This window comes from Elaeis guineensis, chromosome 5 (genome assembly GCF_000442705.2).
Source record: "Elaeis guineensis isolate ETL-2024a chromosome 5, EG11, whole genome shotgun sequence".
NCBI classification, from domain to species: domain Eukaryota; kingdom Viridiplantae; phylum Streptophyta; class Magnoliopsida; order Arecales; family Arecaceae; genus Elaeis; species Elaeis guineensis.
Window position 1 is genome coordinate 111,680,815 of NC_025997.2, and position 72,089 is coordinate 111,752,903.

General features: G+C 36.6%; 1 protein-coding gene and 1 long non-coding RNA gene across 3 annotated transcripts; both read right to left on the reverse strand.

Annotated features, from left to right (window-relative positions):
• Window positions 1–562: 562 nt before the first annotated feature.
• On the reverse strand, window positions 563–4,164 carry LOC105033922 (uncharacterized). Its single transcript, XR_830065.2, has 4 exons — window positions 3,928–4,164; window positions 3,756–3,839; window positions 1,797–1,860; window positions 563–1,165 (listed from the first exon to the last, which is right to left on the reverse strand). It is a non-coding gene; the product is annotated as an uncharacterized lncRNA (long non-coding RNA).
• Window positions 4,165–17,581: 13,417 nt separating this feature from the next.
• Window positions 17,582–32,893, reverse strand: LOC105033912 (nudix hydrolase 16, mitochondrial). 2 transcript variants are annotated; one of them, XM_010908903.4, is made up of 4 exons: window positions 32,574–32,893; window positions 30,181–30,295; window positions 21,601–21,684; window positions 17,582–18,155 (listed from the first exon to the last, which is right to left on the reverse strand). In XM_010908903.4, exons 1-4 carry the CDS (start codon window positions 32,612–32,614, stop codon window positions 17,862–17,864), a joined length of 534 nt encoding a protein of 177 aa, XP_010907205.1. In that variant the 5' UTR covers window positions 32,615–32,893; the 3' UTR covers window positions 17,582–17,861. The 2 variants fall into 2 exon arrangements, with proteins under 2 accessions (XP_010907205.1, XP_010907194.1); XM_010908892.2 differs by having other exon boundaries at window positions 32,544–32,892.
• Between the last annotated feature and the right edge of the window lie 39,196 nt (window positions 32,894–72,089).

A 72,089-nucleotide genomic window follows, 5' to 3' on the forward strand; every position in this document is an offset into this window, starting at 1 on the left:
AAAATGATCTGCCACTATTCAATTCGACTCTCTTTGACCAATTATCATCAAGAATAAAGCAACTTTTTCTTCAACACTTACAAATCGAGAATCATGCAATAGATTTCTTTGTCTCAAGTCAGAGCAAAAGTTAAGGAACATACAACTGTCCATCCTAAATAAATCTGGACATCTGTTTGGATTTTTAAGAATTACCCTCATAACGTATTCAGTACCGATCAAATTATCATTTCTATATAATTGCTTGCATAGATACAAATTATAGTACTCTTCAACTGTTGCTGTAACAACAAACTCTATAGCATCATATTCCTTTTTATCAAATAAACAAAATTTTTTTATTTCCTCTCCATCACTAGAATCAGAAGTATTTAAATTTTTTTCAGCTTCTGAGTCAATCTCTATTTCTACGTCACTGTCCATATTCTATTAGTATGAAAGAAAATAAGAACACGTATATTATTATAGAACAATTTAACTAATACATAATCTTCGTAACATCATAAATTTATAGCATAAAGTTTAAAAGACAATAGATCATCAATCCAAACAAAGCATAATATGCATACACATAATTCTTGATATAATATTCTAATACGTAAAGTCCATCTAAACAACTAAAAGCCACATGAACATCCTACAAACTTGCCAACCACCCCAACCTACGCTCATTTGACATTTCAATAAATGTTTCTCTCCATCTCTTGTCTTGGAACTTCTCAATTGCCTTCAAATATGTAGGCATACTCACTCTTTCAACACTTTCAAGAACTTTAATGCAATTTGCAATTAAGTACTGCCTATAACTCGAAGTTGCAGCTGTATGTTGTTGCATCATCATATTGTTCCTTGTCTGGTTAGTCTCTACTAAGGATCTGATAGCATCTGCTAATTCTGAAACTCTTGATTGACCTCTCACATGGTGGATACTCTCATTGGGAATTGGATCTCTTGGATGATGATGATTTCTTGAACTATTAGACTCTCCATCTATACTAACATCATCAGAAAGAAGCTTGTTGTCTTGAGAATCACTGCTATCTGACACATCTTGGGTGCTTGTCATCGCCTCTTTACCAGTAGCAGTAGTGTCCCCAAATATTGTTATGAGCTCTTCATATTTAGGACAAGTGGAAGTTTGAAATCTCTTTACTTCTGGATGAACCTATAATAACAAATTTATATGTGAGACATACAAAATTGAATTAATTAAGCAAAAATATAATAAATTATAAAAAAATATAAAAGAAAAAAAAAAAAGGTTACTTACAGCAATGTAACTTTTTCAAACATCATTAGGAGCTGTTGCGGTTTTCAATACTAGATCCCATCCAAATCCGGTTGGTAATTTCTTCAAATCAGTAAAAGCTCTATAGCACTTCCTCAATTGATTGAACTTATTCTGGAATTACTTCAACTCATATTTCTTTTCAGTTTTCATATAAAATTTGACACATATTTCCTTCCAAGATTTCTTTATAAATATTATGGTTGACCTATTTCTTTTCTAAACTTGCTCCATCATTAAATCTATAAATATATTTTTCTATTCTACTATCCAATTTACAGAAGATACTGTAGCATCTTCAAAACTAATGGATGGTAGAACTCTAAAACCAACTATATAACTAATTATAATAATAAAAGTTACTTGATTTATACCAATTGTATAATAGTAAGTAACAAATTCAACCCTTGGTGAAACTTTAAAAATTTTAAATCAAACTCAATCCAAATTCAGCCCTTGGTTAGAGTCTTATCATATGGTTAATTATTACTTAAAAGCTTGGACTTACTTTTGTTTGGTGCCAAATGAGTTGCGTGGAGGAATGATAGTATTCAGCTTACCGGAGGACCAACCTGCCACAATACAATACCACAATACAATATTAACATTTAAAGCTTAACACATATAGTCTCACTAACATTTAAAGCTTAAGAACTGACACATAGGTCATATTAATCTCATCTCTTAATGCAGAACCAACATATCTAGATTATCAGAACTAACAGTTTGAAGATTATATATTACTATAATATATAATAAGAACAGCCTCATGGATTGATGTAGAGCAAGGTAAATAGATGATGAGGTATCCAGTAAGATAGATAGAGCATATAGCAGACCAAAGAAGTTGAATATTATAGAATTCCATATGTCTGATAAACATTCTAATTATAATCATATAGATAGTTGGTGAAGATCTATAAGCAATAAAAGTTGATAACCCAATCTGTCGAACAGCAATGACAGTAGCTATAACAAGGAGACAAGAGAGATCAGCCAAGAAAATCATCATACAATGACTCAATATCCTCCCATATATCAACACATTATCTGAAGTAGTATAAAGATAAACACAACAATAGTGTATTACCCATGCAGAAGTAACAGAAAAAGCAGACTAAGAGCAATTGAGTTGGAAAATGTTACTGTAACTTCAGTAGACTTGTAAATGCTGTAATTCTTATAATGAACCAGAGGAAATAAACACAGAAAGATAAACTAGTTGCAGGCAATAGATAAGGAGCATCCACAAAAAGAATGCATGTAACCATCTCCCACAGTTGCATAAAACAGCGAAGGCAGATCATCCACAATTGCATAAAACAGTTGCATAAAAAAGTTTGAAATCAGTATGTATGTCTACATATTTTATTATTATATCAATGAGTTTATTTTATTACTATATCAACTTTTGCAAAGATCAACTGGGGGCTTCCAATACTAGAAAGAATAAAATCTTCAATTAGTTGGTTTTCCAAAACAAGATCCTAAACGCGAGCAATCTAAGAAAAGAAACATTCAAGTCCCCATCCCACGTTCTCTCTGTAATTCAGAGGAAAAAACAGGTGATCATCTCTTCCTCGCATACCCATATTCAAAACAAATCTGGCAACCAATAATCCTAGCACTTGGCATATCACAAATACTAATATCAATCGAACATCTATGGACAATATAGAGCAAAAATATACCAAGTCAAATAGCAAAGCGATCTTGGGACTATATAGTGTCTGTGGCAAATACTCAATTTAGGCTACTGAAATTCTGCATAACTGAGATAGAAACTTGGAATGCTATAAATCTGAGAAAGTAGAGACAAGCAATGAAACAAGTCTTACAGGAGATTAAAAACAGAATCTCATCATAGGACACTACAGTTGAATGCAGCAATAGGGGATCAACACAGACACATCCAATTCCATAGAGCTCTTAGAAGCCTTTTGTCCATCTATACATAGTTGGAAGACTATAGGGTCATCTGGGCTAATGTAAAGAGAGAGTTTTCACACCATCGGCACACCAACATATCTTTCTCTATGGTGTGCTTTGACTGAAAGCACAGAACCATAAAATAGCCACATGTTGGTTTGAGGCACCACTGTAAACATCACTCGATAATCCACATCCAGAAAGTCAGAATTATCTTATAACAACAAAACCGCAGGCAAGTCCACTTGAGAGACAAAACAACCATCCAAAAAGATAGCAAAGCCACCACTGCCATGTGAGTCAGGCTTTTCTTCGAACAGTGAGAAAGCATGTTGGACGACCAAAGTGTTTCAATCCTAACGACCAAAATCATATCTTGGATGAGAATTTCATATCAGATCACAAGAACTAGCAGGAAAAAAAAAATCTATGACAGATCAAACGGTTTGGATTTCACTGCTCCAGATCGAAACAAATTAAACCACCAGATCTAAAAGAAAGTCCAACCAGATTTAGTTTGGATACCAGGGAAACCAACCTTATCTCTGGTGAGGTAGAGGGTGAGCAACTTGACAGTCTAGAGGGTAGTGGAGGCTGAGGAATTAATCTCACTGATCACGAGCTGCAGAGGAACGGCAGATCTTGGGAATCAGAGAAGAATAGAGGAAGCAAGAGATCAAAGATCTGGAGGAAAGAGAGGGACAGATGACCTGGTAGGAGTCCAGGGTGATGTAGGAGCGATAGACGAGGGAGTCGCGCTCGACGGCGTCGTCGGGGGAGAGATTGGGGATTTCGCTCTTGTTGATGGCATCCTGGTACACCCCCAAGTAGAAGCTATTGCAGAGACTGAAGAGGCGCACTTGGGCGGCAGAGGCCGGAGCCCCATCGATCGACAGTGCTCGCCGGCCAGGCAGGCAGAGAGCCAAAGAGAGGGGGAGGGGTCGGGGCAAGTCAGGTTAGTCAAAAAAGAAAAAAAAAATTTTAGAAAGCAAAAAATATTTGTTTTCCACGTAAAGTAATTATTTTGATTATCCTATATTTTTTTTTATTATGTTATCAAATATTATTTTTTAATTTTTATTTTTTCAAAATTAAAAGATAATTTTTTTTTTATGGCTAATCAAATGCACCCTTAGTGTTTTAGCTAATCCTCTTCCCCATCCTTTTTAGCCTATAGAACTTGCATTCTAATGGCTATTGTCAGATTTAGGTCGAAAAAAATATATCTTATTTTGATTTTATTTTTTATATTCTTTTTTATTTTTTTTTATTTTTGTGGTATCGGTTGTTGCCACCAATTGCTAGTTATGGAGCCTTTAGCCACACTGCCATGGCACATGTCATCAACCACAGTTGTTGTCGGTGCAAGATCCCTTGTTTCGGGAATAAGAAAATAATCCTCCTGTTTCGTCAAGAAAAAAAAAGAAAGAAAAGAAAAAATAAATTCTTTCTTTTTCCTTCATTTTCTCTCTATTTCTTTCCTTCACTTTCTCCCTCTATAAATTTCTCTCTCTAGATTGTTTTCTCTCCACTGTCTATCTAGAATTATTTGATCCAGTAAATATCTTCCTTCAATAATTTTGATTCGACCTCAATGAAGGGGGTTCTGATCCATGGCTATTGAACGATGTGCCAGACCCCACCATGGTTAAGTCGTGCACCATTAGATTTGAATATTAATTGCATCCTAGCATCACAGCATGACTCTTGATTTATAGTTGATAATTGAATACCCTCGATCGGACTGCTTGAGATATCGGGTGCATTGCTAACCTTATGAGGGTGTCAGAACTTAGTATTTTTATTCTAAAAATAATCATGATAAAAATATAATAAATATATTTTTTGAATATTAGGCTCTCTAAGAGAGATTTTTGAATTGATTAGATTTGTTGATTGGTTTTATATGTAAGGTAAATAACGTAACTCTTTTACTAGATTTATCAATAAATTATAAAATATTTTCTATGTTAAATTATTCATGATTAAAATTTTAATATATTATATTTTTAATTATTGAATATTTTTTTAAATATTAAATGACCCAAGATCCAACATAATGAATTGGATATGAATTATATCCAACTAATTTCGATGTCTAATGGTTTATGAACTTTTCAATTTAGAATATAAAATATGTTTTCGAAAAAAATATTTTCATTTGAAATGGATTTTAACTCGCATCCAAATTTTGTTTCATACTAGTGGGGTTATATGTTGGCATTTTGATATCCTACTAGTGAGGGTTATGCATTGGTATCTCACTACCCTACTAGTAGGGGTAATATATTGATATTTCGATACTCTACTAATGAGAGTTGTATATTGTTGGGAATTGTGATCCAAAGTCAATCGTCAGTCTGTTGTCTGTTGAACTCATTTTTATAAATTATATATAAATTATTATTAATAAATATTATTTAGCTTTTTCATCACATTGTGTACATCTTCTTTAATGAACTCTTATGTTGTGATAAAATTTTTAAGACTATTTTAATCGATAAAAGAAGATTTATCATTTAGTTCTTAAATTTGTTTGCAACCAAATGATATGCTATTACTAGGATGATAGTAATTATCAAGTATAGGTCATTGTGTGCTATATAGGTTGGTTGTCCTTTTAATCAAGGAGTATGGAGATATTGGTATGGCATGCAAGTGAGATATAGGAGTACATCTCATTGAACGTAACCAACTACGGAGTACTTTGCTGTCAAGAGTAGCTCGCGAAGGTTATTGGTATAAGTGTCCCTCTAACTTGAAATTATCATGGTGACTTGCAAGCAACTCACTGTACTTTAATGTTGGACTACTTAAAATTTTAATTCAGTGATGAAAGATTTCTAGACACAATCAAGTATTTACGAAGTCAGTGTGTGAGTTAAGATAGGATTGACCCCTCTGGATTATAGGAGAAAGTGCAACACTGTATTTCAATTCAGTAAAATCTTGGCTGGGGTAATCCATTTGATGGATTTGAAATGTTGAAATATAATGTGGATGACTCATTTAGGGTTGACAGTTAAATCCTAGGTCATCCTGAGTATTCAAGATCAAAGGGATGAATTATGCGGTAACAATATGCCAATGAATTTTTGAATATTGCTTTGTAATCTTTCGACATATCTGAACGTTGGATACTATTGCTAGATAGTTACTTTGATTGGTATAGAAAATTATTTATGTGTTACCGGCTTAGGTTCGAACCTATGGGATCACACTCAAAAGAAGTTTATGACTGATTAATGACTGAGAATCATTCAAGGATATAATAGTCAATTCGATTGATGATTAACTTTGTATAAAAATTATACTAAATTCACTAAGAATTAGTGAATTATAGAAGAATTAATTAATAATTAGATTATTGATTAGCTCAATTTGATTGAGTAATATGGTTTGGATCAAATCTAATTGAATTAGATTTAATTATGTCTGATCCGATTAGTTTATGAGATGACTTAATCGCCAAGGATGTTTGATTCTTGATTTGATCAGGATCTGAACTCAATTAATTTTTAATTCGATTAAGATTTAATTGAGTTGGTTCAGTGCTTAATTAGATTAGGTCCTGATGTGGGGTCTAATCTAATTTAGTTAGGATGAACCTAATGGGATCAAGACAAGTTCAAATGAAGTTTGAATTTCAAATTGTCCCATGCGACACCTTTCTCCACGTTAAGTTCTTCATCACGCAAATATCAGATTTGTGTTAGAAATGTCTCATGCCTAAGCCCCTTCTGATGCCTCCCATGGATAAGGATTAGGTGGTTTGAGTTTGAATTCAAAGAGAGTTTGAATTTGAACTAAAACAATCACTTCATCCTTATCCACTCTCAATGCCAACAATAAAAAACACCTCTATTTTGTGCAACAAAAAAAAGAGAGTTTTACCACGAGAATAGTTTCTCAAATAGAGGGGGCATGAACAGAGAGGGGGCGGGTCCTTTTGTGCGATAGAAAATTAGGATATCTGATTCCTCTTGGGGCGTGAGCGTTTGGGGTACCCTAGGGTCTCGACTTTAGGATTTTTGGGAATAGAGAATATTAAGAGAAGAAAGTCTCCTCTTAGCACTTCTTTTTCCCTTTCATCTCCTCCTCTTGATCCATCTTCAGATTTGGAAGAGTTCGAGAGATCCAAAGAAGGAGCAAAATCAGTCATCCGGTGGCCTTCGCGCGAACTAGCACTCTCGGAGAAGGTCGATCAGATCGGATCTTTGAGTGGATCATCCGTAGAGGCTGGACACTCTGTGCGGCTGTGAGCAATAGGAAGATCCCTCAATTCCATATTCTCAATCACGACGATTAACTACCCGCATGAAAGTAATGAGTTCTGAACTCATCTGATAAGATCTAAGGATTAGATCTGATCTAAGGTATCGATATGATCGATGCAGTTTTTTTTTATTTTAGATTTTAAATACATATAAACTCATATCATAGATCTTTTATTGATAGTTTAGATTTGATCTTATACATATAATGTAGATTAAATAGTTTAATCTAAACTACTTTTGCTGAAAATTTCAAAATTACATGCATAGAACTGTCGATTTTTTCTTCAAATGGTATTAGAGCAAGGTTCTATATGACATAATTTTAGATGTATTTAGATCTAATTTTTTACTATTTAGATTAGATCTAAATTATTTTTAGATATGATATTAGATCAGTAACATATTTGATATGTGTTAGATTAGATGATCGATTAGCCAAGTACTTTGATTGGGTTGGTCACCAGGCCTATTCGATCATAAGAGAAAATAGGATTTAAAGGTCCTCTCCTCTTATTCAATAGGATTTTCTTATAGTGTATAAGGATGCCATGTGATTATATCCCATGAAGAAGAACCGTGAAAGAAAAATTTACTTTTCTGCAAAATCATGAAATCTTAGGATTGTATATGTGATACATTTATGAAAAGTAATAACATTTAATCTTGATGACTAAAATTATTATAATCATAAAAAATAAAATTTAAAATCATAAAAGATTTAGATTAGATCTAAAAATTTATTTATGATTGATTTTATTTTTATTTATGCTAATTTTTTTTTAATCTGAAACATTGTAAAACTTGATGGCACGCCTGCTGAGTCGACTCAGTTTTGAACTGAGTTGATTAAGTCTCCTGATTTTGTCAGCTCAGTTTCCAACTGAGCTGACCTAGTAGCAGTAGGTGGATAAATTAGTTTACTATTCATTTACAGTGAGTCGATTAAGTCTCAGACTTAGTCGACCCATTGTAGTAAGCCGGCTCAGTCCAGGGGTGAGCCGACTAAGTTCAGAATAAAAAATTTTGCATAAAATTTGATGTAAATTATTTATAAATTTAAAATTATTTCAAACCTAATAGAAATCCATACTTAATTAAGAATTAAGTTGAATCATTTAGATTTAGAATTTTGAATTTAAGATCTAATGATATTTGCATAAAATATGGGTTCATGAGTTAGCCTGATCAGGTCCTCTTAATTGGATTAGACCTAAAGTTAGAATCAAAGACTAAAAATTAAAAAAATTGATTAAATCTAACTAAAAGTTAAATTAGATTAAATTAAGATATCTCTAGAGTCAATACAATAGTTGTAGTTGGTCGAGTCTATATCTTTGATTAGATCTAAATAGACTTTGATCTTTATTTTGACAGTTTAATCCAAATCTATAAGCTGATCGAATTGAAATTGATTAACCAATTGGTGTCTAAAATAAATTTGACAGTCTTAATCGATGGTCATTAATTGGGAGCTACTCATTTAGATTGAGTCTATGGCGAGTTAATGGCATATTCCTCTCACCGATCTTACTTACCTAGCCAACATGATGAATTATATTTTGATCAGATCATTTAATGATTAGAGTTAACCCATGCTAGCTAGAAAATTAGTATGATTGATTTAGGTGCCCCTAGTTCGACTTGTCTGTAGTCCTCTTCATAACTTGGTGAAGTCAGTAGGAAGACTTGTGACTTATCAGCTGGACCAGCTTGTATCTAGTCTTCTTTGATCTAACTTAATAAAATCAGTGGGGGATTATGATTAGCTGGTCAATCTATTTTTTTTTCATAAAAATATTTAACTAAATCTTCTAAAATTATTAGATCCCTAAAAATGAAATAGTTATGGTGATAACTAGATCATAGCCTTCCATTAAATTGGATGATAATGGATCCAACAGTTTAGATGATCATTGGAGGTGCCACATGCCTGATGCTCATCTTACTGTCAGAATTATCATTCATAATATGATGATTTAGATGTATTTTTCAGGCAGTGGTCAGGTTGGCCGAGCCACACTCGAGTCTAATCATTCATTTGTCAGATGCACTGAGTTCTGACATGTTAATGGTTGGACCTAATTAGGACTTGCAGAGATGGCTAAAGCCGACTAAAAAGTAACCTGGGGCAAAATTAATTATTAAAAATTATTTAGAAAAATAATTAGTTAAGAACCTACTCATAGGTGCGCAGGGGTTGGTCAAGCCACACTCGGGCTCATGAATAGCCTGTGTGGATTCTAGTACCTGCTAAGAAATTAAAGTAATTCCTTGAATTGGAGATAGAGGCCATCAAATTTGTGTAAAATAGTGGGAGAACCTTTAGATTAAAGTTCATGTTTTTAGGCTTAATCAATTCATATACTAATTAGATTTTTGATTTTTCTTTATAAAGCTATGGCCACTACTTTGTTGCTCCTATCACTATTGGATAGTGATAAACTGATAGGACCCAATTTTAATAGTTGGTATCGAAAATGAAAAATTATCCTGAAGAACGAGTGGATCTTGTATGCACTGATAGATCCAGTACCTGAGCAGTCAGCTCCAAACTCTCACGGTACGGTCCGAGATACTTATCAGAAGTGGCTCAATAACTGAACCATGGTGTGTTGTATTATGCTAGCGGCTATGAATGATGAGTTCAGTCATAGGTTTGAGAATACTCGGCTAGAGGACATGCTTCAAATGTTGAACGAATCTTTTGGCACTTCCAACGATGTTGAGAGGCACAAAATGTGTTGTGCTATCTTTAATGCTCGAATGAGGGAAGGGATGTCAGTCACTGATCATGTACTATACATGATCGAGTTGATTGAGCGTCTGAGCAAACTCGACTTTCTCCTGCATGAGCAGCTGGAGAAAGATGTGATTTTAAACTTTCTGCCTAAATCCTTCCTCACATTTTTTATTCATTATAGAATGACAAAGCCTACAGTTAACTACCATGGTTTGCTGGGGTTGTTGTAGAACTTTAAGAAGAATCACCAGCTCTACAAAAAGTCAGTGAATATAGTGGGAGGATCTTCTTCTAGACGTCGACCCTTTAAGAAAGAGAAGAAGAACAAAAAAAAATAAGAAGGTGCAGCATCGTGCTGGGGTATTTGTGTCCTGTCACATCAAAAAATCCAAGTCCGATCAGAGTTAGGCAGAATACTTCTACTGTAAGAAGCAAGAGCACTGGAAGAGAAACTGTACTTAGTGCATTGCCTCCTTGGATCCAAATAGACCGAATAAGAGAAAGAAGCATGCTATTGCTGGACAAGGTAATTATATGATAACACCTTATAATTTTTCTATTTATGATTCTACTATCTGGGTATTAGATATCAAAAGTTTTTTTAATATATGCAATTCGTTGTAGGGCCTGTAGGTCAGTAGAAGATTTAAAGAAGGAGAGAGATTTCTCTGAAATCTATCTTTGGCACTGTAGGCTAGATCATATTAATAAGAACAGAATTAACAAGTTGACTCAAGAGAGAATCTTTGAAGTCGGTAATTGTGAATTACTTCCAACCTATGAGTCCTGTCTCCTTAGAAAAATGATCAAGTCATCTTTTATTGAAAAAAGTGAATGAGCTAGTGAACTTCTAGGTCTAATACATACTGATATATATGGACCTATGAACACAAGTGCTAGAGGTGGATATTACTACTTCATTGTATTTACAGATGATCTATCGAGGTATGGGTACATCTACCTAATGATGTATAAGTTTGAATTATTTAAAATATTCAAACGGATCCAAAATGAGGTAGAAAAATAAACTGAAAAGAGTATTAAAACTCTTCGATCGAATCAAAAAGGTGAATATCTTTCTAGTGAGTTTCTGACCTATTTAAAAGAGAATGAAATTCTCTCTCAATGGACCCCTTCTGAAATACCCCAACACAATGGTGTGTCAGAAAAGAAGAATCGAATCCTGTTAGATATGGTTCGGTCCATGATGGGCTTTGCAAGTCTGTCGATCTTTTTTTGAGGATATGCACTCGAGTCGGCTTATTATTTACTTAATAAAGTTTCGAATAAGTCTGTAAATAAAATACCAAATAAGATATGGACATGACGTAAGTCGGTACTCTCTCATCTTAGGGTTTGGGGTGTCTGGCTTATGTCAAGCATTTGAAAATAGACAAGCTTGGATCTAGGTCTGATAAATATCAATTTATTAGGTATCCGAAAGAGACTAAGGGGTATTACTTCTATCTTACTGATGAACAAAAAATGTTCGTCAGCATTAGGATAGTTTTTTTGAAAAAAAAGTTCCTTGGGGAAGGAACTAATGCCACTAAGATTGAACTTGATGAAGTTCGATTGGTAGAAGAACCGACACAATCTAATGAACCCACAGAGTTAGACTTGATTAGATCAAATCTGAAACTCATTGTAGATGCACCATTAAGGAGATCCAATAGAGTACCACATCAATTGGACAGATACTACGATTTTTTGATCTGGGATGATGATTCTATTAAACTCGATGAGAACAATGAAAATCTGATCATCTACATGAATGCTATGCAGAAGTCTAACTTCGATAAGTGGCTAGAAGTCATGAAGTTCGAAATAGAATCCATGAAGATCAACAATGTATGAATATTGGTTGACCCACCTGAATGGGTAAAATCCATTAGGCGTAAGTGGATCTTCAAAAAGAAAAGGGGCACAGACGAAAAGATGAAAATCTATAAAATCCATCTAGTTGCCGACGGTTATCATTAGCGTTATAGTATTGACTATGACGAGATATTTTTTTCTATGATAATGCTCAAATCCATTCGAATTATGCTTGCGATAGCAGCAACCTGGACTATGAGATCTGATAAATGGTTGTGAAAATCGCTTTCCTAAATGGAGAGCTGGAAGAAAATCTAGATCTGACAAATGGATGTGAAAATTCAGATCTGACAACCTGAATTCACATCTACAGATGAGTCTAAGGTGTGCAAGCTTCATAGATCAATTTATGGATTGAAGAAGGCATCTCAAAGTTGGAACATACATTTTGATAAGGTGATCAGAACGTATGGCTTCGTTAAGAACGAATAACAACCCTACATATACAAGTGGGTTAATAATTCTATGGTAGTATTTCTTATTTTATATGTGGATGATATTCTCTTAATCGAGAATGATATCCTTGCATTATAGAGAATAAAAATTTGGTTGTCATTTCAGTTTTCTATGAAAGACTTAGAAGAAGCATCCTACATCTTAGGGATGAAGATCTATAGAGATAGATCTAAAAGGTTGCTTGGATTATCTCAGTCCACGAACATTGATACTGTGCTGAAGCGGTTCAGCATGAAGAATTTCAAGAAAGACTATCTATCGATAGGCCATAGAATTTCTCTCTCAAAGAGAGATTGTTCGACAACTCCTCAAGAGAGAGAGCATATGAGTAGAATTTCATATGCTTCGACAGTGGGATCTATTATATACGTCATGATATGTACAAGATCGAATGTGGCATACTCACTAGGGATAGTGAGCAAATACTAGTCTGATCTGGATGAGAACTACTAGAAGGTCGTAAAGACCATCCTTAAGTATTTGAAAAATACTAAGGATCAGTGGCTTGTTTATGGAGAATCTGACTTAAAACTTGTGGGATTTATCAATTTCAATTTTCAATCAGATCATAATGACAGCAAGAGCATGTCGGGATACGTTTTTTTTCTGAATGATGGAGCGATCTACTAAAAAAGTTTCAAGCAGCACATCATGACCGACTTAATTTGCGAGGTGGAGTATATTACGATATCCAATGCTACAAAAGAAGCTGTGTGGTTGTAAAAATTTATCGACAAACTCGAAGTGGTACCCTCCTTTGATGGTTCTATTTTATTGTACTGCGACAGTATTGGCGCCATTGCTCAAATGAAGAAACCGAAGTCCCATTAATGCACCAAGCATATTCTGTACTGCTACCACCTGGTCTGGAAGATCGTAGATCAAGGTGACGTCAAGCTTCAGAAGATCGATAGAAAGGAGAACCTAATCGATCCATTTACTAAAGTCCTCGGTGTCAAAAAGTTCGAAGATCATAAATCGAAAATGGATATACGATACTATATCGATTGGCTTAAGTTCAAGTGAAAGTTATTGAGAATTGTGTCCCAAAATCAATCATCAACCTATTGACGGTTGAGCTCATTTTTGTAAATTGTATATGAATTATTATTAATAAATATTATTTAATTTTTTTATCATATTGTGTATACTTCTTTAATGAACTCCAGTGTTGTGATGAGTCTTTAAGACTATTTTAATCGATAAAGAAAGATTTATTATTTAGTCCTTAAACTTGTTCGTGATCAAATGATGCGCTATTACTAGAACGATAGTGATTATCAAGTATAGGTCATTGTGTGCCATATGGGTTGATTATTTTTTTAACTAAGGAGTATAGAAACACTGGTATGGCATGCAAGTAAGATGTAAGAGTACATCTCACTGAACATGACCAACTGTGGCGTACTCTACTGTCAAGAGTAGCTCATAAAGGATATAGGTATAAGTGTCCCTCCAACCTGAGATCATCATGGTGACTGGCAAGCAATTCACTGTATTTGGTACCAGATTATCTGAATTTCTAATTCAATGATAAAAGATTTCTGGACATAGTCAAGTACTTACAAAATTGATGTGTGAGTCAAGATGGGATTGATCCTTCTGGATTATAGGAGAAAATGCATCACTATATTTCAATTCAGTAAGACCTCGATTGAGATAATCCATGTGATAAATTTGAAAGATTGAAATACAAGTGGATGACTCATTCAGGGTTGACAGTTAAACTCAAGATCATCCTAAGTATTCAGAGTCAAAAGGATGAATTATGCAGTAACTATATGCCAATGGGTTCTTGAATATTGTTTTACAATCTTTCGGCCTATCCAGATGTTGGGTATCATTGCTAGATGGTTATTTTGATTGGTACAAAAAATTATTCATATGCTACCGACTTATGTTCGAACCTATAGAATCACACTAAAAAGAAGTTTCTGATTAATCATATGGCTGATTAACGATTGAGAATCGTTCAAGGATATAATCGTCGATTCGATTAATGATTAATCTTATGCAAAAATTATGATAAATTAATTCACTAAGAATTAGTAAATTATAGGAGGATTAATTAGTAATTAGATTACTGATTAGCTCAATTTAATTGAGTAATATAGTTTGGATCAAATCTAAATGAATTAGATTCAATTAGATCTGATCCGATTAGGTTATGAGATAACCTAATCACTAAGGGTATTTGATTCCTGATTTGATCAAGATTTGGACTCAATTAATTTTTAATTCAATTAAGATTTAATTGAGTTGGTTCAGTGCCTAATTAGATTAGGTCTTGATGTTGGGTCTAACCTAATTTAGTTAGGATGAACCTAATTGGATCAAGACAAGTTCAAATGAAGTTTGAATTTCAAATTATCCCATGTGACACCTTTCTCCAGGCCAATTTCTTCATCACGCAAACATCAGATTTGTGTGAGAAATGTCTCATGCCTAAGCCCCTTCTGATGCCTCCCATGGAAAAGGAGTAGGTGGTTTGAGTTTGAATTCAAAGAGTTTGAATTTAAACTAAAACAACCACTTTATCCTTATCCTTATCCACTCTTAATGTCAACAATAAAAATGCCTCTATTTTGTGCGATAAAAAAAAGAGAGTTTTACCATGAGAATAATTTCTTAGATAGAGGGGGCATGAACAGAGAGGGGGCGGGTCCTTCTGTGCGACAGAAAAAGAGGATATCTGATTCCTCTTGGGGCGTGAGCGTTTGGGGTACCCTAGGGTCTCAACTTTAGGGTTTTAGGGAAGAGAGGATATTAAGAGAACAGAGTCTCCTCTTAGCACTTCTTCCTCCCTTTCATCTTCTCCTCTTGATCCATATTCAGATTTGAAAGAGTCCGGGAGATCCGAAAAAGGAACAAAATCAGCCATCTGCGGCCTTCGCGCGAGCTAGTACTCCCGGGGAAGGTCGATCAGTTTGGATCTTTGAGTGGACCATCCGTAGAGGCTGGACACTCTATGCAGCTGCCAGCAACCAGGAAGATCCCTCAAATCTATGTTTTCAATTGCGGCGATTAACTACCCGCACGAAGATAGTGAGTTTTGAACTCATCTGATCAGATCTAAGGATTAGATCTAATCTATGGCGTCCATGTGATCGATGCAGATTTTTTCTTTATTTTAGATTTTAAATGCATGTAAACTCATATCATAGATCCTTTATTTTTTGTTTACATATGATCTTATGCATGCAATGTAGATTAAATAGTTTAATCTAAACTATTTTTGCTGAAAATTTTAAAATTACATGCATAAAACTGTCGGTTTTTTTTCTTCAGTTGGCACTTGGATACTCCGTCTGCTAGGATTACATGCTAGTATTTCAATACCCTATCAGTGGAGGTTATATATTAGTACTTCGATATCCTACCATTTGGGAGTTATGTGATGGTACTTTGACTGAACTCATATTTTGTCCTAGGTACAAGTATAAATATGACCATAGTTTATACCCATCAAGATGAATCGGATGTTTTTAAAGAAATTAGTTTATGAATAAACTATAAGTTTTGGAAAGGTTGAATTCATGTGCATATTATTTTGATAGTGCTCTATATTTTGAATTAACATACTCTATATATTTATTTTCAATATACAATTATTGTTTGATTTATCTAGCTAGAGTGTTCATTATTTATTGGGTTGTTTAGCTCATTTTTCTATAGTTTACTATTTCTATGGATTCAAAGAACTCGCTTAACTCAAGGATTCATTATAAGAGAATAATTAGAAACAGAATTTGATATCTTTATTTTAGATTAAGATTTATTGAAGTTTGATGTAAGCTTTTGGAATATTATTTAGCAAGATATTTGATTTAGTTATTTAAATTAAATTTGAATGTTAATTATTGATTATTTATTTTACTATTTCTTTATGATATATGAGATTCTTTTCATACTTATGAGGATAGTTTTTTATGAGTATGCTGTAGTTGCCGTGACTCCTAGCTTGCAATCTCAGGCTAGGAGTGTGATAGTTGCAAACAGGTTCCTTCATAAAATCTAGCCAAGATGCTATCCAACTCTTGGTTTGAATTGTGACCAAAGTTAGACTAATTTTTCTATTGAGGCTTGGAATTGCATTATTCATAATGCAAACAACCATAGATTAATCCTGATCTTACCACAGGCGCTTGCCAATAAATTGGATGATGTGTGTAAAACTGTGAATTGTTTGTTTCTGCAAGTCCATCCTTTTCACATGTAGTTTTATAGTACATGTAATTTTAGATAACTCTAGCAACAGCCAAGTCATACTTTTTCTAATATTATGACATATCATTTGCGGGAAAACCAGATGGTCAGTAATGCCTTTGCAAGATCGGTTTAAATCATTCTATTGCACCATAAAATAGACGTATAATTAGGAGTACTAATGCAAGAGTATTCAGGTTAACTTGATGTCGCTTCATTATATCATACGGTTGCACAGACTACAGATAATCTGAAGAAAGCCTGATGTTAGGCTACCCAGTCTGGAGTCTCTACCATGGGGCTCAGTATAGATGAGGCTGAATAACTGGTTGGATACAACTTAATTTTGAAACCAAAGTTAATCAGCTAATTTTTCTGCGGGAATTCAAGATTAAGCATGCATTAGCGATCATTCATATGCATGAAAACAGATGACTCCAGTTTTAGGTCTAGAATCCAGGCTTAACCTACATCCAACATGCGGCCAGCTGGAACTGCCCTTTGGACAATATACACTGACCTGAACGTCAAGAACTAAGAAAGTTAATTTCCATTTCTACTCCTGCGTTACATTCTTGCAAGCTTGCAAATGCACATCTTAATTTGCAAGTAAATCACATGTTCATGCAAACTAAATTCTGCATGCTGAAAATTGCGGTCAATGGTGCCAGAGACAGAGTCAAGGCAGATAAAAAGTTAAAGAGGCTTCTAACATTTTCTTTGGATCAGATATGACCTAGTTTGATCAAAAGAAACACAATTTGATCATAAGGATCATCAGAAGACACATGAGCAAGAGCATTAGAATTCATCCACAAGCATCTTTACTGGAGGGCAAAAGGCATGTCCTTAAGATTGTAGACTCATTAAATGCAGAAACATCAATAGTCAGGCAGTACAAGGCCTACTAGTGAGAAGTTGTCAAACGGTTACACATCAGAAGAGCACTGGTGTTGTTTCTGTTTTTACTTAAAAGGGAAAACATTGCGCTAGTCCATTCAAAGTAAACATCTGGAGATTGGTGTTGTTTCTGTATCTTCAAGAAACAAAAGGAAAAAAAAAAAAGTCTGGCACTCTCAGAGCAGGTTCATCTTGCTGGGCTGGGACTGATGGTTCCAGGATCACCCTCTTCAGCACTCATCATGGTATTGGCATGCCACTTTGAGAATCCCTCAATAAGAGCTACCTGCATCCATGGATGCCTACATTGCTCCAGTGCTTCAGGAATGGTAAGCCATCTCCGCTGGCGCATGCTCTGTTCTGGCCATGAGCCAAGCTCCTCCTTGACATGCATAGCAAACATTGCAGCTTTGCACAGGCCATCTGGGCAAAACTCATCTTGATGACTTTTGCTTTTGAAGTAATAGAATCCCAAAAATTCCTGGATGGAAACACAAACCAATTCTTCAACTCAAACAATAAAAAGGAACAGCTGTCCAGGGCAAAAAACGAAACAAGTGTAGTCCATAGAACCCAAAAAACATGAACTCGAGCATCAGATGAAGAAAAAAACATCAGTAACAAATACAAACGAATCTGTACAGTGAGAATATAGGAAGATCAGCAAGTCTTATCTTTTAAATGTATGCTTTCCAATCAGTCGAAGTAAGGGTTAATACTCCGAGTAATGTATTTTTCCCAAACTCTTGCTTAAATAAATAGCTTTACATAGTTAAGAAAATAGCTATTAGCTATCATCTAAGAAAATAGCTATTAGCTATCATCCCCTTACCTAGTATTATGACTCTGCTTCATTTCAAATTCCATCAACATTTAATCCCTCCTCATGCTCCACCCTTCTTATTTCTTGATCTTTATAAACAGTTCAAGAATGCTCTGCTTGGCAGTTGAAGGCAAGGAAGGAAGATTTCGGGACTCTGCTTAGTGAACAGGTCAATTATTAAGGACCTTCAATCATTGTTGTGAGTCCTTCACTTTCGTTATATCGATGTCGGTTACCTCAAGAAATAGAAGGAGAGGTCTAATCAGACATGCTGCTTCTAACAGAGGGATTATATCCAAGAATCAGGATCCTCAAAGCTTCAGTAACCTCTGAACCATATCAGATGGGGTAACACCTATGTTTAGTCTCCTTGCTCCTTTATGACTGACCTTAAATTTTACCATGCCTCCAAGTACTTAGGGCTGCAAAACTACGATTACTGAAACCAATTAAATGCCCACATTTTAATGTGCAGATAACTATTTGCGCCTTTTTGTAAATTTTAAACATATTCTATGATCAATCCTGTAAAAGGATCAGATTTAAACCAGATCAGTCCAACTCTAACATATCACAGAAAATCTGATCTAAGTCGGAGATGATATGAACATTCAGTTTAAGTTCAACCCTGATTGGAGTATGTGAAGAATTTGATATCTGACCTAGTTCCCTCTTCTTTACATCAGTTTTTTTTTTCTTTTTCTTTGTTGTGGTTTGGTGGCCAGGGCAGTGGAAAATGGTGAAGGCTGGTGCAAGACCCAACCTTCGGAGCCATCATATAGTTGGAGGGGGAGAAAGATAGGGGGAGAGCGAGGGACAGAGGCTTGGGTTAGGCCGTAGGTAGTTTATATGTATGACATAACAATGTTATGTCTTAGTCAAATTAGATTGGGTTGCCATGAGAGAAAGTCAACTCCTATCCAAATTCAAATCCATTGATTACCAGATCATTGTTAGATAACTGGATGCAACTCCCCTAGTAGATCAAGACCATCAATTGAATTTGAATGAAAATCAGATCTGTTGATAGGCTGAAGTGCAGTGCAAAAAACAACATCTAGAACATACTGCCTCCACTTCATCCATCCTAACTGATGTTTCTTCTTTCTTCTAAAGGTTCTGATGATTCATCAACATCTTAATGGGAGCCTAAAAGAAGCAGCTATTAATTTGTAGCAACCCTCATATTATGATCAGAAATATGTTGCGCGAGATAAAGCTCCTAGAAAAAGGATTATTAATCTTTGACCTTTGTTGTTTCTAGTTCTCTTTTACTAATTTTTCTCCTATACGTTGTCAATTAATTCACAAGTATCTCTTGCTCCTTTGCCCAAGAGAGAATGTACAGGGTATTAATAGGCAAATTCTACTGACATAGTTCCCCCTCAATTAGAAGAATACAACTTTGGAATTCCATATATGCAACTATAGGAGTGCTTATGGACGTTTATGACATAAAATTTCCAGTGCTCATACACAAATTCAAGCAGCTGTACCATATTAGCTCATACACAACTTCTAGCAGCTGTACCATATTAACTCATACACACTTCTATCACCTGATCTCTAAATACCTAAGTGCACCACCCCCACCCATATGCCCTATTCCCAACTTAAAACTTTGACCCTCCCAAGATAAAATAAAGCTTGTTTGCCATGCCTAGGCACCACCCTGGCTCCAAGAACCCCTATCATCCAGAAATTCCCAACACCGCTCTCCCTCTGCCATCCTTTGCCTCCAACAGCCTTCCCTGCATCCCTCCACCTTGTAATTTTACTCATGGCTAGTCAGGATCCATAATTGAAGACAAAAATCCAATATTCTTAGAGATGGATTAGATGTTGTTTAGTCAGTTACAGTTACCAAATTACACATGGCTATCAATTTTGCTTTGAAACCACATAAAATATGACTCAAATCCAGCAACTGCCTCCCCTATATCAAATTGCACATGCCTTCTATATCTTTCGACATGTGTTGACTTGCTATTGTTAGGCCAATCCATACTGTGCACCTTGACTGCTAGACGCATTTTGTGCAATGTTAATATTATGCAGTGTTTTTACCTATCAGATGAAATTCAAAATGTAAGATTGGTTTATAAAATCATAACACAGATTTTGAAGACTCACATGGTTTTTCATCTTCACAGATCTTTAATAGTCAAAAGCAGGGGACAAAGTTTTCCTAGTCTCTTTCTCAATCTGTAAAATTTACATTTTTATTCAGAAGTTTGCACGTCTCCTATGTTGACCTGGGCCAAGTATCAACACTCTACACAACTGCATCGGATATTGGTGATATGATCGGGACACACAACATTTGAAACTATAAGCTTAACACAAATGGTCAAATGCATTACATTCTCAGTTTCTCACAACAAATGATATTAGTTAGTATTAATTTGGCAGCAAAATTAGCAGAATTTATTGCATGACTGAGATAGAGAATAGAGCAATACTAACATGCCAAACCATGTAATGTATTCCATTTGCTAAAAATTGAAACCATTTCAGAATGTCATTAACGTGATTGCACGCACATCATGGGGTAATCAAACATCAAATACTCAGATCTGTCTAGCACATTGGTCGTTGAGCAGGTTAGCACAGGTTTATCCTGAATAGAGTGTATATATATTTGAGCAAAAGTTGATAAAATACTTTAAAAAATCCTGATAATACATATAAAGAGCCAAAACTATCATTTACTTGAGTTATAAGCACAAGCCACTACATGAATGCTGAGGACTGTGTACTCCATAAAATATCCAAAGGCTCTACGTATATCAGATGAATATGCTTAAAAGGTCATGCTTTAAAATTTCAAAAAAAAAAAAAAAAAATCACCTGGCTTTGAATTTTCTTTATTAAAATTTCTCTAAGATTTCCTGCAGGGGAAAAAACTAGTGAGGCTTCCTTGGTAATCAAACTTCATGTTGAGCTAATCAAATTTTCTAATGTGCAAGGTATCAGTATCACACATATAATGAGCACCATCCATGTAAAGTCATTAAAACAATTGCCTCTATTTTCATGTATACATTTTGTTCATACAAACTAAGGCGCATTCCAGGATGAAAGAACAACAACAATGCCATACCATTATATCCCCTCGAATACCTGCTTCTTCAAGAGCTTCCCTTACAGCAGCCTCTTCAACAGTTTCATCATTTTCCCACCCTCCCTATGAAGAAAAGATAATTATAGTAAAAAGCTCGAGCAACCTCATAAATAATAAAAGTCAAACAAGAGACCAAAAGGAAATACCCACCCATGTGAATTATATGAGACCATGAGGATGAGAAACAAAGTAATAATAATGTTACACGACTCAAGAATAAAATTAGCATGAAAGGACCCTTCCAGTATCATGATTTGGCAAGAAAATAAAGAGCCATTTAGCAAAATGGACAGAAGGAAATGTGTCAGTAGAATATACTAATGAAGTGGAAAACTGCCTTTCTCTTACTTTTAGCTGCTTCTGGGTTACTATAACCCCCATACTTCAACAGTTCAACTTTAAGACTTGGTCTACCACCACATGGAACTTGGTGGCAGTAAAATTCAGAAACAGGTTTTCACTTAGTGATGCAGCCTAAACCATGGTCCATAAAGACCATAAGAAAAGTTTATGCAGGAATATAGAAGTCAGGGAAGTAGCAACATGAAGGTACAAGGCTGGAGCTTTGGAAGCTAAATTTCATTCTTTTTTCTAAAAGAAATGGTTGTCAAAGTTAAACGGGTTACAAAGTTAAAATGGGGATAAACCATATTTTGCTCCTGTCTTCCATGGTTATATATTTCTCAGTTGTGCATCACCTTCTAGAGAATATTAGATATTCCGCTTCACAATATTCGTAAATTTTACAGTGTGGGAAAAATGCAATGAAGGGAAAAGAAACCTTGTTATACAGTTCATGTTTACACAAAGATAGAGACAATCAGAACAGATGGCATATATCTTCTTAAATATGATGGTCACCAACAAATGTATGTAATATGATCAATAATAGGAAAAAAAATTAAGAACATTTTGACAGAAAATAGGACAAATAACATAATGCCTGCAAGCAAAGCATCTAGCATGGTTGAATGACAACAAGTACTGCATCGATAATGACACGAAAATCGGCTTCAGACGTGTATCCGAATGTCTAAGTCAGCAAGACAGAAAAATTGAGACATGGGGACACATAGGATAAAATTTAATTAAACTAAATCACATATGTTTTTGTACCTTTAAATATGTTTGTCTAAATATTATAAAACTTAATAACAAAATAATGTTTGTTAATGTCTTTCAATACATATAATTCTCACTCTAGCTTCCCAATTAATTTAGGATAGAAGAAAAATAACATTTGCAAAGTTATTTCAGCACCTATACGGCTATATCCTTGATCATCCTCTAAAAATACCAAATGCTCCTAATATTAAAATGGATTATTAAACTCATCGTTGGGAGAGTTCAGCTTTCTGCCAATGATTAAAGGTGGCAACCAAAAAATTTCACACATATCCAAGTGTCCAATACATATCCAATTTGGATGAATATCCATCACAGAAGTTTGGAGCTGGATGCAACTGTCCAGGTAATGTAGATAATAATTATCAAATTATTTTGAAGCATCAATGCCCTAAAGAGATATAGTCATTTGCTTTAAGATGACATTAATCCATACGCACAAATTCACCTCAGCATTTTATTATCTATGTTAATCATTTATGCGATTCCATTCATTCATTGCATGAAAATCATACCTATAAAACATATCTACCCATCATGCTATTAGCCTACTACAAAGCTCTTATTAGGTAATCATCTGGATGCCACATAGTTCCTTGACTACTAAATTGTATACTCATTCATGGTGGAATTCAGAGAATAACATTCCTTCGCCCTTGTAGAAGCCTTGCTCATACAGATTAAGGTATTAACGGCAGATCTTTTCCAATAAAACCAAAAAAACTATATTTGTCTCATGATGCCAACACTTCCACAACACTCAATGCTTAACTACATAAAAATTTTCTAGATTCTCATGAACAACCCTGCTTCCTAAATCACAGCCAACTGAAAATACCTCCAAATTTTTGCAGCTTTGACAAATCCTTAGAAGCCTAAGTAACCAATTAGCTATCTCAAAACAGAAACTCGACAAATAAGCAAGAGCACCTCAACTTCAGCAATTCATTCCAGATTGATTTGTAGAGTCCAGTTTACAGGAATCACATTAACACAAAATATGTAAGGCCACCTCACTGTTCACTTAAGATAATTTTACATTGCATCAAAATTTAGAAATGGAACCAAAAAACATATGATGAAAGAAAAGAAATTTTGCAGTCAGTGTAAATTTAAAAAAAATGACCTGGATGAGTTTAAGTAGTTGTATGGAGCATAAATAACAATTCAACAAAAAGGAACCAAAAATTTTAAACCAAAGCAAGTGAATGAAAATAATATAGCAAATGAAAGTTAACTGAAATGTTGAGGGGCTACTTGGGTTCAAGGTTGCCAAACATATGTGGCTTCCCATTTGAGTGAGTATTGGCAGAGAGGAAACCAGGGAAGAGAGAAGTGAATAAGAATAAGAAAGCTAACCACCCCATCGGTGATTTCTGGTGTCAGGCCTATCCATCCCTTAGGTTTCCCCTTCCCCCTTCTCCTCTCCTCAATAGATTCCATCCTAATGTATGGTCTATCATAAGGATGTGGCACTGCATATCCAAACAGCCCCTAGATAAATTAATTTCCAAACAACTATTGACACTTGAAAACTGCCACCTATGTTGCCATGATAAACTGAAATATGCACTGGAAACATTGAGAGCAAAGAGCAACAGTAGTGTTTTCCGCGTGCAAGATTACCTCATAGCATCAATATCAAACAATTTTACTTCATAGATGTATGATGGCCAAAGTACACTTATGCAGTTGCATATTGTGCATAGGTTACCATATAATATCATTCTTTGTAATCAAAAATCATATAGAACCATTACTGTAAGTAACAGTTCTCATCGCTTCATGTCTTAAACAGATAAACTTTTCATGTCACATGAAACTGTATTCACAAAACTACAATGGATTGACACATATAATATCTACAAAAAACTGAAACTCCAAAAATCCTAAAAATGCTTAAACTGTTATTGTCAGAAACTTATAAAGTGCTGCAAAATTAATTATTTTTTTTTTAACTACCAGAGAATGAAACCAATAGCCAATATATTAGGTTGAAAACATGCCAACCTTCTGATCACCACAACTTGAATATCATACAGAAAATATATGCATCATAAATAAGTGATAGATATTCATATGCTAAAGTTGTATAAGTAGCCACGTAGACTATATATCACATGCAAAAGTAGATCTGCATTGCTAGTCAAGTAACTAAACCCAAAGAAAATATTTAGTACCATGCACCACCCATTCTAATCCATGTTGAATGGTGCCTGAAAAACAAAAAAATAATGCATGAAATATAGTAGTTCAGGAATACACTAGCAACAGAATACTCTGCGAATAAATCTCCATAGCATCAAATAGTATTAAGGATGTTGGGAATAGGATATGACACTCCAAACACTTCCTTTCTCTCCATCAAACTTAATTATTCAAGAGAGGATGTGCATCTCTGGTCAGTCACATAGTTGCAAAGGTGCATGTTGCAGAAGTTGTCACTTTGTAGCATGTTATTTTATGGACAAGATAACATGCCAATGAGTCAGACCAGAACAAACCCAATTTCAAGCAGATGCAAACCAAGTCTCAGACCAATCAAGTTGGGTCACAGGACAACTTCTATAGCTGACATTGCAATCTGGTGAAGCTCATGTCCGGCTCACTGGACCAAACCAGACTTCAGCCAAGAAAAAAATGACCTAGATGCAAACATAATATGATACTCGACAAGAAAAGCAAGTTGGTTAACTTGAGGTTCAAAATGTAGATCTGAAATATAATGACATACAGTTCAGGTCATGATGGACTGGAAACTAAGCCCCTACACCATTTTCTCACATACAACAAAAGAAAAGAATTGCAGAATACAGCAAGAGGGGACGAATGTCTGACTTCTGACCATCTGTGTTGAAAACAAGATGCAGGTGATCAAGACTGTGTTTTAAATTTACTTGTGTGTCCCAATTGCCCACATGAATTTTGATGCAACTGAAACTCTTTTCTTTAAAATAAAGAAAGGTCTTTTCTCTGCAATATGTAAGTGGAGAAAAAAGAAGCTAAATGCCTGGATATCCTACAGGCAACACAAACCTCAGTTATATTTCTAAAAATTCATCATATTTGGCGTAGACACTCCACTAAAACATGGAGAAAACAAGGTCACAACCTGAGTCATCTACTCAACCAAAAGAAGATTGCTGTGTTTATGACAACAAGAATGAGAATAACACAGAGCCCCTGATGCTTGCATTGTTAAAAGATGAGTATACTTGATGGTTAAGCAACTTAGGATATTAGATATGCTATGAAATAAGCGAATATGATATGCAATAATTGAATTGTCCATTTTATATCACTAGATTATATAATGCAAAAAAAGAAAAATCTCTAGCACGATCATATTAGATATAACTTGTTCATATTTTTCAGAATATATTTTTTTAATTTTCAAGTACTTGTATGATTAATACTAAAATATACGTAATCCAATTTTAGAGCAGGCAAACAATCAAAAAATAAGTGAAACACACATATTTGATTGAGGAACTCTCATTATATAACAATGTAATCAAATTTGTCTCAATGAAATCTCTTATTTCCTCCATTACTCATGTCAACGGCATTTCGTCAAATGTCATCTGACCGTTAATGACACTTGTCTTCTGGATTTCTCCTTCTGGGACAACATTAACAATTCAACTAATTCTAGTTCATATGCCCCTAAACATTCTTATTTCCCAGCAACTTTCTGATGATATGGTACATGGCATACCATGCTTCCATCTGTATCTACACTTTGTTCATCTGCCATTCTTCTAAATAAAACTTGTCCTTAGCTCTTTGTCATTATCGTCAACTTCGCAAATAGTAAATTTTCATCTAAGTTTGCCATTGCTTTATGTTGTTCAGTAGGATTTCTTACCCTTTTATGTCTTTCAAGATCCAAAGAGTATCATTGATAAAGATCAGATGGAATAAAACCTGACTGTGAAAAAATTATGGCCTTGATGATTGTGCTCTACAGTAGACTTCATCCAAACCTTAACCGACTATTAGTACTATCCCTTTTTTACCTTCTCTTTCTAAGTTAGAATATGAAGCCTTTTAACCCAGAAGCATATATAATTTATCTTAGTGGATGAAACTGTTTCATTTACTTTGAATTTTTGCATGCTAAGGTACTTGGAGAGCAAGTCTCAAATAGGTATGCTTTCAGGAACCATCTTAGCTAGAATTGGTCTTCTTTGACGAAATATCCCCACACAACCATTTCTCCATTACTAGATACCAACCTAAATTAGCCCTCGGAAATGTTGTTGAACTCCTGGACAAGTAATTTACACAAAAAAAATGTCCCACATGTAGCCCGGATGGGATGCTTTGGTGACAAAGGCAACCACGGAGACCTGCCATATTTTGGTAGCTTTTGATTCAAGCTCATATCACCAAAGAGCAACCCCTCTAGATTATCCTACATTTCAAAAAGAATCTAGACAAAAGAAGGCAAGGTGTGATGTAGATAGCAAATTCATCTTCGAGATGCAAGCAACCATCCTATAAGTCACACTAAAACCAAATTTCCAATACTATTTTGAAAACTAATTCTAAGAGGTGTTTTTCGGTTGATTAATAGGGGAGCATTAATAGCCTTGAAAAACATAATAGTCAAAAATCTCATGTTCAAAAAAAATAATGGGACAGAAATATTTTCTCATAAATAAAATTGTTTGAATGATTTAGTTCTAGCCGCATATAATGTAACTATTGCATGCTTTCCAACAGGAACGCTAAGATCCTCCTTAAACTTCATACCAAGATCCGCGGAATTGATACTGGGATAGCAGGACCAGTGCCAGTTAGCAGATAGTACAAGTCAAAATGGATCCATACTGGATTGAACCGGCACAAACCGACACAGAAGCAAAGAAAAGAACCAGAGAGGAGGAAGAGAGAGAGAGGAGGGGGAGGGAGGGAGGGAGGGGGAGAGGGTGGCTGGAGAAGATGCCGACAGTGGCCACAGGAGGGCCGTAGGCACGCTCGAAGGGGCGCCAAGGCCCTTATTTCCTCTGCCAAATCGCAGCCAAGAGGGAGAAAGATAGAGAGAGGTGGGGAGTGAAAGAAAATAAGGGACGAAAAGCTGGTGGAGAGGCCGCCGGAGGGCCTCCAACTAGCTTCCATGGATGCCGATGGCGAAATTGCAGCCCGCAGCTCCACTGGCATGGAACAGGGGCAATCGTCCCTATTTCATAAGATTATTTTAAAAAACCACGACCACAATAAATCCAGCAAACCCATCATCGGCTTTACTATTCATTATCGTTTTAAAAATATATATGATAAACAAGGGCGGTCGCCCTTATTCTATGGCCACAACTTCGTCCAATGGCAACGACGGCCATCCGGTGCCTTTCGGCGGTCTTTCTGCCGATTGCGTCTCCCTCTGATACCGTCACTCTCCCTCTCTCTCTATCTCTCTTGATTAAATTTTTTATCGAACGACATAGAGCCACAGAGGCCTCCACGACCCTCCGACGGCGGCGTCCCCTCTTTCCCTCTCCTCTCTCTCTTCCTCTCTTTCCCTCTCTTTTCCTCTCCCTCATCTGATGTTCCGATTGGGAAGGCCAAACCATCCCGATTGATGGCTGGTACGGTTCGAAACACCTTGAACCATCCGGTTCAAAATGGTTCGGCAAACCATGCTTCATACCCTAAAGATTGTTATTTTCCATTTGCCAGTAGATGTACATATTTTGTGTATGTGTGGTCAAGGATATGATAACCAAGAACATCAAGTACTAAATGTGACCATGACCAAGATTAGTCTTAAACTCAAATGTCTATAAGAAAACTAGAAGACAACACCCTTCCCAAAAGCCTTAAACTTCGAAAGCCTGAATGGAAATTTGATCTAAATCAACCAACTCTTTCAATATTAACAAAGTTGACTCCCTTCCTTCCACAATAGATCCACCCCTAAAAATTAATAAAAGAAATAGAATGCAGTGCATGCTTCTTATTCTCCAACTGTATTTTTCTGCCATTGATACAGATGAGAGAGCAAAGATGAGAATATAGTTGGATTTGGGAATGGCAAAGGGGTGTCCTAGTAAGCAATATGATGCAGAAGAATAAAGCATTTGGACTAAACAATTATAAAACAATAGGCCATGTGATAGGCAAAATAAATGGTGTATTTTTTAGTGATGATACCATGACCAGATTCTAGAAGGAAAAAATATAGAATGGAGAACAAATTAAACTAAGAAACAACCATCAAGGGGGCTAATCACTGACAAAATATTAGATCAAGTAGATGCAAGACTAGGAGCAAGTCTTCAATGCAGGTGAACCTTCCCCCAACTTGGCTACATTTACTCTAAAAAACACATAATATACCTGTACATACTATCCAATATAACTGAATTTTTTCATTTAGAAAAGGTATCTTTCTTTTTCATACCTTTCTATTGATCTTTTCTTTCTAATAATTTATCTGCTAATGAAGATTTAAAAATTATCAAATTGAAAAGAAGTACAATATGTCAAAAAAAAAGCAGCACAATATGCAGGAGTTGAGTAGTTACTGCCAATCACATTTTCCAAAAACAGAAATTAAAATCTAACAAGCCAATAATAGATTAAAGCTATTTCTGGTTGCTAAAATGACCTCGGGCTGTGTTCTTGAAGTTTTGAGACATTCTCCCATTTTGCAAATCTCAGCTTTGTTGACATACATATCAACCAGACATAACAATATAACATGTGCAACTTGATATCAAAGATGGTTTTTCCATGAAAACTCACAGGAGAGGTTTGTGTGGTACAAAAAAATGGTTTTGTGTATCATTGGCAGTCAGATGATGAGTATCTTAAAATTAGAGTAGTTATATAGACAAATAATTTCTCTGAGCATGTAAAACTTCAAGTGAGACCGTCCAGATAATTTACACACTCTACAGGAACTTCTTAAGATGTGTTCCATATCATGGTTTCTGAAGGTCTTCCTTAGTATAGGTATTACCTATGGACTTGCAGATTTACTAAACATCGAACACTGAGAGTTAGTCCAATAACAACAAGACAAGATTAGAAGATATAAGTTGTGCTCAAATTTGATGAAAAGCTCGAATACAGAACCACAACCCACAATACATGAGAATAAATGTGGTTGAAGATATTGAAGAAAGGGGAATTAAGTTTTTCGAGACCTTGTGAACAAATTGTGATAGCCAATAAACAAATTGAAACAATTATGGGTTTAATGAGAGGATCAAGCATATTATATTGTCTCTCCACTTGCTAAAGGAAGGTAACATTATGAAACAGTCATACCTCCTTTCAAAAGAGATCAGTTCAGTAGTCTCCTTACAATCAGGTGAATGCTAGTGTATTCAACAAAACATAAGTACAATTGCAGGGCTATATAAGCCTTCCTCTTTTTTAACTACTTGTGGTGGTGATAACAACATACAGCTAGGAATATCATACCTTTGGAAACAGAAGGCCTGGTCCACTTTGTGAATTTATCATAAGAACTTCAATAATATTCTTGGGCTTAGAACCACAACTTTCATCGCACTTTCTATATTTGAATGGTATACATCTGCAGGAAGTGCGATGTGTTAGAAAATATGTTAGCTGAACTATATGTAGCATTCTAAATTAAAATTCAAAAAAAAAAAATCTATAAAAGGTTATAAGAATATTATAAGAATATAAAAGGTTTTAAGAAATCAAGAGCTTTCATACATAATCCTGTCCAAATTTATTAAAATATTTCAATTGTGCATCACCTACACCCAAGCAATTGAGCATAATAAAAAAAAAAAGATTTTAAATCTCATAGGACAGAGGTGTCCTAATTTCTCCATGGAACAAGATATCCCAATGTCCCATCCCATCCCACCCCGCCAATGGTCCCGATAGATATCCTCTATATCTCTCTCCTCTTCTTCTTTCCTTTCTTTCTTTCTTTCGTTATAAGAATATTATGAAAATATAAAAGATTTTAAGAAATCAAGAGCTTTCATACATAATCATGTCCAAATTTATTAAAATATTTCAATTGTGTATCACTTACAATCTAAGCAATTGAGCATAATATAAGCAAGATTTTAAATCCCATGGGACAGAGATACCCGATTTCTCCATGGAACTGGACACCCCATTGTCCCATCCCATCTCGTCCTGGCAATGGTCCTGGCAAATATCCTTTATCTCTCTCCCCCCTTCTTCTTTCTTTTCTTTCGTTTTTCTCTTTGCTTTTCTTTTTCTTTCTTTTTCTGATCCCTTGCTTTCTTTTTGTCCTTTTCCTTCTTCTTTCTCTTTCCTTTCTTCCTTCTTCCCTTCTTTTTTTTCTCTTCTTCCTTCCTTTCTTCCTTTTATTTTTCTTCTTCTTCTTTCCTTTCGCTTTTTCTTTTCTTCATCTTTCCTTCCTTTCTTTTCTCTTTCTTCTTCTCTCTCTATGTGGATGGGTTTTGGAGTCCTAACCCCGTCCCGATTCCATTTTTTCATAGGAACGGGATAGGATGGCCGGAGTGTCCCCATTCCACCAGGATGTTAAACCTTGAATATAAGAACACATCAACTATCACCACTTCGTTCAATATGTAAAGAAAAAAAATCTATAAAAGGTTATAAGATTTATCACATGTTTTAATGCATGTAATATTACCAAGACCTGACTAGTGTTGCAACAATGTTGTACGAATGCAAGTCCAACATTAGACCCTTAACAAGGAGATGTGATTGTCTACCATGTCAAATAGTACCACACTAATTACCACAAGCACAATCATCGGCTGTTTCCAGAAATTTGGACTAACTCCACATGGTTTTCAGATTTTACACATGTTCTCCCGCATTGAAAATGTCTCCAAAAACTTCCTTATTTGGGCTGCATTGTGCATTGCATCAAGCAGAACTTTATGTGTTGCTGACATGCAGTGCCATATAATACCCTAAATAAGCTAAGCAATTCAGCCATCAGCAGCACCACCATTTACCTCAGCAATTTTTGTAGAATAGGTAGAATGCTAAAAAGAACCAACTAATGTTACAAACTAATATGGATTCAACCTCATGATGAGGTTCCATTCTTTGTCTATGAAGCTTAAATAACAAAATCAAATTGGTTCAACCAACAGTTAATTAGATCCTCCAGGCGTTCCTGTTTGAAGTTGCTTTCCAACCGAGCTCTATTATCATCCTAAGCCTTCCGCTTGACCAATCATCTGTAATGGAAGACGGCTTCAACACAAAAGGGAAAAGATATCCATATCGGATCATGGTTAATTTCCCAACTCCCTAAATTTCTTTTTCATTCACCAAACCATTACTAAATTAAAACAATAAAACACGAGGCGAAATCAAGGTCAACTAAGATTTTCGTCCAGATTCAACGTCCATCCACAAAAGGAACGTATACAATTTTAAAAAAAAGGTAATAATTCGATCATTAAGGAATATATAATAAGATCAGCAAAACTATGGATTACGAGCAATCAACCATAATCAATCAATCAATCAAGCATCAATCAACCAATCAACAATGGAATCCAAAAACATGTCGCCTTTGAAAAGAACCATCGATAGAGACAGCGACGATGACAAAATCATCATGCGGAACCACGAAAACAACACCAGAGAGGCAGTAGCACCGATAGTCAAAACGATTTAACAACAAAAGCAATCAATTTTATCACCCAAAGATTGATATCCGGTAACATCATTCATGCATGTATACATCGAGAAGAAAATGTATATTTAAAAAAAAAGGCAAAGAAGTACAAATGCAGAATTGTTTAAAATAGAATATGGGAAAGGGGAGATGAATGGGGAGGAGGAGGGACCCGGCGACAAGGCGACAACCGGCCTCGTACCGCTGCTGATGTCGACCCGTGCGGGCCACCAAATCACACATGCTCTTCTCCCTTCTTACCCCGCCTCTCTCCTTTCCCTCTCTCTCCCTCTCTTTATCGTACTTCACTGGTTCGAAGAAAGAGAAGATACATCACTCCTCTTCTCTCGCCATCCCAGAGATTCGCCCCATTGCCCAAACCCCTTTTCCCAATGCGGCAGCGGCAGCGGCGGCGGAGGCGGCGGCGGCGGCCACCGCGACGAACCCCACCACGGAATAGAAAATGGGAACGCCGAAGAGAAAAGAGTGGGGGCCGAAAAGGGCAAAGGACGGGACATCACAAGAGAGGCGATGGAGAACGTTAAAAAAAAAAAAAAAAAAATCAAGTAAATAATTAATAATAATAATAATGAATGATATCTAGAAAAGTGGTGGTGTGGGGCCGTCCGATGGGCCTGAAGGGGACGGATAAAGGCTGAAAAGTGAAAGCTTTATATGGGCTGCCCCGCATTCGTCGGCGATGACCGAAACAAAGCCGTGGAGAAATTCTTTGTGCACGCGGGCGGTGTAGAAGATTTTTTAATATATATTTAATATATTAATTTTATTATTTAAAATTTTATATGATAAAAATATTTTTATTTTTTGAAAAAATTTATGCCATTTATAATGTAATATAGTTTAAGATGTTATAATACCACTTAAGATATTATAATACGAGAAGAGTATTTTTGTCCAATCATTTTTTAATGCACATTTAATGACTGCAGATCAATTTTTTCGTTTGAAAATTTTGAATGATAAAAATAATTTTATTCTTTAGAAAAAATTATGACATCCTATGCATATTATGAACATAGGTTATTATAATATGGATATAGAATATCATAATTTTTCTAAAGAACAGAAATATTTTTATTATATAAAATTTTTAAATAAAAAAATTGATCTATAGGTATTAAATATGCATTGAAAGGTAGTGACTACGTGGATCAATCGGACGAGACGGTCACTCCACATCGGATTTTCTATACTGCCTGCGATGCACAAAGAATTTCAGCAAAATTATATTGAAATAGTCTGTCGATATAATTGTGGGTCGATAGTATCACTATCCAGTCCCAACCACGACCATCATTCTGAAAAACTATTTTTAATTTTATTATTATTTTTTTGCATCAAAAAAAATTATTGTTACCGGACTTAATAGGATTAGGATCATCATCCTTTCAACTTGGGCTGCAAAATGTGTATCTATTTCTTGTGCTTGGATCAGGTATGGTTTTGTTTGGACTTATAGGCATCGTTATTATTTTTTCTTAGACGCTATAGTTTTATCATTATTCTATGATTATATAGTTTTTGTATGAAAATTTTCTTCTCTACCTCAGATACAATGCATATATCAACCGTAAGTATAACATTGAGGCTCTGTTTGTTATTGCAATAATTTTCTGCATTGTTTTCAAAAATCTAAGGAAGGCAATGAACCAGCGTGGACAAATATGTATCGTAGCAATATTTTATATTTTTAGATAAATTTTTTATCAAAATAATATTTTTAAAATAAATTATTAAAATAATATTTTTTAAAAATTATTTATCAAAATATTATTTAAAATAAAATCATCCTATCATAGGACAACTTTTCATATTAACTCACCACTCTCTCCGTCAGCTGAGGAACAGATGGACACCAATATGAGTCGCCCTATCATTGGGCGCCTCTATTAGTCACCCTATCATTTTATATTATATTATATTAATATCTTATCTTAATATTATATAATATATATTATTATATAATAGTATATTATATTATTATATTATTGTTATAGTATTTTATTACTATAATATATTATAATAATATAATATATCATATTATAAAATTTATTATAGTATTATAATATAATATTTTATATTATATTATAATATATTATAATATAGTATATTGCATTATAATAATATATTATATAAATATTATTATATATAATAATATATTATATTATTATGATATACTATATTATAGTATATTATATTATTATATTAAATTATATTATTAAGGATGTATTAGGAATGAATTTAAAAGATTATTGTTGTGCTACAAATCAAAACTGAAAACTTATTTTCATAAGTACACCAAACTCCAACCATATAATCTGTATCAAACTCAACAATTAATATTTTGTGGAATCAACAAAAATTGTACCATGTGCGTTCAGATTAAAACATAATTTATAACATTAATTTTAAAAAAATGTAATCTAATAGTTGATGATTACAAATTTTTTTAGCAAAAAAAATATGTACAAGTACCACAACTATCGAGAGACGTATATATCAAGATACTGAGGCCTCCTCTGTGTCCGCCTCTCGTAAATGTGTGTCACCTCTGGCTTCTGTCGTGATGGCTCAGCTACGATATCGATCGGTGGGGAGGAGGTGCTAGTGTGCTCGGTCATCAACATATGCCTGACATCTACCTCAGAAAACTCTGAGTTGACCCCTGCCTTTCGCCCTCCCATGCTGATCGACGTGCTGCTCATCGATTTGATACGATGTGTCTCCTGGCTTGCTTATCCTCTGTAATATAGATGCATTATTTATGGGGAGGTCAAAGTCCGAAAAGCCAGGGTATGAGATGTGTTGGGCATATGATGAGATATTCGGATCATCCGTCGATGGTGCAGTCTGAAGTCGTCTATTCTCTAAGACTACTCACGTAGTGTCGATAAGACCATCCATAACATCAGCAAGTGCTCGATCTTTGCATCCAACAGTGATCGAATAGAAGCCGCTCCTTGTCCGGTGGTAAAGCGAAGCGATCCTCTGAAACTATCAGTATGAAAGGGAAAATAAACATTATTCATAAGTGTAATAATAACAATATAACAAAATGGGGTAAAAGTAAAATGTACTTATCACAATGTCCATCACGCTGTCCGAAGGATGGAACCTCATCTCGGGCTGCCCACTCATCAATGGCGAGATGAATCGCCTAGTGATACTCCTATACCACATCACATATGGATCATAATAATCCATCATGGAGAGCATGGGTGGGCCATCCACAATCAAATCCTCCCACTGTTCCCATGCATCAATATGCTTCCGATGCTCTCTACCCCAATTATGGTGATGCCATCCTTATCGATCCAAACTGTGGAGACCATCGTGAGTGTCACATAGTGGGGGGATGCCCTGATGTATGCCAAATTGTCGCATCATGTGCTTTGGACAATAAATCTCTACGGTGTCGAAGAAAATGAAAGGTGCACGTGTCCTCTACACAATGCTCCCTAGACTTCAACTGGCATCCATTTAGAGCTGGCATCCATTTAATTTTTATCTAATCTTATTTGTGAATATCCTGCCGGTCTTCCTTTTTCGTGCTGTAATTACATATTTTACGCTAAACCACTTTGACAAACATTCAAAGGAAAGACAAACAAGAGCGGTAATGGACAATGAGCGAGCCTCCTTCAACACCTTATTGAAGCTTTCAAATAGATTGGTATTCATTATTTCATACTTATATCCACCTATATCATGCACCAGCGATCATTTACTCAGATCGTCAAGTGGATATGTTTTCAAATATTGGAAGCAATTGGACCATATTCTCTTAATGTGTTGCATGTTCCGATCAAACTTTCAAAACTGATTTTGGCTTGCAGTTTTATGGAAATAAGTCAAAAATGCAGCATCATAGAATCGACCGTTTAGATTAGCCTCAATATGTCTAAGACATAATCTATGATACTTATATGGTGCTGTCCATCCAATAGATTCATTTGAAATAGTAGCTAATATTTTTTTGTGTCGGTTTAAAATTATATCAATTCTCATACGGTCACGTGCCACATAATAGCATAACTACTATAAAAATCATGACCAACTACTATGACTCTCGCCTTCACAAATGACAAATGCTAGAGAATAGATACTCTCATATTCATCACTTTCCACAGCTATCATGAGAGTACCTTTATATCGACTGTATAGATATATTACATCGATATTAATCAGTGGACGATAGAATTAGAAGCCCTGAATGCATGAACGGAATGCCAAAAAAACTCAATGGAATACCTCTGTATTTACCTCTATTGTAGAAAATTTTGCAAAATCTACTACGATCTCTTGGTTGGCATAATAAACTGCAGCTAATCAAGGACCCAATATGTTATAGGACTCTGTCCAATCTCCAAACAGCTCGCCCATAACAAGTTATTTAGCTATCCACCTCTTGCTGTAAGATACCTCATACTGCCATGTATCACGTACATAAGCTTGGCAGGCTGATATGGATATGGATATCTCTATCCTAACTGATCCTCTAATGATATTAGCAACCATGTATAGGGCTGTTCATCCAGTTTTAATCGATCTGACCCGAATCGAATCGATCCGATCCAAAAATAGAATAATAGAAAAATAAAAATCGAAACTGATCTGAATAAGAGAAGAACCGAACCGAAATCGAATTGAAAATTTTGATTTGGTTCAGTTCGATTATTTGATTTTTTTATTTTTTTATTTTTAATTATTTATTTTTGATACAATATATTCAAATAATTATTATCGATTCATTGTTAGTTTGTTACATTATATTTAATTAAATTCAGGATCTATTGAATTTATTGTTTGGTAATTTCTTACATTAAAAATTCATAATTGATAAATAATGGTACATTGATAATTGATAAATGATAAATCGATAATAAATAAAATGTAGCATATCAAAAATCATATTATCTACAATACAAACAAACAATTAAGCATTACAGTAAATTATAATAATAGACCAAATCTAATATCCAATCATCCATCTATGTAACCAACAAGCTCTTCAATAGTAAATAATATAAATTTAAATTATGACTTTAACTTTCAGTTTGATTTTCGAGTTTTTTGATTTTTAACTGAATCGAATCAAAAATCAAAATTTTTGAAAATAAAAATCGAATCGAACTATATTCGATTCAATTTTTTAATTTGATTTGGATTGGTTTTCAATCTAAAACTGAATTATGAATAGTCCTAATCATGCGTGCATCAAGCTGTGAATGATCTCGCATATATGTATTCAAACATGTGTGTGGCCCTTTATATATCGTAATTGTTACCCAACTATGCAACCCAAGAGGGGGGATGAATTGGATTTTTAAAATTTTAAAGTTAATTTAGAACCACAAGGATTAAGAAATAATAAGCAAGTTATGTGTAGTAAGTGGTTTAAGCTAAGTGTAGAAATAAGATGCAATAATGTAAGAAAATAAAAAAATTTAGATAGAGAGCAAGTATGCACACCACAAACAACCAAGATTTATAGTGGTTCGGTGCCAACCTTGCACCTACATCCACTCCCCAAGCTCCTACTTGAGAATTTAAATCCACTAAATCGTATTCAACAAGAATACAACGTCGGTACCTTCGACTCTAGCTATCCTAAGCTAGAACATTTATTTCTCGGATACAAGCCAACCCAATACAATCCGATTCAATGTATTCAGCCTCGACCATAGACAATATTTTTAGATTTGAATGAAACTTTTATGTGTTTACCTAATTGGCATGCATCACAAATTCTATCCTTTTCAAAATTCAATTTAGGTAAACCGGTAACCAATTTTTTTTTAATAAGTTTTAAAAGTGAATGCATGCTAATATGTGTAAGCCTACAGTGCCAAAGCCAACTAGTCTCATTAATTTTGGCATTCAAAGCTACTAGGCATTACAAGTTTATCTTGAAAAGATCATTCAAATCTACTATATAAACATTACCATGTCTATGCCCAATAAATTTAATGCCTTCATCATTGGGACTAGTTATTATACATAATGAAGATTCAAAAATAACTTTGTACCCTTTATCACAGAATTGACTAATACTTAATAGATTATGTTTCAAACCATCTACTAATAAAATATTTTCAATATACTTGGAGGGAGTGATACCAATGTTACCTATATCGATGATCTTTCCTTTGCTATTATCTCCAAAGGTGACCATCCCTCCATCTTTTACATCAAGTGTGATGAATTGAGATTCATCACCGATCATGTGTCTTGAGCATCCACTATCAAGATATCATTTTTGATTTGTTCCTTGGGATGCAAGACACACCTGCATGCAAAAATCAAGTTTTCACTTTAGGTACCCAAGTTTTCTTGGATCCTTTTTGGTTAGTCATAATGATTTTTTTTGGAACTCATATTTTTTTCACATTAGAATTTTCAGATTTGTTAGAGAAATAAGTATAGGATTTGTGTCCTACTTTACCACATTTAAAGCAAGTAATATTTGAAAACTTGTTGCTTGATGAGTTCGCATAGATATTTTTTAAAAATTTTTATTTCTTTAAAGGGTTGTAGCCAAGATTGGCTTTATCATAAACGGTCTTTTGATTATCAAGTATCATTTGAAGTTTAGTTGAACTAAGAGTGAACTTTTCTACTATAGGTTTTAACTTAGCAATTTTATTTTTCAAGTTTAGATTTTCTTGTGTCAAGACCAATTTTTTATTTAAAATAATTTTATTTTCTTTTAGTAAAGATTGATTATTTGATTTTAATTCTTTATTCTTTATCCCTAACTTCTTTAGATCATCAACTAGATCATAAAATACTTCTTGAAGTTCTTCAAAAGTAAAGTCATCAGGAGTTTCAACATTTACCTCATTTTTATGTGCCATAAGGCACAAGTTGGCTTGCTCATGTAAATCTTCTTCTTCGGAGCTTGACTTATCACTGTCACTCCATGTAGCTACCATAGCCTTTTTCTTATACTTCTTAGAGCTCTTCTTAAGTTGTGGACATTCAGACCTAAAGTGTCCTGACTTTTTACATTCATAATAAATAAGGAGCTGCTCCTTATCCTTCTTCTTGCTATGCTCTCCTTTTATAGGTGGCCTCTTCCTCATCTCTTATTTTTTTTTTCAAAAATCTTTTAAATTTTTTAGTGATGAGGGCTATTTCTTCATTTTGCTCTTCATTTTCTATTTCATCAGATTTTTCATCGAGTTGAGCAGTGGATTTGAGGGCGATTGTCCTCTTCTTCTTGACATCTTCTTCTTGATGTTGTTTCATGCTTAGCTCATGTGTCATTAGCAATCCTAGAAGCTCCTCCAAGGGTAAGACATTCAGATCTTTGGCTTCTTAGATTGCGATCACTTTAGCCTCCCAAGTTCTTGATAAAGACCTAAGAATTTTTCTCAAAAGATCACTGTTAGAATAAGACTTATCAAGACTTTTTAGACCATTAATAATATCCATAAAATGAGTAAATATTTTAGTTATTGATTCACCATGCTCCAAAAGAGTTCATATTTGGACACAAGCATGTTAATTTTTGATTTCTTAACTTGATTAGTGCCTTCATGTGTTACTTCTAATCTATCCCATATTTTCTTAGCTGACATGCATGTTGAAATTCGATTAAATTTATTAGCATCTAAGGCACAATATAGAACATTCATGGCTTTAGCATTGAGTTGAGCCATTTTTTTGTCAACCTCATCCCATTCTCTTTCGTATTTGGTTGATTCTACACCATTAATTATCTTAGTGAGTGTGTGCGGTCTATTAACTATGATACTCCACATATCATAGTCAAGTGCTTGGATAAAAATTTTCATCCGAGCTTTCCAATAGGTATAGTTTGATCCATTGAAAAGTGGAGGTCGGTTTGTGGACTGCCCCTCGGCTAGTAAAGCACCAACTTGAGTTGCCATAGATCTTTAGCTCTTTGATGGTTAAATCAAAGTAGGACTAGAGCACCAAGCTCTGATACCACTTGTTGCCCAGCTATGCAACCCAAGAGGGAGGATGAATTGAGTTTTTAAAATTTTAAAGTTAATTTAGAACCACAAGGATTAAGAAATAATAAGCAAGTTATGTGTAGTAAGTGGTTTAAGCTAAGTGTAGAAATGAGATGCTAGAATGCAAGAAAATAAGAAAATTTAGATAGAGAGCAAATATGCACACTACAAACAAACAAGATTTATAGTGGTTTGGTGCCAACCTTACACCTACATCCACTCTCCAAGCTCCTACTTGGAAATTTAAATCTACTAAAACGTATTCAACAAGAATACAATGTCGGTACCTCCGACTCTAGCTATCCCAAGCAAGAATACTTATTTTTCAGGTACAAGCCAATCCAATACAATCCGATTCAAGGTTCGGACTAATCTTTTCAAGTTTTGAAATCCTTTCAAAACTAAAATTAAAGACAAAAACAGAGTATGACAGTTAATCACATGGAAATACAATTTTAGCTTCTTTAATGAGCAAATAAAACTTTAAATATACTTTACACAATAAGGAAGAAGCTTTTCTGATTTTTTTCAAGATTGTTGAAGACTTGAATGAGCTCTTGAAGGATTGGTGAACTTGAAATGAAAGCTTCTTTTACTTAAAAAGAATTTTTTGTTTAGGGCTGAAATGAATGCTTGAATAACTTTGAAAACCTTATCTTTTTTCCTCCTTTAAGACCCTTTATATCTTCAATGGATGCTAGAGAGTGATCTGGACTAAAATAGAGCCGTTAGAGTGTATTAAATGAGCATTAAATATGATCAAAATGAGCTAAAAAACTAACCGTTACGGAGATTTTTCATCGCAGGGATCGACTCATAGGGTCGACCTCTACACAGGGGTCGACTCATAGGGTTGACCTCTGTGGTGCAGAACAGAAAATCACTGTTCTATATCTTTGACCTCCACAGCAACAGAGATCGACTCATAGGGTCGTCCCCTTTGAGTGTGCCAGCCAAAAATAGCATGCCGTTCAGTCCCTTGTGACAGGAGTCAACTTATAGGGTCGACTCTTTTCTTTAAATTTGATTTTCTCTCAAAATATATATCCAAAAAATATGAAATTACCTCCAATAGATCACAAATCTTCTGTTCTTGCTTTTGAGACTCTCGAATCAGAACTTGATAAAATTATGATTTTGCTTCTGAAATACAATAAATCTTTTTTCAAGCCAAAATTATTAGTAACCCCCTCAAATGTATTGTAATCATCAAAATCAATTCATGGAGCAACAGTAATCTTCCATCTACATCTTGATTCGAAGGAATACATGGAGATACTAACTGTAAGTATCAGACTGTTTACACACGATACTCCATTTAACTCTATCAGACTCGATGACTTTGAAAGGATGGTGGGTGCGAATGGCATATTGTTTTACGGTACGTTAGACTTATTTTTTTGATTCAAATACCATTCTCTTTCTTAACTCTTTACTTCCACCAAAGAATAGATGTTCAGGCAATACTCCATGGTATGCAGCTTTATCTCGTCAAATGCATCACCTAGCCCGAATTTAGGAACAAAGGGTGCCTCATGTGGTGGGACATCCTCTTCTGTACTAGACTCTCCACTATCACTATCATCAGACTCTGCATCATCATCCTTATCTTCATCATCAGTAGGATTAGGATCATAACTAACAGTGACTTTATTTTCAAATAAAGTTGTACAGCTATTGTGATTCCCAATCCTCTAAGTCTGGCATATATTGCATGTGGCTGATTAGATGGTACAAGGTCATAAGATTTGTGTTCCATATGCTCCACAACAGTTGTCACATAACTAGGACCGACTCTTACATCATCAAATGCAGTGTTATATAGATATTGATATGCAGACTCTGCCCCTACTATATATTGAAGACTATCAGTTATGGATGTTATTAGTCCACCAACAGTATATACAGGGGTACCTTCATACTCATATCCAGTTTCATCGGCTATTGGAGTTGCATCAGGTAGAGATCTCGCCATCTTCGACTGTGTAAGTGGGGCAGATACAGTCTGAGACATACTCACATGCTGTTCACCACTATCCAAAACTCCTACCATTGTCGGCTCAATGAAAATTTTGATCGCTAAAAAAATTTCTTATAATGGGATGCCTAAGACAGTGTTCGTGTTCTGATCATCTTCAATAGGTACAGCTAAATACTGTCTAGCAGTATGAATCAAAAATCTACATACTAGAAAAACTCTATAGTAATTGAAATTCTATCCAGTGATAGCATAGCAGACCTGCACAAGTTCTTGGTATATTACGTTACGGTCCACCATGATCATTCAGGTCCTTCAACCGCATAATATACACCATTAGCATCACGATTGATCCTTCTATCCCAATGGAACATAACAGTGATAAGACTTGAATCTATTTTGTTTGAACTTATTGTGAGAAGTAACTGCATGAACATATGAACATATGAACATATGTTTACTAGGAGGAAGTACATAACATTTAAAATAGCTTACATAATAAATACATCTTATCATCAACTAATAGGTATAGAAGATTGTTGCTCCAAGAATTGATTTTGATGATCACAAACTATTTGAGGAGACTACTAATATATTTTCTATCTTTGAAGATTATTTTTGTGATATTTCAGATAGTCCAAGAGATTGGATTTGAAAAGCTTTATCAAGTATGCCAAAAATTGAAGTTTCAGCAAGTTAAAGAAGTTTTTGAAGGCTTTTGAGAGTGTCCAAATTGATTTGAATCCATTTGAGAGTGTTTGAAAGTATTCTGATAAGTTTTGGACCTTAAATACATGAAAAATTGGGTTGAAACAAAATGAGATGACCCATCTGGGTCATCTCCTTTTGTTGGGTAGCCGGCATGCTTCATTTTGGCTCATGGCACGCAGTGGGACGACCCATCTGAAACGACCCATGTGATTGGGATGACCCATTTGGGACGACCCCGAAGACTCTGAGGCTAAAACAGAAAGCTGAACTTTCTGTCTGGCCTATTGGGACACCCCATGGGATGTCCTAATGCCAGTGGGACGTCCCATTCTGGGCGAGCTGCATAACAGCAGCTAGTTTTCAGTCTATTTTTTGTGTATTTAATATGCATTAAATACTCTCCAACGATTTTAAACTAACTCTAAGATATTCTCAAGGATAGATAGTGATTATAAAAGCTCTCTTGAAGAAAAAAATCATAAGTTTTGCTAGCATTCAAAGCTCACATCCGTGAAAACCTCATTCAACCCTAAAAGAGAGAAAAGAAGCATTCAATCACTTCACCAACCACTCTCCAGCAGCAATCAAGTATGAAATTTATTGAGGATGTTCAGCAAAAGTTTCTTTCCCTTGAGTATTATATTTATTTTGCATTTATTGTATCTATTTAAGGGGATTGTGTACTGAATTTTCTGTACTCTGATTTTCTGAAATTATATTTGGATTTTTGAGTTTTGGGAGGTTTAAAAACTCATTTAGGTTGATCCGAACCTTGAATTAGATTGTTGAGGATTGACTTGTACTCAAAAAATAAGTATTCTTGCTTAGATAGTAAGGGTCGAAGTGTCCGACGTATTGTAACTTTGAATCCATTTAGTGCATTGAATTCTCAAGTAAGAACTTGGGGAGTGGATGTAGGTGCAAGGTTGGCATCGAACCACTATAAATTCTTGTGTTTGCTGTGCTTACTTTTCTTTACTTATTCTTTATGCTATTTACTTACATTCTTTCTTTTGTATTTGAATTTATTTTTATTGAATATCAACCCACTTCACTCGATCTCTTTTGCACATTGTTTTAGTATACTAATCTTTTAAAATTTCAAAAAGATCCAATTCACCCCTCCTCTTAGGCTCTATTTCTGGACAACAAGTAGTATCAAAGCTCGATGCTCTTGTTCTTACTTGATTTAACCATCAAGAGCTAAAAGTCTATGGCAGCCTAATTTGGTACATCTCTAGCCGAGGGGCAATCCACAAACCGACCTTCACTTTTCAATAGATCAAACTATACCTATTGAAAAGCTCGGATGAGAATTTTTATACAAACACTTGACTATGACATATGGAGTATCATAATAAATGAACTACACACACCCACTAAATTAATTAATGGTGTGTCTCTCTCTAAGCCGGAAGGTGAATGGGATGAAATTGATAAGAAAATGGCTCAGCTCAATGCTAAAGCCATGAATATTTTATATTATGCTTTGGATGTTAATGAATTTAATCATATTTTCACATACAATTTAGCTAAAAAAAATTATGATAGGTTAGAAGTCACATATGAAGGTACAAATCAAGTAAAAGAATCTAAGATCAATATGCTTATGCACAACTACGAACTATTTAAAATGGAACCTGAAGAATCAATAACTCAAATATTCACTCATTTTACTGACATCATAAATAGTTTAAAAAGTCTTGGCAAATATTATTCTAACAGTGATTTTGTGAGAAAAGTGCTCAGATCCTTACCAAGATCATGGAAGGCAAAAGTCACTGCAATTCAAGAAGCCAAAGATTTGAATACTCTACTATTGGAGGAGCTGCTTGGATCCCTCATGACTCATGAACTGACCACGAAGCAACACACTAAAGAAAAAATCAGAAAAAAGAGAACCATAGCCCTCAAGTCGATAGCTCAGGAAGAAGAAGACACAGAAAAATTAGACAATAGTAAAGAAGATGAGGACTTGGCCCTGATCACTAAAAAGTTTAGACACTTCATGAGAAGAAAAGACAAGGGACAAAGAGAAGACCACTAGTCAAAGGGGAGACGAGCAAAGAAAAGGAAAAGGATCAGCTCACCATCTGCTATGAATGTAAGAAGCTGGGCCATTTCAGATCAGAATGCCCCCAGCTCAAGAAAAGCCAAAAGAAGTTCAAGAAGAAGAAGGCCATGATGGCTATATGGAGTGACAGTGATGACTCTATCACTGACAAAGAATCTCATGAAGAAGCCAATTTGTGCCTTATGGTATATGAAACTGAGGTATCATCTGAAACTCAATCTGAATTTACTTATGATAAACTGTTAGAAGCTTTTTATGATTTTTTAAATGATCTAAAAGAATTAGGTACTAAAAATAAAAATCTGAAATCAAAAAATCATGTATTTACTATGGAAAATGAAGAAGTTGATAAGAAAAATAAAGAATTAGAACTAAAGAATCAGTCTCTAATGAAAGAAAAGGATGAACTTTCTAGTCAAAATGAAACTTTTGTAAAAGAAAATCAAGATCTAAAGGAAGAGATAACCAAGTTGAAACCTATAGTTGATAGATTTACACTAAGTTCAAACAAACTTTAAATAATTATTGATATTCAAAAAGCTGTATATGATAAAATCGGATTTGACTATAATACTCTAAGAAAATAAAAAATTTTTGAAAAAATATTTTTGTCAATGCATCAAAATTATCAAATATCATTTATTTTAAATGTGACAAGGTAGGGCACAAAGCTTATACATGTTTATCAAATAAATTTGATGATAGAAATGTTAAGAAAATATGGATTCCAAAAGGAACTATTGTGACTAACCCCAAAGGACCCAAGTTAGCTTGGGTACCTAAGGTTAAAACTTGATTTCATATGTGCAGGTATGTCTTGCATCCCAAGCAACAAAATGAAAGTGGTATCTTGATAGTGGATGCTCAAGACACATGACTGGTGATGAATCTCAATTCATCACATTGAAAGCCAAAAATAGAGGGATGATCACATTTGGAGATAATGGCAAAGAGAAGATCATCGATATTGCTAACATTGGTATCACCCCTCCACTTGCATTGAAAATGTTTTACTTGTAGATAGTCTTAAGCATAACCTTTTAAGTATTAGTCAATTATGTGATAAAGGTTACAAAGTAATTTTTGAATCATCTACGTGCATTATAACTAGTTCTTTTGATGATAGCACTAGATTCATTGGGCATAGGTATGCTAATGTTTACATGGTTGATTTGGATAATCTTTTCATGCAAAATATGTAATATCTTATGGCCATGAATGCTAAAATCAATAAGACTAGTTGGCTTTGACACTGTAGGCTTGCACATATTAGTATGCACATACTTTTTAAAATCATTAAAAAGGATTTAGTTATTGGTTTGCCAAAAATTAATTTTGATAAAGATAAAATTTATGATGTATGTCAATTAGGTAAACAAACAAGAGTTTCTTTTAAATCTAAAAATATTGTTTCAACTTTTAAACTGCTAGAACTCTTGCATATGGATTTATTTGGTCCTACAAGGACAACTAGTCTAGGAGAAAAAAGATATGATTTTATAATCATTGATGATTTTTTATGTTTTACTTAGGTTTTGTTTTTAGCTTCTAAGGATGAAGCATTTTCAGTATTTTTCAAGTTTTGTCAAAAAATTTCAAATGAAAAATATTTGTCAATTATTTCTATTCGAAGTGACCATGTTACTGAATTTGAAAACAAAGATTTGAAAAAATTTTGTGATAAAAAAGATATAGATCATAACTTTTCTAGACCTAGAACACCTCAACAAAATAGAGTTGTTAAAAAAAAAAATAGAATCCTAGAAGAGATGGCTCGTACCATGCTATGTGAAAGCAAGCTCCCAAAATATCTTTAGGCAGAAGTAATTAACACAGCATGTTACATTCTAAATCATGCCTTAATAAGATCAATTTAAAAAAAATACCTTATGAATTATGGAAGGGTAGAAAACCTAATATAGGTTACTTTCATGTTTTTGGTTACCGATGTTTTATTTTGAATAATGACAAAGATAGCCTAGATAAATTTGATGCTAAATCTGATGAAGCTATCTTTCTTGGCTACTCCACTTCTAGCAAAGCCTTTAGAGTATTTAATAAAAGAATACTAGTAGTAGAAGAGTCAATTCATATTGTCTTTGATGAAACTTATGATCTTCCATCAAAAAAGAGAGAGGATACTGATGATGTAGGTATCATAAAAGATAAAATGAAAGAGCTCATCCTCAATGATTCAAATGAACAAAATAAAGATCAGATAGATGAAAAATAAGAGGATGAAAGAATCAAAGATCAGAACATTCAAGGACAACCTCCAAACACAGATAATCTCCCAAGGGAATGGAGGTATGTCCATAATCACCCTAGAGAATTAATAATTGATGATCTGACATAAGGAGTAAAAACTAGATCCTCACTTAGAGATGTTTGCAACTATGTAGCTTTTGTTTCATATCTAGAATCTAAAACAATAGATGAAGCTGAAAAAGATCATAACTGGATAATGGCCATACAAGAAGAGTTAAATCAATTTGAAAGAAATAATATATGGACACTAGTTGCTAGACCTAAAAATTATCCTATAATAGAAACTAAATGGGTATATAAAAATAAATTAGATGAAGATGAAAATATAATAAAAAATAAAGCAAGATTAGTTGCTAAAGGATATAATCAACAAGAAGGAATTGATTTTGATGAAATATTTGCTCCTGTTGCTAGATTAGAAGTCATAAGAATACTACTTATTTTTGATTGCTTTATAAATTTTAAATTATTTCAAATAAATATCAAGAGTGCTTTTCTAAATGGATATATTGCTGAAGAAGTATATGTAGAACAACCTCCTGATTTTGAAAATTATAAACTTTCAGATCATGTATTTAGGTTAAACAAAGCTTTATATGGGTTAAAATAAACTCTTAGAGCTTGGTACAAAAGATTAAGTAAGTTTTTATTAGAAAATAGATTTTCAAGAGAAAAGATTGATACTACTCTTTTTATAAAAAAAAATAACAAAAAAATTCTTGTTATACAAATATATGTTGATGACATTATATTTGGATCTACTAATGAAGATCTATACCAAGAGTTTGCCAAGCTCATGTAGGGGGAGTTCGAGATGAGCATGATAGGAGAACTCAATTTTTTCTTCGGACTCCAGATTAAACAAATGAAGGAAGGGATCTCCATCATCCAAAGTAAGTACACAAGAGAATTATTAAAGAAATTTGGAATGGAGAGCTCAAAAATTATAAGTACACCTATGATCCCTTCCTGTAAATTAAAAAAAAATGAGCATGATAAAAATATTGATTCAAAGCTCTATAGAGGCATGATAGACTCTTTATTATATCTAACTGCTAGTAGACCTGATATAATATTCAGTGTATCCATGTGTGCTAGATATCAATCAAATCCTAAGGAATCTGATTTAAATACTGTTAAAAGGATCTTTAGATACTTAAAAGGAATACAAAACCTAGATCTTTGATTTTCAAAATAATCTTCTATGACTTAATGGGTTTCTCAGATGCAGACTTTACTGGATGCAAACTTGATAGAAAAAGTACTAGTGGAACTTGCCAATTTCTAAGAGTAAACTTAATCTCCTGATTTAGTAAGAAGCAAAATTCAGTGGCTTTGTCTACGACCGAGGTCGAATATATTGCAGCTGAAAGTTGCTGTGCTTAAATTCTGTGGATTAAGCAACAGCTTATAGATTTTGGTATTGAACTTAAAAATATCCCCATAAAATATGATAATACTAGTACCATCAATTTGATCAAAAATCTAATTTAATACTCTAAGTCAAAATATATTGAAATTAGACATCATTTCATAAGAGAACATATTCAAAATAATGACATAATACTTGAATACATAAATATTAAAAATTAATTAACTAATATTTTCACCAAAGTACTTAATGAAAGTAAATTTTGTGAAATTAGAAGAGAATTGGATGTCTTAGACCCTTCTGCTTGAATTTCAATCATAATTTTACTCTCAAAATTTATTTAAAATTTTTTGACTTTATTATCTTAATTTTGGAAGTCATCTATTATTTTTTGAGAATTTTTTAAGATAATTAAAAATTATCAATACTATTCAGATACCTTCTCTAATTTTTTTTCATCAAAATATTCAATCAAAAATGATATCAAAATTTATCTAGACTCCCAATGACCCTTTCAAGTCGATATGACCAATTTCAAATTTTTTTAGTTTGAATTGTTTTCTTTTTTAAATAATTTTTTTATTGTCTGATACAACCCTGGATGGGGCGTCCCATTCGTGCGGGTACGCTCTCTTTAAGTGAGCCGATCCGAACCCTGTTCCATTAAAAAGGAGTTTCGGGACATCTCAAATCCAAAGACTCCTCTTCTTCCTCTAGTCCCAACCTAGGAACCTCATCCTAGATCTCTCAAAAATCCCAAAATCTCTTAAAATTGAGATCTATTCTCTCCAAATTTATTACTCTCACGGCTCATTTTACTGATTTCCCCAAATTCCAAACCCTAACCCTTAAATCCATGAGAAACTTTCCAAAAATCATCTTCTCCACTTAGTTTCACTTCAATTCGCATCCTTCTCCACCCTCTTGACCATTATCCACCTTCTTCTTGGGACATGGCCCCCAAAATGAGAATGCCACAAAGAAAAAAGTTGGTGAGATTTGGGAAAGCAGAAGGAAGGAGGAAGAAGGTAGCACATGAGCTGACTCAAGCATCCCCTCCAGTAACTCCAAGTAAGATTCCATTATCTGCAAGGAAGGTTGCTTTGGGTAGAAATATAGACTTCAAATTTTTAAGACATGATGGTTTTTCAATTGGAGATAAACTAGTAAAGCAAGGGTAGAAATCTTTTCTAAGTTTGTTTGAACCAGTGTATATTGATTTGGTCAAGAAATTTTATTCAAATTTGGTTTTCTTTGATGGTGTTTTGAGATCTACAGTGAAGGAAGTCTAAATTATCTTAAATGCAACTAGGTTAGGAAGATTCCTTTAGATGCCTTATGAGGGTAGCTGCCTAGATGAGCTACCCAAAAGAAAATTGAACTTAGAACCATACTAGGGAGAGATGATGTAGAAGGGCTCTTGAAGATTGAGGCCAAAGATCTTAATATGGAGATGAGGCTACTCCACCACATGATGTCTAGGATTTTCTTCTCCAGAGGGGGAAGATATGATCTGATGATGGAGAGAGACATTTGTCTGATGCACCATGTAGTTTCAGAGACTCCCCTGAACCTTTTCTTCCTGATGACAGATGCCATGAGGGAAGCCTTGAACAGGTCCAAGGCTCTCTTGCCCTATGGTATGACCTTTACTGTTATTTTCAGAGAGTCAGGAGTCAGTTTTGAGTGAGAGATTGTTTGTAGACTGTCATATACTGACACCTATAACAACCACTCTCTTAGGCACATGGGTTTTGTGAGAGTTGCTGGCCGGTGGGCCAAGGGTCGAGCTGCAGCTGTTGAGGAGGAGAGTGATGAGAAGGAGGAGCATGCTGAGGGAGAGGATCCATCTTCTCCCTTGCCCAAGCTGAGTTCAACTATTCACTATGTTTCAGAGCTTGAGGCAGGACCCTCGATCAGAGTACCCCCATTGAGCCGTACCATGCCTACTTTCAGCTTGGGGGATATTGATATGGAACAGCTTGCTGAGAGAGTGGCAGAGATTTTATCTGTTCAGCTGTAGTGATTTTAGGATCAGCTTTTTCAGCAGTCTCACCAGTTCCAACAGCAGATTCTACAGCAGTTTCTCTAACAGCAGCAGCAGCAGGCACAACAGCCACAGCAACCACAGCAGCCACAGCAGTTTCACCTTGCCTCTTCGAGTGCCTTCTCTGCTCCATCATTGGATTCATCCATTGTGCCACATATTTTCTCTTTGATGGAGCTCTTGTCTGACTTGAGTACTAGATTGGAGGGTGTGGAGAGCTCCCTTCTCAGATTCAGTGGCAGAATTTTCGATATAGAGGGAGAGGTCAGATGGATTGTAGTCTCTTTCTCTACTGGAGTGGGCACATCGACTTTTTCTACACCGTAGATGGATGACCAGGTTCGAGAGATAGAGAGACTCCATAGTCAGCTTCATTCCTCTCTTGAGCTGCTTTGGACAGACATCAGAGACTTTAGAGACTTCGTATCAGCTTATCTGGATGGACTCCGACTTACTGTGAGGGGGATCTTGTCCCAGCTTGATGTCATTAGGACTCAACTTCAGTCTAAGCCCTCTATATCTAGTGAGCCAGCCTTTGTTCAGTCTATTGCTTTCTGTCCTCTGGCATCTTCCTCTCGAACCAGACCCTTCAATCGAGGATGAAGCTGATCCCGTGTTATTTATCTTGATTCCGTGCTCGATGCCCAGTCTATCTGATTTCATCATTTTGTATTAGATTACTTAGTTATATTTTGTAGATTGGATGTATGAGAGGTTTATGCTCATTATGACTCTTGTAACCTCTCTTTTGGTGTAAATAAATGAGGTTGTTTCCATTTGACTCATTTTTCTTTAGATGAATGAATGTTTATTATCATATCTTTTTGGATGAATGAATGTCTATTATAATTTTTTTTTTGGATGGATGTATGGATGCTCTATTTCCTTGATACTTGACCTAACACCATGAAAATCTTATTCTCCTAGTTATTCTTTTTGATGATGTCAAAAAGGGAGAGAAATAATGGTAAATGGTGAAAGTGGTGTATTTGTTATAAAAAGGGAGAGAAATAATGGTAAATAAAAAATAATAATGGTAAAGAGAGAGAAATAATGGTAAATGATGAAAATAGTGTAGTTGTTAAAATCTTTTGCTCTAATACAGTACTTTATACTGATTCATCTATTTTTTTTAACTCTGAAACATCATTTTTTTACCTTCATTTTGATAATATTTGAAAAATTACTCTGATCAACTTATTTTTTTAAAATACTCTACTAATCTTATTTTTGCACTGATATCAAATTGATTCGATATATCCATTTTTGATTCTTGCTTAATTTGTCTCATTCTTGCCTTAATATCAAAACAAGAAAAAGAGAAAGAAATATTCTCTTTCATATCTATTGCTCCGATACTAGAATCAAGGAAGAAAAGAATAAAATTTCTTTATGAACTATCTTTGGTTCAATAAGAAATTTTTTTTTATAGAACACTCTTTATATAAGAAAGGGAGAGATTTATTTTCAAATGCTCAAAATAATCTAATTCATATAAGAAAGGAGAGGATTTTGATCGAATAAGAATAATTCTTAAAAATTCTCTAATTTTTTTGCAAATAATTTTAGCTAAATGAATTAAATCATTAAAGTTTGCTGAAAATATGTATATCATGATCTTCTATGTTGAATCCTCGGCATAACTCTTCTAGTACTTCACAAATCTAAATTATTTGAGCTTTAAAGATATTTTTTTATGTATACTCAAATATTTTGTCATCATAAAAAAGAGAGAGATTGTTGCTTCAAAAATTAATTTTAATGATTACAAATCATTTAAGGAGACTACTAATATATTTTCTATCTTTGGAGATTATTTTTATGATGTTTCAGGTAGTCCAAAAGATTGAGTTTGAAAAACTTTATCAAGTGTGCCAAAAATTGAAGTTTCAGCAAGTTGAAAAAGTTTTTGAAGGTTTTTAAGAGTATCCGAATTGATTTGAATCTACTTGAGAGCGTTTGAAAGTGTTATGATAAGTTTTAGACCTTAAATACATAAAAAATTAGGTTAGAACAAAATGGAACGACCCATCTGGGTCATCCCCTTTCGTTGGACAGCTGTCACGCTTTATTTTGGCTCATGGCATGCAGTAGGACGACCCACCTGGGATGACCCATGTGATTGGGACGACCCCTGAGATCCTGAGATCAAAACAGAAAGTTGAACTTTTTATCTGACCTATTGGGATGCCCCATGGGATGTCTCAATGCCAGTGGGACGCCCCATGGGACGTCCCATTCTGGACGAGCTGCGTAACGACTAATTTTTAGCCTATTTTTGATATATTTAATGCACATTAAACATTCTCCAACGGCTCTAAACCAACTCTAAAATATTCTCAAGGGTAGATAGTGATTATAAAAGCTCTCTTGAAGAGAAAAATCATAAGTTTTGCTAACATTCAAAGCCCACATCCGTGAAAAGCTCATTCAGCCCTAAAAGAGAGAAAAGAAGCATTCAATCACTTTACCAACCACTCTCCAGCAGTAATCAAGTGTAGAATTTATTGAGAGTGTTCAGCAAAAGCTTCTTCTCCTTGAGTACTGTATTTATTTTGCATTCATTGTATCTATTTAAGGAGATTGTGTGCTGAATTTTCTGTACTCTGATTTTCTGAAATTATATTTGGATTTTTGAGAGGTTCCAAAACTTATTTGGATTGATCCGAACTCTGAATCAGATTGTTGAGGGTTGGCTTGTACCCAAAAAATAAGTATTCTTGCTTGGATAGCAAGGATCGGAGTGTCCGAAGTATTGTAACTTTGAATCCATTTAGTGGATTAAATTTCTAAGTAGGGACTTGGAGAGTGGATGTAGGTGCAAGGTTGGTATCAAACCACTATAAATTCTTGTGTTTGCTGTGCTTACTTCTCTTTACTTATTCTTTGTGCCATTTACTTGCATTCTTTCTTTTGTATTTGAATTTATTTTTATTGAATATCAACCCACTTCACTCGATCTCTTTTGCACATTATTTTAATGCACTAATCTTTTAAAATTTTAAAAAGATCTAATTCACCCCCCCTCTTGGGCTCCATTTCTAAGCAACAAAGGTCCTATCCCATTCAGAAATTATAGTAATTCTATAAGTCAATTACAGTAATCAAACGATATGCAATAGGGACTGAAAAAAATTTTGATAATATTTTTTTTATTTCTCTCCACACGATTGAAGATGTGTGGAGAGAACTAAAGAAAAATACTATCCAAAATTTTTTTTGACCTCTATTACGCATTGTTTGATTACTGTAATTATTTATAGAATGAATTATAATTTTTCAAACTATCCTAACTGACAATTAATTGATTAATGTATATAATTCTTCCATCCGTATAAAAAAATATAAATATACGGATATCTTAGAATATATATATTAATCAAAAGATGGATCTATGGTTCTATATAATATAAAATTTTTAAAAATAAATGACTCAGTAGGAAATTATTTTAATAATTTATTTATAAATTAATATTATTTAGGTAAAATTATCTTCTTTCTGAACGTCCATCTATTGTTGAAGAAATAAATGTATAATTAATATGAAAAATAAAATTATAAAAATAAAAAATACCTTTGATGGCCTCTCTGGATTGGGGGTGGAGTGACGCACCGAGCAGTCAAGGGGGACTACCGAGAGGAGGGAGGGGGTGCCGAGAGGAGGAGGGGAGGAGGGAGGGGCGGTGATACGTCGGAGAGGAGGAGGGGGGTGGGCTGAGAGAAGGGAGGGGCAGCGGTATGTCTGGGAGGAGAGGAGGAGGGGGGCGGGCTGAGAGGAGGAGGGAGAGCCATCAGTGATCGAGAGGGAGAGAGAGGGGGGGTTCTCATGCCAGAGACCGAGAGGGAGAGTGAGGGAGGTTTCTCGCACTGGGGGGTTCTCACATCGGGGATCGAGAGAGAGGGGGAGGGGGGTTTCTCGCGCTGGGGACCGAGAGGGAGAGGGAGGGTTTACATGTGTTTTTTTTTCTAAGTGACGGAGAGGGGAGGAAGGGATTTAGCTGAGAGGGTTTAGATTTTTTTTTTCTACTTAAAGTTTTAAGTCACCCTATGGTAGGGCGACTTATAGAGTCGCCTTATGGTAGGACGACTCCCATAGGGTGACTCTATGAGTCACCCTACCATGGGGTGGTTCTCCAGCTGCTGACTCCACATTCCACATGGCATAGAAGGTGGTGACTCAGCACACAAAGTCATCTTTTGAAAGGGCGACTTTGTTTCAGATAGTACTTTGATAAATATTTTATCAAGAGCATTATTTTTATAATTTTTTTAAAAATAAATATTAATTTGATAAAAAATTCTTTTTAGATTGTTGGTAGAACCGTTATGACTTTTCTTAGCAAGGTATTATTGCTTTTAGAGAGAGAGAGAGAAATAAAATAAAGAATGGCAAAAGTACCCTACAAATATGATCACTAATATCAACCTCCATATGACAATATCCTGCTTTGTAAGTAAATAAAAACATAACAATCAGTGCCAAACAAGTTTATGAATCATGAAGTGAGAATATTTAGAATTGCATGTTTTTCAATGTAGATCAAAGCTACTAACCCAAGATCCAAAACAAGCAACAATTAAATTAGTAATAGTGGTGCAAAAAAAAATTGGAGAGAAAAATTTATTGAAAAAATTAAGGCCAAAACAATGAGTTCAACTTTCTCTTGTAAGGACTTCTCACAAAAAAAAAGTTTCTTCCTTACATTTCATATCACTCTCTCTCTCTCTCTATTGATCAAATGATTGATTTTGATGATGTCAAAATATTAAGTATATTTGATTCTAATAAAAACTTAAGAGCATGCTCGTAGAAAAAGCTCTTGATGCTCATAAGTTGCACAAACAATCAAGAAGAAGTCTATTAAAACTACGGAGAAGTTGCTTAATGTGCCCAACAAAGGACAAAGGATAAGAGTCGACCATGATACACTTAAGCCAGCTTAGGCATACTCTAATTGAAAATTGCACAGTGCAAGAGTTGAACCCAGAAAATCATAAGTCGACTCCACTAGACAAGTAACCTTATTAGAGCAAGAGCTGACTCCTAAATGATCTCATGCTACTAGATAAAAAGCAATAAAAAAAATATCTTGAACATAAGCCAATTCCAGAAATTTATGAGTCAAGTTCATTAAACAAGTCATACCCACTAAAATACAAGTCGACTCTAGAATGATCTCACGATACAAATAGAGAGCAGTGGAAATTAAGCACAACTCAGGTTGACCCCAAAAAAATCATGACCGACTCCACTATAACTCGAGTTGACCCATTAAAAGCCAAGTTGACCCAGATTAACCACAATTAGAAGACAAAGGACTATATAAGATAGTGTAGGTTATAAGTCAACTCTTGAAGAGTCGAGCCAACTCCTGAAAAGGTTGAGTCGACTCCTAAAAATTAAAAGTTGACTCCTTTACTTTCTAATAGCACAACAACTAGCTTTTCAAAAAATTTCTAACTATTAGAATTGGATGTAACAATTTGTTGAGCTATCTAATGGTCTTCTTACCTTCTTCAATCAATTTTGGACATATTTAGGTATTGAATTCAATTGGGGAAAGAAAAAGAAGGAAGAACATTTAAGAAAGTATTCAAGACAATCTTTCGATAATTAATTCAATTGAAGAGAGCTTGAAAATATTGATTATGTGATCTACCAATTAGAGCATCTTTTTCAAGTATTTAATCAAGTTTCTCTCAAGCATTCAAGGAGAAACTCATTATATTCAAGAGACATCTATATTGACTTCTTTGGACTATAAAGACTTTTCATTTCTTGAACTCTAAGTTGCTGCTTATTGTATTCTTGAGTTTGTAACAAGTTTATTAAGTATAGAAACTTAGGAATTTAGGTTGGTCTAAGCTCTAATAGGATGGTTGTATTTGACTAAGTCAAGTGGACTTAGTGGGAAAGATTTTGATTTATGAGCTTGCATAAAATCAACTAGGTTGATTTTGATCCCAATAAAAATAATTATGCCATAATCAAGAGGATTATAATAAAATTGCTAAATAGAGATACTTGAGGAGTGGATATAGGTGCTGAGCTAGATACTGAACCACTATAAATTTATTATATTTATAATTATATAATTATCTATTTTTTAGTTGTCTCAAGTTATCATATCTCTCCTCCTGCACTTCACAAGCACCCTTTTACTTGATAGTTAGTGCACATACTTATTTTAATTATAAAATTTTTGAAAAATCTAATTCACACTCCCTCTTGATTTGTGACTTCTAGGCAACACACTCTCTCTCTTAATAAAATTGTATACTCTCCCTCGCTAAAACATATGATGTTCCTATTGAGGGGCATATGTTGGAGGGTGGTACGTCACCCGCGTCAAAGACACGTGCCAAGGAATGTTCCTTGACAAAGTATGCCAGGTCATTACCACAACACTAGTTAGAGATAAATAAGTACAATCATAGTGATAGATATGTCATCTCAGAACTATGAAGAAGCTACGCTGAAGGATCATTCAGTACATAATGAAGCAGCGAAAAATCTCACTTCGGACCTCATCAATCCTTGCTCTCAAGCCGGTCCTTCCGAATGGAGATTCTTAGTGGAAAGTCCTGTCGATCCTAACTTTGACTGTCAACCCTAGCTTTGGCCACCAACCATAACTTCAGTTGCTAATCTAGGCTTTGGCTGTCGATTTTAACTCTGCTTCCAGGTCCTTAACCACTAACATCAGAGTGACCCTGGACATCAGACGTCTATCCAAAAAAGATCCTGAGCCCAGTATTGTCTTCGATCGAAGGATCCTCCATTGATCCTCATCCTTAGCTGCAGACTATATCCCCTTCAACTATCGCTAGCTACCATGTTAGGAAGAGTCAACCCCCATGTGGTCATATCAAGTCACATCACTCCATGTGGGACTATACCACTCCAACAGCTGGATGCATGTTGGGTGAGGTTGCATCAAATCAAACCATCCCTAAGAGTAACTGACTGCACGTCAGATAAGGTGATGTCTGCCACCAAAGTCCAAATCAAGAGGAATTATTGTCTGGACCATGCCCAAGTAGACCACTTAAATCCCACGATAAGTAACACGCCACAATCATGAGTGGTATGGACAGAGAGATCGGAAAGGTCTTCCATCATTTTTCTCTCTTTTGGCTCTTGTCTCCTTATAAATAGAGGTAAAAAAAGGACCCTTTAGGTACACATACTGGCATCCCTTAAAATCCTACCCTCTCATATTCTTTCTCTCTTGTTCTAGTTTTCTGACTTAACTATCAGAGGGTCTCTGTTGGAGCCAACTCCGATCAGGACTTATTTTGTAGGTCTTGTCATGCTGGTGATTTTCAGTAGATTCCAGCCACTTTGACCAAAGCTAGAAATCTGCAGCAATAGATTGATGCTGAAGGAAGGGCACACCCACTTTTGAGAAGAAACCAGAGGTCCACACCATGGTGCCATGCAAAGGAGTATCCTCCCATTGTTCCAACACCACCAACTCTCGACCAGTGGAGAATTTTACCAATCAACAAACTCAGGTGCCGCCGCCTTTGGAGGCTCCACCCCAGTCAGGAATGATGGTTAACATGGAACAGTTCAACTTATTGGTCTGACAGGTCCAGAATTTGACTGTCGCTATTCAAACCATGTAGTAGGGCAATCCTACACCACCCGCTGCTCTACTGCCAGAGCAACTCCAGATCCCCCTATTAGGCCCTGAGTTGGGGGGACAGACTCGACAAAGCCACCCCTAGATGCCAGAGCGCAAGACGTGGTGATCCCCATGTCCTTGCTCTGAGCATGACTCCATCCCAGGTTGATTTCACTCACCATATTTAAAAGTTTGTACCGCTCGAGATGCAAAAATTGACCACAAACTTTGAGAGATAAATCAACAGATCGAAGCCTTCTATAACCAAGCCCGGATGCGAGACGATGTCTACAACACTGATCCACCGTTCAGCATCTAGATTATGCAGGAACTGCTCTCCAGTCACTTCAAGATGCTGCGACTGGAGATCTACGATGGAGTCACCGATCCAGTGGATCACTTAGGGAGCTTCAAAGCCATGATGCTTCTCCATGGAGCCACCGATGCTGCCTTATGCTGAGCCTTCCCATCCACTCTAAAGGATGTGGCTCGGTATTGGTATTCGAGCTTGAAGCTCAGGACCATCCACTCATTTGACCAGATGCATCATTTGTTTGTGACTCATTTTATTAGCTGCAGGAGGCAGTGTAAGGGATCGGATTCATTGATCAACATCAAGCAGAATGAAGGAGAATTGCTCTGATCCTATCTTGGCCATTTCAATATGACCATCCTAAAAGTTCACGATCTGGATTAGTCGATCACAATGACCACTCTAAAGGATGGACTTTTGAAGAATAGTCTCTGATACTCGCTGGAGAAGACCTACCCCTGCGACTTCACAGAAATATTGGCTCAGGCAGAAAAGTATGCCCAGACGAATGAAGCCTTCGAAAATGAGCCCCCAATGGGTGCGGGCGCCAAAGAAAAGAAAGAAAAAGAGGTCAAGGTGCCACTACAGAAAGAAGACAATGAAAAGAATCAACAGTATTCCCGATCTCCACCTAGATGTCGAAGGTCCCGAACCCCTCCACAAAACCATCGACAGAAGAGCCCCCTTGAACTCAAGTGCTGATGGGGATAAAGGAGCAGCTCCCCTGGGCAAGGAAGATGAAGGCAAAGTCAGGTCAGTATAACTCAAATAAGTACTACTTCTACCATCGCGACCACAGTCATGATACGGAGGAATGCATCCAACTCCGGGATGAGATTGAAGAATTCATATGTCATGGGTGCTTGGATTGGTTCATTAGGTGTGGGCATGAGCAACATCACAATTGATAGAAGAAGCCCCGATAGCCAGAATAATAGTAGGGAGGGCCCTCTGAAGATAGACACCTAACCAGAGTCATTAACACCATTACCAAAGGGCATCGTGCTGGTGAAGCAAGGAGAGCTATCGAACCTTCCAAGAGATAGAGAACTGAGGAGCCCATTATTTTTATTGAAGATGATGTTCAAAGAGTTCAGTTCCCACATAATAATACTATGGTTGTATCCTTTAACATATATAACAATGATATACACCATATATTGTTGATAATAAAAGTTCAGCTGATGTGTTACTTTATGATATTTTCTCTAAAATAGACATACCTCCTGAGTAGCTAGGGCGACTTTGACTCTCCCTCATAGGGTTCATTGATGATGCAATACCTATCGAAGGGGTGATTATCCTATCGATAATCATTGGATGACCACCCCGATGATCCATAGCTCATATTGACTTTCTTGTAGTTTGGGCACTATCGGCCTATAGTGCCATCATCAAACATCTCGGACTTAACACCCTTCAAGCCATGGTGTCCACGTACCACTTGAAGATGAAGTTTCCAACCGAATTCTAGGTTGGTACGATTCAAGGAGACCAGGCCCTGGCCTGACAATGTTACATTATCATGCTCCATGGTGCAAAGCAATCTAAAGTATACCCGATTGACGGATTAGACACCTACGATGAACTGACTGAAGAATGTGGGGAACCAATGGAAGACCTCAAGATGATCTCACTAGATGATGGGAATGAGGAGCACACTATCTAGAATTGGTCAAACCTAGATCAAGTAACCAAAAAATATCTCATTTTCTTTTTATAAAAAAATATGAACGTGTTAGCTTGGACCCCAGCCGACATGTCGGGTATTGATCCAGTAGTGATGACACATCAATTGAGCATTAAACTAACCTATCAACCTGTCAAATAGAAAAAGAGAAACTTCACGTCCGAGCGGCAAAAGATGAAAGCCGAAGAAGTGGATAATTGCTCAATGCCTAGTTCATCCGAGAAGTGACTTACCTAGATGGGTCGCAAATGTGATCCTTATGAAAAAAACAAATAGCAAATGACGGATCTACATCGACTTCATCGATTTGAATAAAGCATGTCCGAAAGATAGCTATCCACTACTTCTGATCGACTAGCTGGTGGATGCAACTTCGGGATACGAACTCTTTATCTTTATAGATATATTTTTTGGATATAACCAAATTCAGATAGCACCAAAAGATGAGGAAAATAGCATCTTTATTACTGACCAAGATCTCTTTTATTATAGGATTTTATCTTTTAGCCTCAAGAATACAGGTGCAACTTATTAGTACCTCATGAACAAATTTTTAAGGACTAGATCAGAAGAAACATAGAGGTCTAAGTGGATAGCATGCTTGTCAAAAGTAAAGCTGCGCGATCCCACATTGTAAGACTTCAAAGAGACCTTCGTCACCCTCCAAAAGTATCAGATGAAGCTGAACCCAGCGAAATATGCTTTTGGAGTCACTTCAGATAAGCTTTTGGGGTTTATGGTGTTCAGCTGAGGGATCGACGGCAACCTCAAAAAAATTCAAGCTATATGAGAAGTGAATCCACCGAGGACTATAAAGGAGGTTCAGTACCTCACTGACCGAGTGGAAGTATTGAATCGATTCATTTCCAAATCGATTGAACACTGTCTTCCCTTCTTCCAGATCCTAAAGCAGCCAAAAAATTTCCAACGAACCAAAGAATGCCAGTGCAAATTTGAGGAGGTGAAAATCTATCTCAGCTCTGCACCACTCTTCAGCAAGTCGAAGCCAAATGAAGAACTCTACCTAGAACTGACTGTCTCTCTAATTGCCATAAGTATCGTACTGGTTTGAGGGCAAGACAAGGCTCAGAAGCCAATCTATTATGTCAACAGAACTCTCCACAATATCGAGACCAAATACACTAGACTGAAGAAGCTCATCTTTGCTCTCATCATTATGGCTCGAAGGCTTCGATCCTATTTTCAAGCACACCCTATTATGATCCTGATTGATCAGCCTCTTAAGGCAGCCTTACATCAGCCCGATACATCTGATCGATTAACTAAGTAGGTGATTGAGCTTGCAAAGTTCAAAGTGAAGTTTAAATCTTGGTTCTCTATTAAAGCTAAGATCTTGACGGACTTTATCATAGAGTGCACCATCCCAAAGGACCAAGAAAAGCCCAAACCAGTCCAGGACATGACTGAACCTGTTGAACAAGGCTCCTCCAAAGGACTAGATGGATTTTGGGTGCTGCATATAGACGGATCCTCTAGTTCTACTGGATCAAGAGCAGGGCTGTTACTCCTTGGATCGAAAGGATTCGTTACGGAGTATGCCTTAAGGTTCGACTTTTCAGCCACCAATAATGAAGTTGAATATGAAGTTTTCATCACTGGGCTAAAGATTGCAAAAGAGCTTGGAGTGCAGAAATTGAGAATCTGCATTGATTTCTAGCTAGTGGCAGGGCAAGTAAAGAGAGATTATGAAGTACAGGAGGAGAATGTGAAGAAGTATCTCCAAAAGATGAAAGACCTGGTCTCAGTGTTTGCTAATTTTAATATTCGATAGGTACTCCGAGCAAAAAACTTGAGAGTTGATTTGCTATCTCAACTGGCCACTTCGGCACCAAAAGATCTACCTCAAAAATCTTTTTTTGAAGTTTTGAAGAAGCCTAGCACTAAAAAACCAGTTTTCGTCCTACAGATCGATGATGATTCAAGTTGGATGGATCCTTTCATCCACTTTCTACAAGATGGGACATTGCCCCTGGACTCAAAGAAGCTCGAAAAGTCAAACATCAGGCCCCTCATTACGTCCTCTATAAGAGTAAGCTCTACAAGCAGTCCTTTTTCCTTCCACTCCTCAAGTTTCTTCGACCCTCCAAAGCAGACTATGCCATGTGGGAAGTACATAAGTGTTGGGTGGATGTCTGGCTAGGACACCACCTTCTAAGACCTTTTCAGTACCACGCGATGCAGCAGGAAGAAAGAAGAAACAAAACAAAACAAACAAAATACGTGGATCAGCCACAAAAGGGCTCGCCTCCACGAGGCATGCAAACTTCACTATGAAAAAAAAAAATTTACAAGAGGAGACCTCATCCTCAACCCTTGTACACCCAATTCTCTCTCTAAAAATTTTTCTCTCAAAAGCTCTCTCTCTCTTGGAAGACCCCCTGAACCCCTGAAGTGACCGACGTCCGCTGTCCAAGAGCCCTGCTCCTTCTCTCACAGCGGCCTCACGCCTCTCTCTCCTTCTCTTCTCAATTTCCATGCGGCTTCCTCAGCAAAAAACAAGACCCCTTCTCTTCTCTGTTGAGGCACAGGCCTTTTAAAGGCCTTAAACAACGTTTAAACCTAATTAGATTAGGTTTAGATCTCCTAAACAAGCCAAATCAAGCCCCTGAACCGTCGGATCAAGATCGAAAACTTTCTGGACTGTCCGATCGCGATCGGTCCACGAAATAGTATCGTGGACTGCGAGAAATGCCCACGCGGTCCGCCATGGACTGCCCGATCCATGGTGGATTGGGGTACAGGCCCAGACAGGGTGCCTGGGCCTGGGTCGGCCCGCGTGGGGGCCCGTGCACAGGTTGGGCCGTGCGTCCGCCTGGGCTGCACGCCCGACTAGGCCGCCTGCCTGCCTGGGCCGCGTGCCTGGATCGTGCATCCTGCACGTTGGCCCTGCCTGGGCCACATGCCGCTGCCGCTCCATCGGCCCACCGGTGGTCCTCCACCACCTCGGGTCTCGTGCCGACTTCAAAAGCTCGTATCTCCTCCATCCGAGCTCCGTTTGGGATGATCTTGATCTTGTTGGACTCCATTTTTCACCATGAACCTCGCTGTGAGCTTAATATGGACTGAATCTTGAGGCATGAAATTCTAACAAATTTCACCTCGACTCGATATTCTGTCTCCTCCAAACTTCGAGAGCTTCTGGATCTCCTCGCCCCCATGCCCTGGAGAATCGCCTGCTGATCATGGATGGGCAAACATGGGAGTCGAGCCAGGCTGTTCGATCCCATCTCTGTCGTATGCTGTGCTCCTCCTGACCTGAGACCTGCTCGGGGCATCATCCTGCGGCAATAGGAATCTCACCTTGCGACGTCGTCTCTCATCCTCCCGAGTCTCTTGTCTCGTACCCGATCCATCTCCTAGAGCTCCACCTCGCTCTGGGCTCCGCCTGGCTCCCGAAGCTCGACCTCGCACTGGGCTCTCTGTCAGGTAATAATGTCCTCTGCTCTCCTTCTTCCCTTCAGCATAATCCTATCGCTGCATAGCACCCTCAGGATTCCTCCACCAGCTACCATCCTGTAGCCTCTCGAATCTAGTCTGCTAAGTGAGATAAGATTCTGTCTGAAATTGGATATATATCGGACCTCCCCCAATCTCCTCACTGCACCATCATGTGTCCTCCAACTGACCATCCTGATACCTCTGATCGCACAGCTCGATCCATCCGACAGATATACAGTGCCCTCACTGTTCTTCAGGGAGTCAAACTGCTCCTCTCTGCAACATATATGATAGAGACATGCAGAATCTAATATCCATTACTGGAAAGAAGTAGATACCTCATCAGATATCTCTAGGATATCTCTATCTGAATCGCTGCCGGTCATCGCTTCAGTAGCCACCGTCCGTTTTTTGAGTTGAGGGCAATCTCTTGCAGATGCCCCAACTCCTCACACCGGTAACACCTGATTTTGCTCAAGTCCCTCCTGGACTTGGACCACCCTCATTGCGATCTTCTGTCGCTCCATCTACTACCTCCAGCTCTTTCAGAAGCCACTAAAGTTGAGCTACCATCACCTGAGCTCGAAGCTGGATTCTTCCTTCTGAGAACCTCATTCTGGAGTATCACCGCAGTGACCTCGTCCATCTTGATAGTGCTCTTTTCCACTAGAAGAGCAGTCATCAAGGACTCGTACGAAGGGAGAAGTGACGCCAGCAAAACCAGCACCCTGGTCTTCTCCTCAATATTCTCGCCAATGCTGAGGAGGTCGGTGAGGATCTTCTGGAAGTAGCTTAGATGCTCCTGCATGCTCTGTCCCTCAGTCATCCGCAGTTGGTAGAACTGCCTCCAAAGGAAAAGAGTGTTGGTGAGAGACTTCGTCATGTATAACTCTTCGAGCTTCGACCATAACACCGTTGGAGAAGTCTCGCTCAGTACATAGATCACCACCTCATCTGTCAGGTACATGCGAATGATGCTCACCGCCTGCATCTGTAGCCGTTTCCAATCCCACACCTCCATGGTGGTCGGCTTCTCATCGCACAAGAGAGCATCTATCAACCCCTGTTGGATGAGCACGCCCTTTATCCTTGCCTGCCATAAGGAGAAATTGCTCTTACCATCAAACTTGTTGATCTCTATCTTGATTGTTCCTGTCTTCTCCATCTTCAGTCTTGCTCACCACCGCTGCAATCTATATCTTTGTACCACCTTGCTCTAATACCACTTGTTGGGTGGATGTCTGGCTAGGACACCACCTCTCAAGACCTTTTCAGTACCACGCGATGCAGCAGGAAGAAAGAAGAAACAAAACAAAACAATCAAAATACATGGATCAGCCACAAAAGGGCTCGCCTCCACGAGGCATGCAAACTTCACTATGAAAAAAAAAATTTTACAAGAGGAGACCTCACCCTCAACCCTTGTACACCCAATTCTCTCTCTAGAAGTTTCCTTCTCAAAAGCTCTCTCTCTCTTGAAAGACCCCCTGAATCCCTGAAGTGACCGGCGTCCGCTGTCCAAGAGCCCTGCTCCTTCTCTCACAGTGGCCTCATGCCTCTCTCTCCTTCTTTTCTCGGGTTCTGCGCAGCTTCCTCAGCAAAAAACCAGACCCCTTCTCTTCTCTGTTGAGGCACAGGCCTTTTAAAGGCCTTAAACAATGTTTAAACCTAATTAGATTAGGTTTAGGTCTCCTAAACAAGCCAAATCAAGCTCCTAAACCATCGGATCAAGACCAAAAACTCCCTAGGCCGTCCGATCGTGATCGGTCCATGAAATAGTATCGTGGACCGTGAGAAATGCATGGAAAATATCCACGCGATCCACGCGGCCCGCCATGGACCACCCAGTCCACGGTGGATCGGGGTATAGGCCCAGGCAGGGCACTTGGGCCTGGGCTGGCCCAAGTGCGCAAGTCTGGGCCGCACCGGCGTACGGACCCACGCACAGGCTGTGCCGCACGCTCGCCTGGGCCGCACACCCGGCTGGGCCACCTGCCCGCCTGGGCCGCATGCCTGGGTCGCACGTCCCACGCGTTGGCCCCACCTGGGCCGTGCGCCGCCGCTCTACCGGCCCACCGGCGATCCTCCGCCGCCTCGGATCTCTTATCGACTTCAAAAGCTCGTATCTCCTCCATCCGAGCTCCGTTTGGGATGATCTTAATCTCGTTGGACTCCATTTTTTGTCACGAACCTCACTATAGGCTAAATCTCGAGGTATCAAATCTTAACAATAAGGGTATATGTGGAAACCACATGGGTGACAGATCATTGGCCTACAAGATACTTCAATAAAGATACTATTAGCCCATGATGCAACAAGATGTAGCTAACTTCACCAAATGATGTGATCGATGCTAGTAAAACACTAATATTCAGCATCAGTCAGCTGTTCTATTGGCCTCGATCAGTGCCACTTGGTCATTTGCTCAATGAGGCATGGACATCTTGGGGCCTTTTCCACACACATTAGATCAAAGAAAATTTCTGCCTGTAGCCATCAATTACTTTATGAAATGGTTAGCAAATGAACCTCTTGCCAGTATCACTGAAGCTAAAGTGCAGCACTTTATGTGAAAGTCTATCATTTGCCGCTTCGATCTCCTATGAGTGCTGATTATGGGCAACGATCGTAAATTCTTCAACTTCAAATGCATGAAATTCTGTCAAAACCTTCACATCTCCCATCATTTCACATCTGTAGGGCACCCGCAGGACAATTGAGAGGCTGAGGTTACTAACCGCACATTTTTGCAAGGGTTGAAGGTCAGGTTGGATCAGGCCAAGAGATCTTGGGTGGATGAACTACATAATGTACTTTGAGCCTACCGAACCACCTAGAGAATGCTCACGGGAGAGACTTTTTTCAGCCTCTCATTCGAAATAGAAGCGGTCATTCCAGTAGAAATTGAGCTTCCATCTCTATAGGTCGAGAATTACAATGACCAAAGCAACATAGAGTTGCTCCAGGCCAACTTGGATCTATTTGAAGAAGTTTGAGAGAAGGTGCGGATGAGGATGGTAGCCTATCAGGTAGCCTATCAGCATAGAGTGTAGTACTACAACACTCATATTCGAGACAAAGAGTTCCAGATCGATAATCTAGTCCTACGGCATGCCAAAGTATCACAACCCACACAACAAGAGAAATTATCCCTGAAATGGGATGGTCCCTATCTAATAGATGAAGTCATCTGACCCGAGATTTATTGTCTGAAGCAACTAGACAAAATATCCTTACCTCAATCATAGAATTTAGGGAACCTACGAGTGTATTATTAATGATGTAATAACTATTTTCCAATAAATTGATTCTTTTTTAGGACCCCTAATCCTCTTTCAACTCTCGATGATGACCCAATTCTAATGCAAATCCCCAAGAAGAATCGAAAAAAGGTGTTCAGCCGATCGAACCACCAAAGATATCCCAACCAAACCCTCATAAGTCCGGATGTGGATTGGCTAGCCTTCAAAGGTGGGGTACTATCTAGTGCCCTAGATGAGACTCCTCGAAAATGAGAATCCCAGTGATAATCTAGGGACAAGTGGCAATTTCCTAGGGAGACTTGACTAACCTACAGGTCCACCCACCGACAGAGATCAGGCATATCCCAAGGACAACAGCCAAACAATTATGCAATAATGCAGTTTCGAAGACTTTAGAAAAAACCACCACTCTAGAAAAGAAATAATTCATGAGAGAGGTACATATGAAAGTCCTCCTTTTTCATTCATTTTGATATTTACAAAAACAATGGTGCCTTTCAAAAAGGAGGGAGAAACATAGCAAACTAGGAGGGCCTAATCATTGTCCTCCGAGGAAAACACCCTGACTTTTCATCGTTGCTCCTTGGGTGGAGGCGGTGCAAGTATAGCTATGGCGTCAGGTAGTTTATGTGGACTTTACAATTCTCAAAGTCTTAGATGAACCCGATGGTCGAAGCATTGAGGAGCTCCCCCTTGAAGACCTCAGAGGTCTTGTACTCCATGATGCAGTGGAGTCGCACCTTCGCAAAGGCATCAACAGTGGTACCCTGGTGGGCTGCTCCCCCAGGAGTAGAGGACCTCTCGCTTGGGGCCCTTGGAGGAGGCGGCGCTTGAACCACGCTCGAAGACTCTGGTAAGGGGGCCTTCATCCTCTTAGGCAGAGACTTCCTTAGGTATTCCACCTTCTTCCTCGCTGCTTCCTTCAGAAGTTGTGGCGATGACTCCATCACCACAAGTTACCAAAGGAGACTAGTAGAAGCTCTCCAGCAGATTCACCTTTTGCAAGGGAGGCTACCTATTTATACAGGTTCCAAATGATGTGTGCCCAAATAACTAGCAATCGGATTGTGCCACGCATCTGATCCTGAAATGCCAATCATCGCAGCCATTAACACCATGCTTTCGTTATCAAGAAGCAGCTGATGTAGCACCTCGATCCACCATGTGGCAATCCAGAATTGACCTTGGACAAATCTTTAGCTAATTCCCTCAAAAAATCCCATTTGCCATTATGGCAGATAGAGTTTCGAGGCACATCGTGGTTTGGCGCATAGGTCCCCAGTGAGTGAACCCATATGCTAACTTTGACCAAAATTGAGCCAACCACTAGGACTCTCTGAACTTATCTTGAGGAAACTTTGGGTTCATCCATCAAAAGTCTCCAGATCGGATGAACCCAACTAAGGCAACAACAATCCACATCGGAGAATCTTCAAATATATTATCAATGGTGTATTGATTATCTTTCAATAAAATGACCCCTTTTTTCAGGACATAACCACCTTCTCTCAATATTGGACTGAAGACCTCAGTGACTAAGGAGTGAGGGCTAACCAATTGAGGACCTTTGACTCCTCATTTTTCAATGAGTTGAGCATCAGAAGATTTTAGTCATGCGAGAAGCGAAAGCTAATTAGCTAAAGATCTTCGGAGGGCAAACCAATAAGGACCCTTAGAGTCCACTACCTCCAATGCCCGAGATAAAAATCTCGATCAAGCCAGAGGAGTTCCTCGAAGGCATTTCATCTTTAGATGAATATAGTCACAAGAAGAGTGCTTCATCTCTAGACGAATATAATCAGGAGTTCCTTGAAGATTCTTCATCTCCGAATGAATATAGCCATGAGAAGGGAGCTTTGTCTCCAGATGAATATAGCCAAGAGATTTTTGAAGGTGCTTCATCTTCGGACAAATATAGCTAAAGTTCCTCGAAAGCACTTCATCTCCAAATGAATGCAGCCACGAGAAGGGTGCTTCGTCTTTGGATGAATATAGCTAGGATTTTCTTAAGAGTGCTTTATCTTTGGATGAATGTAACCGCGAGAAGGGCACTTCATCTCCAAATCAATATAGCTAAGAGTTCTTCAAAGGTGCTTCATCTTTAGATGAATATATCCAAAAAAAAGATACTTCATCTCTAGACGAATGCAGCCATGAGAAGGATGCTTCATCCCCAGAGGAATACAGTCAGAAATTTCTTGAAGGTGCTTCATCTCCAGACGAATGCAGCCGTTAGAAGGGCACTTCATCTCCAGATGAATATAGTCGGGAGTTTCTTGAAGGTGCTTCATCTCTAGATAAATGTAGCTGCAAGAAGGATGCTTCATCTCTAAATGAATATAGCAAGAAATTTTTTGAAGGTGTTTCATCTTCGGACGAATATAGCCACGAGAACGGTGCTTCATCTCTAGATGAATATAGCCAGGAGTTTCTTGAAGGTGCTTCGTCTCCTAACAAATGCAGTAGTGAGAAAGGTGCTTCATCTTTGGATGAATATAGCTAGTAGTTTCTCGAAGATGCTTCATCTCAGGACGAATATAGCTGTGAGAAGGGTTCTTCATCTCCAAATGAATATAATCAGAAGTTCCTCAAAGGTACTTTATCTTCGGACGAATATAGCCATGAGAAGGATATTTTGTTACCTCAACGAATGTAATGATAAGGGCCCCTCAATGCTGGTTGGTCCAACTTACATGAGCTGGAGACCTTGGTGGCTAAGGAGTGAGGGATAACCCATGAGGACCCTCAAAAGTCCCTCGCTCTTCAATGAGCGGAGCAACAGGAGACCTTAATCACATGAAAAGTGAAGGCTTATCCAAAGAGGACCTTCAAAGGGTTAACCCACGAAGATCTCCAAAATTTGCCAGGTGGCAAACTGAAAACTTCGAGTGACCTAAAAGTGTAGGCTAACCCATCAGAACTCCCCTTCGATGCTTACCGATCTCAGTGACACGGACTGAAGACTTTGGCTGTATGAGAAGTGGGAGCTAACTTATAAGGACTCTCGAGTCCAAAGCTAAAGCTAACACATAAAAGTCTTGGCCGATCCCTTAGAATGAAGCCTAAGACATGCCCAAGATCAAATCGCATGGGTATAAAAAAATTGAAGCAATAAATATGAATGAAATTGAAAAACTTTGATTCGAAAGTATTTCATTTATAAGCTTATCTAATTACAGAAGTCAAGTTGTGAAAAATAAACAACTACAAAAAAAAAGAGAGAAAGAAAATAAAGGGGAAAAAATCTATTTTTAGCGGATAACCAGGGTTGCATCTAAAATTTTTTATATGTTGAACTAAATAAAGATCAAATCTTTACTTGGATTATAGGGGAATAGGATCAAATCTTCAAAATCTAGATTCAAATCCTCGTGTAGGCCTGAAACTATAGGTCCTCTACTTTGCATGCACGCCAAGCTCCATAGAAAAGTGGGATGAAGTCTCAGATTGAAGCACCTTCGTAAGGCTACCAAGGGAGGAGAGAGAGCTGCTGGTGTGATGCCTCACACCAGTAAGGAGGATGCCCAAGAGAGGGGCCACAGCAAGGAGGAGGGGCAGCAAGAGGGGGACTCCAAGAGGGATGCCCAAGGTGACACCCAAAGATCTCTCACGCCTCTCTCTCTCTTTCTCTCTTTCACATAATCTGATTACTCTCTTCCATAGGTAGAGACCCTTCTTATTTCTAGATAATTCTCTATGACCCATAAGATTAGGACTCCTAATTCAAACAAGTTTTGAATCAATCCATAACTTATCAAAAGACTCCTAGTTGAGAAAGGATTGGCACTTAACTTGGCGCTTACATGCACCCACGCTCACTCTCATGTGGGATGGCCCACAACCAGCACCAAATCAGATATTGATCCACCATGGAGGTTTGAGAGTCTCAGTGAAAATAGACTCTAAAAATCTTATCCAAAATTAGGTCAATTCGAATCCAATTTGAAGCTGATTCGAAATAATTTCGAAAGACTGTCAATCTTAAACTATTTAAGATTTAGGACCAAGTCTAACTAAAAATTTTGAATCTAATTAAGTCTAATTAAATTAGATCTAATCTAAAATTAATTAGCACTTAAATTCAATCTCTTATAGGCTCTTTGAATCATAGATAAAAAATTATTCATCCTCGGGATTGAACCTGAACCTCATGTATAGTGCTAGCTAGACATGGTCAACTCTTCAATCTCGTTTGACCCATAACTTAATTCTCAATCAAATCAGTATATATATTTAATCAAGTCAAGTGCTTTCAAATTGGATGTATAAACATAGGTCAATACTTTTCTGTGTCGTCTGATTTTTGTGCGTGACTCCATAGGTTTCGAATACTAAGTCGGTAGCACAGAAACTATTTTCTATACTAATCGAAGCTACCATCTAATAATAGTTTCTGACAGCTGGATAGATCAAATAATCGTAAGAGAATATTATAAAATCTATACATATGGTTACCGCATAATTCATCCCTTTAATCCGAATGCTTTAGGATGATCTAGGGTTAACTATCTGTTAGATGTGTGCCCTAGAAGCCAATCTTGACTGACACATACCTTTTCTCTAGAGCATATTTTGTACTTGATGGGTAGTCTTTATAACAAATCATATAATATGTATCCATGATTTGTCCTAAAAATTAACAAAGCAGATTTTGTATATTCTCAAGGTGTTGAAAATTTGAGACATGCATCATTAGTGATTAATTTCTAAATGCTTCCGATTGAAGGATCGTCATGGAGGACAGTGATCAATCCATTCGAGATCGATGCATAGATCACCTACCTTTTGGATAGATGAGTCTCGAGTCTGCGGTGTAGAGACACTGGGGTGAGAGTGCAGGTGGTTGTTAGAGAATAACTTACACTGAATGTGACCAACACAAAAAATTACTTGAATGTCTACTCACTC

Excerpts from the sequence above, each read along its gene's own strand:
- LOC105033912 (XM_010908892.2), bottom strand. The coding sequence starts at position 32,614 with ATGTGTGATTTGGTGGCCCGCACGGGTCGACATCAGCAGCGGTACGAG. Across the intron at positions 30,296-32,543 it reads GGTTGTCGCCTTGTCGCCGG|ATGTATACCATTCAAATATA; the intron begins GTCCCTCCTCCT and ends CACTTCCTGCAG. Across the intron at positions 18,156-21,600 it reads GTATTCGAGGGGATATAATG|GAATTTTTGGGATTCTATTA; the intron begins GTATGGCATTGT and ends GTTTCCATCCAG.